At 35.6% G+C, this 72,089-nt stretch overlaps 1 protein-coding gene, 2 long non-coding RNA genes and 1 other non-coding gene across 4 annotated transcripts; all 4 read left to right on the top strand.

Moving 5' to 3' along the window:
- Positions 1-1,061: 1,061 nt before the first annotated feature.
- LOC145639156 (uncharacterized) lies at positions 1,062-2,959 on the top strand. Its single transcript, XR_014114840.1, has 3 exons — positions 1,062-1,375; positions 2,104-2,164; positions 2,257-2,959. It is a non-coding gene; the product is annotated as an uncharacterized LOC145639156 (long non-coding RNA).
- Positions 2,960-14,269: 11,310 nt separating this feature from the next.
- On the top strand, positions 14,270-16,068 carry LOC145639155 (uncharacterized). The gene is made up of 3 exons (XR_014114839.1): positions 14,270-14,559; positions 15,288-15,348; positions 15,441-16,068. It is a non-coding gene; the product is annotated as an uncharacterized LOC145639155 (long non-coding RNA).
- Positions 16,069-17,603: 1,535 nt separating this feature from the next.
- LOC145639154 (wall-associated receptor kinase-like 2) lies at positions 17,604-66,216 on the top strand. The gene is made up of 3 exons (XM_081690323.1): positions 17,604-18,802; positions 30,714-30,755; positions 65,003-66,216. Exons 1-3 carry the CDS (start codon positions 18,064-18,066, stop codon positions 66,091-66,093), a joined length of 1,872 nt encoding a protein of 623 aa, XP_081546449.1. The 5' UTR covers positions 17,604-18,063; the 3' UTR covers positions 66,094-66,216.
- LOC145641214 (small nucleolar RNA R71) lies at positions 60,724-60,830 on the top strand. Its single transcript, XR_014115274.1, has one exon. It is a non-coding gene; the product is annotated as a small nucleolar RNA R71 (small nucleolar RNA).
- Positions 66,217-72,089: the final 5,873 nt, after the last annotated feature.

Below are 72,089 nucleotides of genomic sequence, written 5' to 3'. Positions count from 1 at the left end.
TCAGAATAAAAAGTGAAAAACTAGGCAAAAAGTCAATTTCCAAACACCTTCTATATTTCCTCCAAAACTATCCCATGTTGAATAGTCAAGTTAATAACCACCACAATTTTACACGGTTGTCTAATACTTGAATAGTCAAGTTTTGAGATAATCATGGCTTTGAAATATAATGGCTACCCAACTATTGTAGTTGGGTGAATAGTCAAGTTGATATTCCTTGTGAGTTGTCTTGCGACTATATTTCTTTATCGTATTTAAATTTTCGTATAATATTTTATTTTTTTTAACAAATCTAATCTATGGGAGTTTTTTTCCGAGGATTTTGAGAACGATTTAATTTTTTTAGCGCGCCATGTAGAATTACAAATTTTAATTGTTGTCAATTAAATAAGAGATTATTAATTTTTTAAAAAATTAATTAGTTCAAATGTCATGCAAGCAAAATTAGCAAATGATATTTTTAAGTTTAAATTAATTAAATATAAAATATTATCTTTTGTAACAAAATTTAGCACATAAATACAAAAAAAAAAAAAAAAAAAAAAAAAAAAAATTGAAAAATTCAAACAGATGCACGGGCTTTCTTTAGTTAATTATAATTTGTGTCAAAAAAAAAATATTATAATTTGTGGTCTGTTTAACAGTAGTAATTCGTGTTCATTATTCGCAGCCCACAGAAGACTTGGTCACGCCATGTCGTCCATACACATTGCAATTTGTAAGATAAGATGAACTATCTAGCTGAATCGCATCAAATCAAGTCAATAAAGTCATTAGATAAGTAAGTAAAAGAAGTCATTTAGTCATACACGGCGCTTACTAGTTGATTGATTCAAGTCTCGTTCAAATAACTAAGAAATTTCCATGGAAATTTCTAATTTATGAACAATAATTATATTTTTTTTTAATAGAAATTCCTAGGATTTAAATAAATTTGTTTGGTTGTCATTTAGGAATTTGTAAATCCTAGAAATTGTGAATGATCAAGGGTGGGGAGGGTAAATAAATTCTTATGTTTTTTGGAAGTTGAAATTCTCATAAATTGAAATTCCAAACTTATATATATATATATATATATATATATATATAGTGTGGATCATGTGAAAACAAGCCTATAGCTGAAAACTGAAAACGGACAATTAAGACCGTAGATTATGGCCCGTCAAATCTCACGGTTGTGAGTTTTTCCCAAATTTCACTCAAAATTTCTACAGTTTCTATCTCCTCTTTCATTTGCACGTTATTTTCTTCCTCTTCTATTTTTTCTATCCTACTTTCTCTCTCCTAATTTTTGCCAATTTCATGCTACTTTTCCAAATCCAGCTTCAAATACTTTGATTTTCAACAATTTCTCAGCTCTACGATCAATTATCAAGTGAGTTATTTGTGTTAATTTCGCTATTTTTGCTTGATTTGAGGTACTTAGGTTTCTGAAATATTGTTTGCTTTCTGAAATTTTGTTTACCTAAATTTCAAGCATATTGAGGAAATTTAATGTCCATTGTGTTTTTCGTTTATGATTTTTTCTTAATTTTGTAATTTTGCATGTTTTTGTTATTGATTTTTTCGATTTGATTTAAATTTTTGAGTTTCGACTGAAGTTTCGTTTTCGTAGGAGTAGTTTTGAACGAATTTTGTTTACTTCTGCTTGATTTTAGTTAATTAGGTTTTTAAGTGTAATTTTTGCTCGAAACTCTGCTCTAATTGTTGTGCTTCACCTTTTCGTAACATGATTTTTGTGTTGATTAGTTCATCAGCTTTCATAATTAATCTTCTTCGTCGCTTCGAAAATGTTACTTGTCTCGCAGTTACATTATCAATCTTCTAGTCTTAATCTTAGTAAATTAGGTTTGAGTAAATTAGAAAATCAAGGTCTGCTTGTTTTTATTTTCTTAATCATAGGAGTACATGTTTAGTATTAATGGCAGGAGCTCCATTAGAAGCCTTGCCTTGTTATATGTTGTTCGTTTCGTCGTCATACTCATAAATTTTCATGGTTTTGCTCAACAATTGTACTATGGCTTGATCATTGTATATTTTTTATTCGTAATAATTCCGAATGATGTTCTCACTTTTTGTTCATTTTTATTCAATTTGGATTAGATTATGTTAAAAAGGAGAGGCCTTCGAAGCTCAACATGAGTTAATTTGCAAGACATAGGAGGTATGATGAATGTTTGATTTTTGGATTATTATACCTTAATATTCAATTTTTGGAATTATACATTGTTAATGTATTGGATTATATTACATTAGTGTCAGGAAAACAACAAGAAGAAGGCATGGAGGGCAGCTGTGGCATGGGTAGCGGAACAAGAACAATCCCAACAGTTTCAAGGTGTCCCAAGAATTTTCGCATTAACTCCAAATCACGCCGAAGGATTGGCGATACTTAAAGCGATCAAAGAAACTCCTGCAGATTTCATCAATCTGGTGATCAAATTAGACTCTGATATAGTGATACAAGCCCTACAAATTCAAACCAAGGCGGAGGAAGAGCTCAAACAAGTCATCATAGACATAAAAGACGCAGCAAGTTCTAGAGATTTTATAGCTTGTGTCAAAGCTAGCAGGAATACAGTCCAACAAGCCCACTTTCTAGCAGTTAAATGCAGGAAGTATGGGTAGATTGTCTCTGCGTTTTCTATTTTTACCCACCATAAAAAATAATAATTTGCATATAGACACAATTAATATACGAGTAGTTACCTTATTTTTATATAAAATAGTGACCTTTGTGTAAATATCGTAAAAACTGATATAGTTACCTTATTTTTAAATATAGTGATCTATGTGCAAGCTTCAACAAAATTGATATTATAACCTTGTTTGTATAAATGTCGTCAAAATTGTTATAACTTGATAAAGTTAGCTTAATTTTGTATATAGTGACCTATGGTAAATGATGTCAAATTGATATAATTATCCGAAGTTTATTTATAGTTACCTTATTTTTGTATGTAATGACCTTAGCATGATGGAAATGTTGTAAAATTTGTTTTAGTCACCTTATTTTTGTATATAGCAACCTTTACGTAAATGTTGTCAAAATTGATGTAGTTACCTTATTTTTATATAAAGTGACCTTTATGTAAATGGTGTCAAAAACTCAAAGTAGATATAGTTATCTTATTTATGTACATAGTGACCTTTATGTAAATATTGTCAAAATTGATATAATTACCTTATTTTTGTATATAATGACCTTTGTGTAAATATCGTCAAAATTGATATAGTTACGTTATTTTTATATATAGTTACGTTATTTTTATATATAGTTACTCTATTTAAATGTCTTCAATTTAAATAAAGTTACCTTATTTAAGTATGTCTAAAACGATTGAATTGATTATATGTAAGGTTGGAAAGATTTTAGGGCTTTTAAGCCGTCTGATCTTTTATGCTAATAATGAATGGTTGAGATTTGTTGTTTTCAGCATAAGCCTTGTTTTCAGCATAAGCCCGGTTTTCAGCGGAACCACCCCGTATATATATATATATATATATATATATATATATATATATATATATATATATATATATATATATATATATATATATATATATATATATATATATATATATTTTCAAAATCATATAAAACATGTCATATAATAAATCAAAAATTGTTCAAAATTATTAAAATCATGATAATTTTCAGTTTTTTATTGTTAACTTATTAAAATCATGATAATTTTCAGTTTTTTATTTTGGTTTTTAGTTTTATAAAAAATCAGAAAACTAAAAAAAAAAAAAAACAATGTCAACTAAGCAGTTAGTAGCTTAGTTTAATTTTAGTCCTTTTAGTTAACTTTAATCGTCATTGGTATTTAGAGCCTGTTCACATCTACCGAATTGAATTTATGAGAGAAGGAAATTAGAAATTGAAATGAAATAAACTGAAATGAAATTAAGCTGAAATGAGCAGACCCTTAGTTTATCCGAAATTACAAGTTAAACTAGCTCTAAAATGAAATAAAGAATGTAGCCTCACAAAAGATTTATTATAATCATTTTTTTTTTAATAGCAAAAATATTTAATTAATTAAAAGTCAGACGACATCTACAATAGAGTTTCGACGATAACAAATACATAAGATATTGAATCAAATAGAATTTTCCTTCATAAAAACTACCATCGTCGAGTAGATCTTGCACTGCGGAACATCTCCCGCTTATATCGCTAAAAATTACAGCCTTGTTAGAGAGACAATCTAACGATCCTTTGTAGCCGTGAGGAAGTTTTGCTTCTGATTCATCTATTCGTATTCGAAAACTTGATAACTTACTTACCAACGAAATAATTTCACAGCAATCCATAAGATCTGCTACCATGGATTCAAAACTAAGAAATTTCTCCCTCGAAAAGAGGAAATAAACCTTGTCTTTCAAAGGAGGTCGAAAAACCCCTGTCTTTCAAAGGAGGTTGAAAAACCCTTGTCTTTCAAAGGAGGTTGAAAAACCCTTTAAAATTCAACAATGGAGGCTAGGGTTTTGGAGAGAGAAAGGAGGAAAAAGGAGGAGAGGCGAAAAGTTGTTATTGTAATCATATTTGATTTGTCTTATTGAATACATTATTGATACTCAATTGTTAGGTTTTTTTTTGTTTTTAAATTTTTTAATTTTTTATATAAATAATAGATAAAGATAATTATAACTTCTTTTTTTTTTGTAAGAAGAAAGGATATTTGTGATTAAAGATAAGCAATAATGAATGAACGTGTACAATCAAAATAGGAAATAACATTAAGTAACGAAGGGAATAGTATTATTACATTTAAAAAAAAAAAAAAAAGAGTAGTATTATTAAACCAACACTAAAGCCTTGGAATGCAACGAGCAACGAGCAGCAAGCAAAATGAAAATTCTGAACTCCTACCCACTATTTGTTATCCTAGTATTGATATCATCTTGTTTATGTAGACCATCTGAGCTAGATTGCATACACCACTGTGGAAACATAGTAATCCCATACCCATTTGGTATTGGCCCAAACCACTGTTTCTCCCACCCCGAGTTTGCCGTCTCTTGTAATAAATCCTCCTCAAACCAATCAATACCATATCTAAAGAAACTCGACCTCGAGATTGTCGAGGTGCGAAACTCAAGTGAAACAATAGTAGTTAAGCTACCATCAGTCACTGCGTGTAATGGTACTGAGATACATTGGAGCAGTCCTGGTATCATTACGTCTATTAGCCATGGCTTTTCATTTGCAGATTCGAATGTTTTCACATCAGTCGGGTGCCATGGATATGCCTTATTCTATAGCTATAATTATTATGGAGAGGAAGTGATGGAGGAATTGATGGGAGGATGCACCTCAATATGTGCTACTGATCATCAGGAATCAAATCCGACATCAACAGCAGATATGACGACGGATCAATGTCATGGTTTCAACAATTGTTGTCAAGTAGTCAACCTCTTTTTTGGTGATCGATATGGTATAAGTGTAAGTGCCAAGGATGGATCGGCGCAGTGCAGATCGGCAGCAGTAGGTTGGCTTGTGCATTATGCCTCGAACCTTGGACTTTGAACTCAAACATGACCTTGAAACCCGGGTGAATAGGAAAATAAAATAAAATAAATAAAATAAAGAAAAATAAAGTAAAATAAAATAAGATAAATAAAGTAAAATAAAATAAAATAAAATAAAATAAAATGCTAAAACTAAAGAAATAATAAAATTAAATGAAATAAAATAAAATAAAATAAAATACGAAACTAAAATAAATAAGAAAACGAGATAAAAAGAGAAATTATTAAAAATAAAAACTAACGACTTAAACTACAAACATTAAAAGAAAGAAAAATAAAATAAAACACGAAAATAAACTAAAAACTATAGAAAATTACAAAAATACTCAAAATAAAGATAAAAGATGAGAATAATAAAATAATAGAAATAAATGATATAAAAGGTGAAATTATTGGAAAATAAGCCGGAATACGACTCAATAAACACCCTAAAAGTGACATAAAAGTCACTTATCAATATACCGTCTGAGAATGACTCGGGCTTACAACAAAAGAGTACACAAGCGTCCTCTTAAAGTGGGGGACTTTGTGCTACGGAAAATGGAGGCAGTCGGTAGGGCGAATGAACAGGGAAAGCTAACCCCAAATTGGGAAGGCCCCTACCGAATTTATGAGGAGGTAAGAGACGACACCTACCGCCTGGAAGAACCAGATGGCAGGCAGCTGCCCAGAACTTGGAATGTAGACAACTTGAAAAAGTACTACTTCTAAGCACGAATGTAAAGACCTCAATTTGGTAATCTCAAGTTTTGTTAATGAGAATATGCCTCATTTCCCAAATTATCTTTTTATTTAAGTTTTTTAAGTGTCGCCTGTACCAAATACAGACGGCCAATATATTTGGAAAGTGTCTGTCCCAACAGCAGACGCCCCAATCCCTCTGAAGGAGCCGATTGTTTTAGAACAGTCGTTCCTACTAAATTCATCAAGTTTACACTAACACTTGATGAATATTTACTTAATCATTAAAGAGGCTTAAGGCCAGATAAAATCATGATGAGGCCCATGGCCGGATGATAATAAACAAAAAGAGACCGAATGGTCACAGTCTGCTCCAACATGAGCATGACCGTCTGCTCCAACATGAGTCAGATAACCGTCGACGTCCATTTGGGCGAATTCGTCGAGGAGAAGCATCTCCCATTTGGATGGCACATTGCTCTACGAATATATCAAGCGGCCCTACCGGATGCTAAGGCAGCATTCGCAGTCATATGTTTTAATCGAAAGTGAAATCTAAAAGACCTGAATTTTCTGTCTGTTCTAGCGCAGTTCAGAAATGGTCACTGTTTCATAAGTAGAGGCTAAGCGAGGCATAAAGCCGGATGCGCCTGTTATTGATCAGGGGCAAAACAGGCGAAATATTTGATTAATATACAAGTTAAGTTAACTACTTAGCACTTATTGAGGCTATTGGCCGGATGACGCCTGATCCTTGCCTATGGGGCAAGACAGGCGGACAATTATTTTTAAAAGAAAATTAGTTAAGTTACAAACTTAGCATTTTATCTCAAAGAGACCAATGGCCGGATAATAAACTAAGCTAAAAACTTAGTGGCTATACAAATCGTCTTAAAAAGACATGAGGCTAATGGCCGGATGGTTATCTGTTTTCTATAAATTTGTCTGCTCCAACATGAGTAAGGCCGTCTGCTTCAGCATGAGTCAGATAACCGGAGGCGCTTGTTTTTGCTTATGTGGCAGAACAGGCGGAGGTTTACCCTTAGCAAATTAGCTAAGTTGGAAATTTGAGTTAATTCGAGCCAATGGCCGAATGAACACTTATGTTTGCCAATTCTGGATGGACGTCTGCCGAGTGGTTTGGGGCAATCACCATAGTGATTGATTGACTTAGAAACCATGCATACTCTTCTAAGTATCAAAAATTTCTAAGTCAATCAATCCAATAAACCAAAACCACTCGACATCCGTCCAGGGGCAAGAACATTCGCATGGTAAACAGGTTATAATACTTAGCCAAAAACATGCAATGAAAAATTAAAAATGCAAAGGACAACAATTTGGATAACTTCAGCCAAATGGCCGAATGATTCAAATTAAAAAGACCAATCGTCACCAGACGATTGGTTAAGATTGTTATCTGGCAAAGCCAGAAAGATTGTCAAATTACCCGACCCCTTGGTCGGTAAAGATACAAATACTCGGCACGCAGGCCGGAAAAGAAAAGAACATGGCCATTCGGCCGCAGAAAAGCATAAAAGCTTAAGTGATCAGGGGAGAGCTTCTTCAGTGGCAGCCGGCCTGTCGTCCTTCGGCTGCTCTTCATCCTTTTTCTCTTACTCCTCCGCCTGATCCTCCTCCTCGCCACCAGAGGACGACTCCCCAGAAGAGTCGGACCCAGAACTTTCCTCGGCCTCAGCATTCTCAGCCTCTTCAATAAAGCGAGCGTCGAATGCTTTGCTGGCTTCGTCAAATTTGGATTTCCAAATTTGATAGTCCGAGTCCGGCTGTACAACCGCCCAAGTGTCCCGCATGATGGCTTCATAATCGCTCATCATTTGCTTAACAAGAGCCTCTCTCTCTTAATCAGCCACGGACTCAAACTTGGACTTCAGCTGATGCTCCTGGTTGCTGAGGCGCTGCTCCAGGCGGCCCACCTTCTGCTTGACTATCTCGACCTCTTCTTTGGCATCTTGAAGAGGCTCGAGCTTTTCCTTAAGAGTTGTAATCTCTTTCTTAAGGGAAGTGATGCGCAGGCGGGCCGAGTCCAGGTCCTTCTTCACCTGCATATTGGCTTCCGCCTGCGAATACATCATATCAAGCGTCAGATACTCATTCTGAGCAATATCAAATTGAGCTCGATCCAAGGCGGACTCGGCCCGAGCTTTAGCGACTATTACCTCTTTGGATTTCTCCTTGAGGGGTTGCCTGAGCCCTTGGACGCGCAGCATGGCCTGCAAAAGAGCCGAATGGTTAAAACCAGAAAAAAAAAAAAAAAAAAAATTTGCTTGAGCTAAGACTCATACCTCGCAGAGGTTCCCCAAGATGCCATCCAATTCAAGGGTGCCGACTCCTCTGACAGACGCCTTGTCGTCAGGATCAACCGCCCTTAGCATGGACTTAGCCATCTGGACTACAGTCGGCCTCTACACAGGAACTGAGAAGGAGAGAAAGTTAGAAACATAACTCAAGTACATCTAAATGGAAGAACAATAGAGGCGAATGGATTTTACCGTCGTCCTTCTGTTCCTCTTCTCTCCCCAGGCTCCTCTTCTCTCCTGCTGAGCCGACGGCAGTGGTGGGTTGCTTAAAGCCACCCTTCGATGCCCTCTGGGCATCCGGTTTGCTGATCTCCTTTTCAGCTTTGAGAGTAGAGGCGTCTGGGCCCTTCTTGGGCCTATGAGCAATGTGCTTCCGGCCGCCCTTGCCGGATGCGCTCACATCACCCGCCCTAGTCTTTTGGATTTTAGGGTCGGATGGTTTTGAAGGAGATTTGGAAGGCGCACCCTACATCAACACAAGATAAACGCAAGTTAGAAATCATTCGGGCAAATTTAATATTGGTCAGAAATGAAAGTATAACAATTTTCTACCTTGGAGGTGCCGCCTGTTTTCTGCTCGTCCACTTTGGTGTGAGTGGTTACTTCTACCCTGTTTAGGACATTCGACCTGTATCGAGCAGCAGATACAGCCGGCTTCCTTGTGGCCGGAAGCTTTTCCATTGCTTTGTCTGCAAAAATGAACAAGTGATTAGCATCATTAAACAAGTACTGAAAAGCAAAAGTAAATTGCATATAAAACAGACGGCCGACTACCTCTCGGCATCTCAAAACTTAGCCCCCAGGCGGCTAAGAATGTCCCTTCTTCAAACCACTTGTACAAAGGGAGATAGCATTGAGGGGTGACCTCCTTGTCCCCCTCATCATTCGTCCACACGGACACGGTAAACAACCCCGCGTCCATGATCTCCTCCTTTGCCCGCCTGGGAATAGGCGGCAATGCGCTCCTGCCTGCTAGGAGAGGTGGATCCTTATTCCACCTGTAATACTTTTGGTTCAGGCGGCTGTCGGTAGACTTGACTATGTAAAACTTAGTCCTCCAGTCTTTCCACTTGTTCTATTTGCCAACAGCCATCATGTACCCCTTGCAAGTGGTCAAGATGTACCAGCCTTCACCACCCCTAGCAGGCACCCTGCTCAGATAGTGCATGTGGGCGAACGCTTCAAAGCTCGCCTCCACCTGCAGCATCTCACAGGCGGCAACGTACCCCAGAATATTGATCCAGAAGTTGGGTACAAGTTGCCAGATACCCAGTTGGTATCCGTCCAAGATCCTCTCCACGCTCGGATGGAGAGGGAAGCGGAGGCCAACCTGGAAGGCCGCTTCATAGCAGCCGAATGCTTTGTCTTGATAGCTGCCAGGCTCGACCAGGTTATGGTGTCGCCCTCGTTAGGGACCGACAAAGTTTAGCCATAGCCTAGGACGACCTTGCGCCTAAAATTGCCAAGGTCGGATGCCATGGCGCTCCGCCTGCCTGGCGGAACATGCTGATAGTAGGGGGCTCTCTCCAAGCGCCTGGAAGCACTCGGCTCGGCCTAGCTTTCCCCCCTATCCACTGCCAGGGACTCTCTGGCAGAATCTATGTTTGATCTAGCCTCCTCTGAATTTACGGAGGCATTCTCTGAAGAAGATGACGAGGCCGACTCGTCATCAGAGCTCTCATCAGAGCTAGGGGACCGCCGACTGGTGCCAGCGGGGTCCTCCCCTAGACTCTCTTCCGGCGCCTGTCCAGAAGGCCCGGGTTGATATTCTTCATCCGCCTCCCCCAGGATTCCATCACTGGGAGTTCCACTAGATGTGGGAGAATGGTAATAGGTGGGGGTTGGAGGAAGATAGGAAGGGCTATCAGGGTGTTCCGACAGCTCACTTCGAGGCACTCTTATTGAGCCGTCTGAATAAACAGTCGACCCGTCCGAATGGTAAAAAACTCCATCGGAGCTACTCTTCCTTGCTGTTCTTTTGGTCCTGGCCATAGTGTCTTGCACAGACACGGAAACGGTCGGATTCGGAGAAGTTCGCAAAGTAGGGTCTTTGGCCAAGCATTCGGCACTGCTAGTTCTAGATTCAGCCGTCCCCGGTGACCGGCTGATCACTATCCTACGTCGTGTCGCATGCAATTGGGGAGCCATCTTTTCAAAAACAAAGAAAAAATGAATAGTAAAAAGAAAATACAGGCGTTACCTTTAGAAGAAGGGAAAAAGACGCCTGGTTGACTAAAGAACGGTCGGACTGTTGGCCGAGTGTCGGATGCTTGAAAAGCGCTTAGGGAATTTTGAGATTCTTAAAGTCAAAAAGTCCAAGATTCTCCAGAGATTCGCCAAGGTGTGAATCCAAGAGGGGGTCAAACCTTACTATTTATAGGGGGGTAAAACCCTAATTTTTTCCCTCTAGTAATTTTTGAATTTGACCACTCAGATACTGACACCTGTCACAGGAGTCATGTGCAATGCACGTGACCCCTGTGAGGGGCAAATGATTTGGGTATTTTATACCCGGCCAGGTGGCCCAATCAGAAAGCGCCACGTGTCCTCCGTATAGGTGACACTTGGACCTATGGAATGATGACACGTGGAGGGTGGACTCTTCTCCATTCTGCGTGGCCTGAAGGTCCAGCAGGGACCATTCAGGTGGCGACACGTGTCACACAAAAAGTGCTTCAAAATCCTTTTGGGCACAGTGACACGTGTCACTCAGGCATTGGCCCTGGGATGGCAGCCTTCTAAGGCCCAAATCCCGAGGCGCCGCAAAACGGCGTGACCTAATTCCTAGGTCTCCAGATCCTAGGAAGGCACACTTTTCAAAAAGACCCTATAAATAGGGACATTATGTCATTTATGACGGAGAGAGAGAATTTTTGACACGCTATACGAGACAATACGTCACTTACCACAGAGCAGTCGTTTTCAAGGAACACACAACACTTTACCTGAGCTTGGAATCCAAGCAGATAAATTTACTTCTGCACGTTTTATTTCCGAACGTTTATTGACTTAATCTTCGGAGGCGGACCACCGACCATCCGGCGGTCCGTTTGCTTTGCAGGTACAGGCATCCTCAGTTGAATCCAGTTTCAGTGTTGTAACTCTCCCGAGGGACAAAAACCCCCGAAACAGGCGCCACATTATAGAAGCCCTTCCCCAAGGCTGAGAAGCTTAGGGTTCCCGTGGGTTTCCAAATAAGGTTTAGTTTCTCAAAAAGGTATTCTGCAGAGAATGACTTCCCTACCACTTTCACTATAAGGGAAATAACCCAAGGAGATAAAAGGGGCGGAGCTTCAGACGGGGAGATGGGTATGAAAATCTCCGCCGCCGGGTTGAAGTCAGCCGGGGGGGAAACAGAGCAAACAAACTGGAGAAGGCATTGGGGGATTGGGTTAGATTTATGGGTAGGATTAGAGACAGCTTGGCTAAAAGATGGGGTTTCTTGAGCTTGTAAGAACGAATGGGTAGGAGTAGGGGGGTGTAGAGGCGGTGGCGGGGGTGGTGGTTCAGGGGGTTTAGGGTTTAAGGAAGAAAGGGGTTTTTGGCTTTTCCCTCCCTCACTTTCTCTCATGGTTTTCATAAATCACAATAACTTAAAACAAGAAAATCGTACCCATTCAAGGCATGTTCATATTTACTGAACTGAGCTGAACTGAACTGATTGGAGCTGAACTGAACTAAACTGATTGGAACTGAAATGAACTGAACTGAACTGAACTAAGCTGAAATGAATATTTTATGAGAGAGGGAAATTAAGAGATGAACTGAACTGAACTGATTAGAACTGAACTAGCTGAACTGAACTGAACTGATTGGAGCTGAACTGAACTGAACTGAAAATAAGTAAATCTGAACAGACCCTCAGATGAAAATAAAAACTAGTAAGTAAAATCTAAAACTAGTAAGTAAAATCTAAAAATAGCAATTAAACTACTAAAGATTGAAAGTTCTTTGAGAAGCAAGATGTATCATCATTATTCTACATCATTGTTTGCATAGACGGATCCAAGGGGTGGCCTACCCGGGCCTTGCCCTCCCCCCCCCCCCCCCCCACAATTCCCAGATTTTGGCATTATACAAATAAAAAAACTTGTACAAATATTCAAGTTTTTAGTAGGCTTAGTTGGTTAACTTGTACCATAGATTTGGAAGATCAAGGGTTCAATTCCTCTTGTTTGCACAATTTTTTTTAGTGTGGGTTTCTTAAACTCATATCTCTTTATGGCTTTATTATTTGAAATGCTTTATAACTTCGGTCCGGGCTATAAAAAATTTTTGGATCCGCCCTTGATTGTTTGATCATCTTGAAGTATTGGTTGTTTGAATTATCTTTATAACTTGGTTGTTAATATCACATAATTATTGCGGCTAATAGTTGTTTAGTAGTGAAAAACTGGATTAATTTATCCAGCTAAAAGTCAATATAAAAAATGCATATTATCTTTTAGTTTTTGACGGAAAAGTCAACCCTTTTTTTTAGAGCAAACGGGAATGGGGCGGATGTATTAATACATGGGAAAAAATTACATCAAGTTGATAATCAATCATATTTTTTTTGACTCTTTGATCAGAATAAAAAGTGAAAAACTAGGCAAAAAGTCAATTTCCAAACACCTTCTATATTTCCTCCAAAACTATCCCATGTTGAATAGTCAAGTTAATAACCACCACAATTTTACACGGTTGTCTAATACTTGAATAGTCAAGTTTTGAGATAATCATGGCTTTGAAATATAATGGCTACCCAACTATTGTAGTTGGGTGAATAGTCAAGTTGATATTCCTTGTGAGTTGTCTTGCGACTATATTTCTTTATCGTATTTAAATTTTCGTATAATATTTTATTTTTTTTAACAAATCTAATCTATGGGAGTTTTTTTCCGAGGATTTTGAGAACGATTTAATTTTTTTAGCGCGCCATGTAGAATTACAAATTTTAATTGTTGTCAATTAAATAAGAGATTATTAATTTTTTAAAAAATTAATTAGTTCAAATGTCATGCAAGCAAAATTAGCAAATGATATTTTTAAGTTTAAATTAATTAAATATAAAATATTATCTTTTGTAACAAAATTTAGCACATAAATACAAAAAAAAAAAAAAAAAAAAAAAAAAAATTGAAAAATTCAAACAGATGCACGGGCTTTCTTTAGTTAATTATAATTTGTGTCAAAAAAAAAATATTATAATTTGTGGTCTGTTTAACAGTAGTAATTCGTGTTCATTATTCGCAGCCCACAGAAGACTTGGTCACGCCATGTCGTCCATACACATTGCAATTTGTAAGATAAGATGAACTATCTAGCTGAATCGCATCAAATCAAGTCAATAAAGTCATTAGATAAGTAAGTAAAAGAAGTCATTTAGTCATACACGGCGCTTACTAGTTGATTGATTCAAGTCTCGTTCAAATAACTAAGAAATTTCCATGGAAATTTCTAATTTATGAACAATAATTATATTTTTTTTTAATAGAAATTCCTAGGATTTAAATAAATTTGTTTGGTTGTCATTTAGGAATTTGTAAATCCTAGAAATTGTGAATGATCAAGGGTGGGGAGGGTAAATAAATTCTTATGTTTTTTGGAAGTTGAAATTCTCATAAATTGAAATTCCAAACTTATATATATATATATATATATATATATATATATATATATATATATATATATATATATATATATATATATATATATATATATATATATATATATATTTATATATATATAGTGTGGATCATGTGAAAACAAGCCTATAGCTGAAAACTGAAAACGGACAATTAAGACCGTAGATTATGGCCCGTCAAATCTCACGGTTGTGAGTTTTTCCCAAATTTCACTCAAAATTTCTACAGTTTCTATCTCCTCTTTCATTTGCACGTTATTTTCTTCCTCTTCTATTTTTTCTATCCTACTTTCTCTCTCCTAATTTTTGCCAATTTCATGCTACTTTTCCAAATCCAGCTTCAAATACTTTGATTTTCAACAATTTCTCAGCTCTACGATCAATTATCAAGTGAGTTATTTGTGTTAATTTCGCTATTTTTGCTTGATTTGAGGTACTTAGGTTTCTGAAATATTGTTTGCTTTCTGAAATTTTGTTTACCTAAATTTCAAGCATATTGAGGAAATTTAATGTCCATTGTGTTTTTCGTTTATGATTTTTGCTTAATTTTGTAATTTTGCATGTTTTTGTTATTGATTTTTTCGATTTGATTTAAATTTTTGAGTTTCGACTGAAGTTTCGTTTTCGTAGGAGTAGTTTTGAACGAATTTTGTTTACTTCTGCTTGATTTTAGTTAATTAGGTTTTTAAGTGTAATTTTTGCTCGAAACTCTGCTCTAATTGTTGTGCTTCACCTTTTCGTAACATGATTTTTGTGTTGATTAGTTCATCAGCTTTCATAATTAATCTTCTTCGTCGCTTCGAAAATGTTACTTGTCTCGCAGTTACATTATCAATCTTCTAGTCTTAATCTTAGTAAATTAGGTTTGAGTAAATTAGAAAATCAAGGTCTGCTTGTTTTTATTTTCTTAATCATAGGAGTACATGTTTAGTATTAATGGCAGGAGCTCCATTAGAAGCCTTGCCTTGTTATATGTTGTTCGTTTCGTCGTCATACTCATAAATTTTCATGGTTTTGCTCAACAATTGTACTATGGCTTGATCATTGTATATTTTTTATTCGTAATAATTCCGAATGATGTTCTCACTTTTTGTTCATTTTTATTCAATTTGGATTAGATTATGTTAAAAAGGAGAGGCCTTCGAAGCTCAACATGAGTTAATTTGCAAGACATAGGAGGTATGATGAATGTTTGATTTTTGGATTATTATACCTTAATATTCAATTTTTGGAATTATACATTGTTAATGTATTGGATTATATTACATTAGTGTCAGGAAAACAACAAGAAGAAGGCATGGAGGGCAGCTGTGGCATGGGTAGCGGAACAAGAACAATCCCAACAGTTTCAAGGTGTCCCAAGAATTTTCGCATTAACTCCAAATCACGCCGAAGGATTGGCGATACTTAAAGCGATCAAAGAAACTCCTGCAGATTTCATCAATCTGGTGATCAAATTAGACTCTGATATAGTGATACAAGCCCTACAAATTCAAACCAAGGCGGAGGAAGAGCTCAAACAAGTCATCATAGACATAAAAGACGCAGCAAGTTCTAGAGATTTTATAGCTTGTGTCAAAGCTAGCAGGAATACAGTCCAACAAGCCCACTTTCTAGCAGTTAAATGCAGGAAGTATGGGTAGATTGTCTCTGCGTTTTCTATTTTTACCCACCATAAAAAATAATAATTTGCATATAGACACAATTAATATACGAGTAGTTACCTTATTTTTATATAAAATAGTGACCTTTGTGTAAATATCGTAAAAACTGATATAGTTACCTTATTTTTAAATATAGTGATCTATGTGCAAGCTTCAACAAAATTGATATTATAACCTTGTTTGTATAAATGTCGTCAAAATTGTTATAACTTGATAAAGTTAGCTTAATTTTGTATATAGTGACCTATGGTAAATGATGTCAAATTGATATAATTATCCGAAGTTTATTTATAGTTACCTTATTTTTGTATGTAATGACCATAGCATGATGGAAATGTTGTAAAATTTGTTTTAGTCACCTTATTTTTGTATATAGCAACCTTTACGTAAATGTTGTCAAAATTGATGTAGTTACCTTATTTTTATATAAAGTGACCTTTATGTAAATGGTGTCAAAAACTCAAAGTAGATATAGTTATCTTATTTATGTACATAGTGACCTTTATGTAAATATTGTCAAAATTGATATAATTACCTTATTTTTGTATATAATGACCTTTGTGTAAATATCGTCAAAATTGATATAGTTACGTTATTTTTATATATAGTTACGTTATTTTTATATATAGTTACTCTATTTAAATGTCTTCAATTTAAATAAAGTTACCTTATTTAAGTATGTCTAAAACGATTGAATTGATTATATGTAAGGTTGGAAAGATTTTAGGGCTTTTAAGCCGTCTGATCTTTTATGCTAATAATGAATGGTTGAGATTTGTTGTTTTCAGCATAAGCCTTGTTTTCAGCATAAGCCCGGTTTTCAGCGGAACCACCCCGTATATATATATATATATATATATATATATATATATATATATATATATATATATATATATATATATATATATATATATATATATATATATATATATATATATATATATATATATATATATATTTTCAAAATCATATAAAACATGTCATATAATAAATCAAAAATTGTTCAAAATTATTAAAATCATGATAATTTTCAGTTTTTTATTGTTAACTTATTAAAATCATGATAATTTTCAGTTTTTTATTTTGGTTTTTAGTTTTATAAAAAATCAGAAAACTAAAAAAAAAAAAAACAATGTCAATTAAGCAGTTAGTAGCTTAGTTTAATTTTAGTCCTTTTAGTTAACTTTAATCGTCATTGGTATTTAGAGCCTGTTCACATCTACCGAATTGAATTTATGAGAGAAGGAAATTAGAAATTGAAATGAAATAAACTGAAATGAAATTAAGCTGAAATGAGCAGACCCTTAGTTTATCCGAAATTACAAGTTAAACTAGCTCTAAAATGAAATAAAGAATGTAGCCTCACAAAAGATTTATTATAATCATTTTTTTTTAATAGCAAAAATATTTAATTAATTAAAAGTCAGACGACATCTACAATAGAGTTTCGACGATAACAAATACATAAGATATTGAATCAAATAGAATTTTCCTTCATAAAAACTACCATCGTCGAGTAGATCTTGCACTGCGGAACATCTCCCGCTTATATCGCTAAAAATTACAGCCTTGTTAGAGAGACAATCTAACGATCCTTTGTAGCCGTGAGGAAGTTTTGCTTCTGATTCATCTATTCGTATTCGAAAACTTGATAACTTACTTACCAACGAAATAATTTCACAGCAATCCATAAGATCTGCTACCATGGATTCAAAACTAAGAAATTTCTCCCTCGAAAAGAGGAAATAAACCTTGTCTTTCAAAGGAGGTCGAAAAACCCCTGTCTTTCAAAGGAGGTTGAAAAACCCTTGTCTTTCAAAGGAGGTTGAAAAACCCTTTAAAATTCAACAATGGAGGCTAGGGTTTTGGAGAGAGAAAGGAGGAAAAAGGAGGAGAGGCGAAAAGTTGTTATTGTAATCATATTTGATTTGTCTTATTGAATACATTATTGATACTCAATTGTTAGGTTTTTTTTTGTTTTTAAATTTTTTAATTTTTTATATAAATAATAGATAAAGATAATTATAACTTCTTTTTTTTTTTGTAAGAAGAAAGGATATTTGTGATTAAAGATAAGCAATAATGAATGAACGTGTACAATCAAAATAGGAAATAACATTAAGTAACGAAGGGAATAGTATTATTACATTTAAAAAAAAAAAAAAAAGAGTAGTATTATTAAACCAACACTAAAGCCTTGGAATGCAACGAGCAACGAGCAGCAAGCAAAATGAAAATTCTGAACTCCTACCCACTATTTGTTATCCTAGTATTGATATCATCTTGTTTATGTAGACCATCTGAGCTAGATTGCATACACCACTGTGGAAACATAGTAATCCCATACCCATTTGGTATTGGCCCAAACCACTGTTTCTCCCACCCCGAGTTTGCCGTCTCTTGTAATAAATCCTCCTCAAACCAATCAATACCATATCTAAAGAAACTCGACCTCGAGATTGTCGAGGTGCGAAACTCAAGTGAAACAATAGTAGTTAAGCTACCATCAGTCACTGCGTGTAATGGTACTGAGATACATTGGAGCAGTCCTGGTATCATTACGTCTATTAGCCATGGCTTTTCATTTGCAGATTCGAATGTTTTCACATCAGTCGGGTGCCATGGATATGCCTTATTCTATAGCTATAATTATTATGGAGAGGAAGTGATGGAGGAATTGATGGGAGGATGCACCTCAATATGTGCTACTGATCATCAGGAATCAAATCCGACATCAACAGCAGATATGACGACGGATCAATGTCATGGCTTCAACAATTGTTGTCAAGTAGTCAACCTCTTTTTTGGTGATCGATATGGTATAAGTGTAAGTGCCAAGGATGGATCGGCGCAGTGCAGATCGGCCTTTTTGATAAGTCAGGAATATTTGGCAACCGTTTCATCCACTGGTGCACCGATGTCTGATTTTCCGGTGTTGCTTCAATATTGGTCCCGTATCCAAGACGAAGGTAGTGTAAAGTTTATCTTTTAAGTAAACTACTTTGTTCTATGAATTGTTTTATCTTAGGAAATTTTGTCTAGAAGTGCCCTAAAGATAGGGTCATTTGTGAATAAATACCCATTTTTTTTATTTGTTTAAAACTACCCGCAAGTTTGGAAACATTTGGGTAGCACTACCCACTAATGTTTTTCGTCCAATTAAAATGTTATTTTGGCCCAATTTTTCATTTTTATCAATTACAATGACCAATTAATGCTAAAATAAGCAAAAACCTCAATTCAATTAAACCCCCAAACCTTAGAAATCAAAATCCCCAAATAATACTAAACTCATGAACCCTAAAATGAATTCTAATTAAAACCTTAATTAGGATAATTAAGGTAAATTAAAACCTTTATACAAATTGGGAGAGTTAATGAAGTTGCAAAAGAGAAAAAAGTGGGATCCGATAACGTCTTAATTGGACGAAAAATGTTAATGGGTAGTGCTACCCAAACATTTTCAAACTTGTGGGTAGTTCTAAACAAATAGAAAAAAAAAATCGTAGTTGTCCACAAATGACCCTATGTTTAGGGTAGCTCTACACAAAATTTCCTTTATCTTTTTTTGTTGATTCTTTTATCAAAATGGCTAACTTCATAAAAGTTTTTACCAAAAAGGCTAATTTTAATTTATTTATTTCTTGTTTTCCTTTTTTTTTTTTTTTTTTTTTTTTGGGAGGGAATATTTCTTGTTTTCCTTTAATTTGAACCAGTTTGGTTGTTTTTTTATTTTTCATGTTTTTTTGTATGTGTGTGTTTATTTTAATTTATTTTTTTTGGGTTTTTTTTAGTTGGAATGTTTTAAAGTTATATACCCAAAAAAAAAAAATTTGTCTTGATCAAGTAAAAAAAAATTGAAATTTGAAGTACGGAGTAGTATTGTTCTATCAACACAACCGAAAATTTATATGAATATTAGGGATATTAAGGTATTATTCATCTTTTTCATGTTCGCTAATTGTATGTTCTCTATTAATATGGCTAAGTTTTGTTGATTGGAAGTTTGGAACAATTTTTTGAGTGATTTTTTTTTATTTTGTGTAACTTTATAACAAAACTTGAGAATTTTCGCAAATGTATTATGATGAATTTTATTTTTCAAATTAATGGATAATTTAAACTATGGATTTAAAATTTTCTAAAAAAGAAAACCAAAATTTTTAAAACAAAATTTTAAATCAACCCAAAAAACTAGTACAAATTTGTTAGCCTTTAAATTTTCCATCTTAAAAAAAAAAGAGCAAATTTTTTTTTGAAAAAAAAAGAAACCCAAAACAAACAAAATAATAAAATTTAACTCAAAAAATTGATCCTTTTCGGTTCAAAAGAAAATAAGAAATAAATTACTTCCTTTCAATTTAATTATTTAGCTACTTTGGAATTAAAATTTATAATTAATTAGCCGTTTTAGGAAATACTTTTGTTAAATTAGCCATTTTGGTAAAATATTAGATTTAGATTTATATGTGGCTTGACGATGCCCCACGTTGCTAGTACTTTTTTTTTTTAAAATTTGACATTGATGTTTTATTGTTTGTCGAGCTTGTGTGGTTTAGGGCATTGCCTCTATTATTATTATTATTATTTTTACCTCATATGTATTTTTTTTTAATTTAGTGAGAAATAAGTAAATTATATAACCTCTAATTTATTTAATAAATGAAGGAAATATATAACATTATGTAAAATGTAAAACATTAATAAAAGTTTATTAACATAATAAATGTATGACTTTAATGTGTTGGAGGTTACGCGTTCGAATATGTCAAGCTCAAAGCATGACACATATACTTTAATTTGAATTGTGCTACATGACACCGTTCTTTTGAAAGCAACGCCTTTAGTTATATAGTATAGATAGACAGATAGATCTAAGCAATTTCAATTTAATTTTGATAAGTTTAAGCAAACTAATAATTTTATAATTTTACATAAATATAATTAGTATCCTATATTATTTTAACAAATTTTCAACAAACTCTTCAATTATTGAGACTAGCGTGTATTCGTGCTAATACACGAAATACATGTATTACATAAGATATATATAGACGATTTCAACGAGACTCCATATGAATATTGTTGACTCGAATGAACAATACAAGAGGGGGGTGAATTGTATTGTAGAGGAACTAGGGTAATTTTTGCGGAATTAGTAAAGAAACTTAAACAAAAACTTAAAGTGCAAAGAGAGATTTGTGGAAAACTTCTTGGCCCTAATCAAGAAGAAAAACCACGACCACAAGGGATTTTAAACTCAACTCTTAATAATAATAGGGAAAACAACCTATTACAAATTAAGACTCTAAACTCAAGTTCCTCAACGAGCTCCAGTCCCCTTCAACTAATCCCTCAACCAGCTGAACACTCTCAACTCCCTCTTTCTCCTCGCTTCACACAAAGCAATAAACACTTTAGAGTTTACCCAAACTCTAAACCCAATACAACTCAAGATTAAACTCTAATGCTAAGTACAAAGACACTCAAGGACTTAAGTGGATTATGACTCTTTTTGAAAACTTAAAGATGGTAATGCTCAAGTATGTTTTCTCAACAAAAAAACCAAGTCTATTTATAGAAGAAATTTGGAAGTTAAGACTGTCGTTGCCTCAGTCACCACTAAACCACAATCCTTAAAATTAGGATGTGTAAGGAGTAACAAGTAAAACTAATTCTACAGGAAGTGGTTTTACTGCTTCCTTAATTTTCTCAACTCCTTTTACAAAGTAAAACACACATTGAAAGAGTTATTTTCCAAAATTAGATTTTTAAAAAGATAAGCTTAAATAAAAATAGAAAATCTTTTTAACAAAAAGATATTTTAACCAAAAGATATTTTCGAAATAAACAAGTTAAAATATGAAAATAAAATCTTAAACATATAAAATAAAATCCACTTAAATCCTATCAATCATCAAAGTACTTAAGAACATAAACATAAGAAGCCTAAAATACAAAATAAGTAATTTGACTTCTTGAAACTCTTTAAAGCTTCGATTCTGAAGCTTCAGTTCCTCACTCAAGGAATTTGTCTTCTGGTTATCTTCTTTATCCTTTCTTAGCAGACTTAGACCTTGCTTTATGCTCCATTCCTACTCCAGAATTTCGTAGGAAAATCAAAATACTTTTCTGTTTTCCTTTATGCTTAGATCGTATGTACCTTAATCATTCAGTTCTTTTGGTTTGAGCATTCTTAATCCACTTGGGAATCCCAAGCTGACTAGTGCTTCTTCTTTTCTAACAACAAGTTCCTTTATTTTCTAATTTTGCCTTTTCAATTCTTAACTCATCAAGATCATTTTTTAATTTTTCAAAATCCTCATTAAATTTAAGCAAAGATTCAGAAGAGGTACTTGGAGACAAATCAGCACTAGCAAGCTTGTATTGAGTCAAATCTACATTAACCATAATATTCTCAAATTTCATTTCCTCATTCATTTCTTTTAGGTGAAGATTTTTGTCAAACAAATTAAAGAATTTGCTTTGAACATCAATCCACGTACTGTGTTCCTTGCAAACTTTGAGAGAATTCTAACATTCACCAAGGCGAATACTAGTATGTGTTAGAAAATAATACTACTAAGCAAATACAAATGAAAGAAATTAATTGAAACTAGAAAAGGACGAGATTATCTCTGTCCTTAGGATAATATTAGCCCCCACTATAATTGGGATTAAGGAACTAATTTACCCCCAGGATCCATCCTAATCTCAATGAATGTAGTTTTTGTTTTTCTGGAAGTTTTTGTTAAGGGAAGAAGAAGAAAACAGAATTTTTATCAATTAAACGTTCTCTGCCTCTTTGGAACTTATAAATAATAGTTCCCTTAAGATAACTGTCAATTGATATTATCCAAATAAAAATAAAAATAATAATAATAAAAATATAATAATAAATATAATAATAATAATAATAATTTGTACAAACTTATCTTCTTCTTTCCTTCGCAGTGGTACTGTCCACTCACAAACTTCACTATTGAAGACTATATTTAACAATCCCCCACTTAGTCTTCAATCAAACAGAATTGTGTATACATGAAAGTATCTTTCGATTTGAACTCTCACTTAGTGTAAGCTCTTCAAGATCCTAACGAAATTTTATGGGAGTTTATAAACTTTGAGCCAAAATTCCATATGCTAGAATCATATCGGAAAACACACGCACAAAACGTTTACATACATTCATAACAAGGTAGCACTATTATGGCCATGTGCTCTACCTAGATTCATAGACATTTCCAAAAGTTTGTCCCAAACTTATGTTAGAAGCGGCACCACCTCTTATGCCTATATAGGTGAAATTCTTTATTCACGGAAATTTCATTAAGAGTATTTCACTCACCCTAAAACATACACTACTATAATCTTAACACTAGTGTGACCTAGTCAGTTATCAACAACTTGTTATTACCACATTGAACCTTTTAATTATGGGTATTCATAAAGAAAAGGTTGGGTTTCCGTTGTTGCTGACTAATCAAACGGGTCTCAATCCCATTTCTCGAATTATTCCATAAACCATTTCCCTTGGAAGACCTTTGGTAAAAGGATCTGCCAAGTTGTTACGAGACCTTACATAAGTCACAGCTATAATCCCGTCGGATATTAGCTGTCTCACATATGCATGTCTTAAACTTATATGTCTAGATTTACCATTGTAAATTTTATTATAAGCTCTAGACAAGGTTGCCTCACTATCACAGTGCAAAGATATGGATGGCATCGGTTATGGCCACAACTTTATATCTAGCAACATATTTCTCAGCCATTCTGCTTCTTTGCCTGCGGCACTCAAAGCTAAAAATTCAGCTTCCATAGTGGAATGTGTAATACATATCTGTTTCTTTGAAGCCCAAGAAACAACACCACCACCGAGCATAAAAATCCAACCACTTGTGGATTTATTATCTCCATCACTAGTTATCCAACTAGCATCCGTGTATCCCTCAAGTACACCAGGGAAATTACTATAATGTAAAGCATAGTTTTTAGTTCTTTTCAGATATCCAAAAACTCTTTCAATTGCTTCCCAATGCTTTTTACTAGGATTACTAGTAAACCTTGCAAGTTTGCTAACTGCAAATGCAATGTCAGGCCTAGTACAATGAGTAGCATACATCAAACTACCTACTGCACTAGCATACTCTAGTTGAGCAACAACTCTCCCATCATTCTTACTAAGTTTACACGATGTATCATATGAAGTGTTAACTTCTTTGATCTTCAAATGCTCAAATTTCTTAAGAATATTCTCAATATAATGTGATTGATTCAAAGAAAAACCCCCACTATTTCTTTTAACTTTGATACCCAAAATAGTATCAACCTCATTTAAGTCTTTCATATTGAAACATGAACTCAAATAAGCCTTTGTTTCATTTATGCCTTTCATGTTTGTCCCAATGATTAACATATCATTAACATAAAGACATAAAATGACACCATAATCCTTTGTAAACTTAGTATATATACATTTATCTGATGAATTATGAACAAATCCATTCGATAGAATAGCATAGTCAAACTTTTCATGCCATTGTTTAGGAGCTTGCTTTAAACCATATAATGATTTAAGAAGCTTACACACCTTCTGCTCTTGCCCAGGAAGTACAAAACCCTCAGGTTGCTTCATGTACACTTCTTCATCTAAATCACCATTTAGAAAAGCAGTCTTTACATCCATTTGATGTACATGAAGATCATAGATGGAAGCCAAAGCCAACAATACTCTAATAGATGTAATTCTTGCAACTAGAGCATATGTGTCAAAATAATCTATTCCCTCTCTTTGGCTAAATCCTTGTCCTACAAGTCTAGCTTTGAAAATTAGTACTGATCCATCATCTACATTACGTTTTACTCTAAAAATCCATTTACATCCAATTGCCTTGGAACCAGGAGGCAAATCTGACAAGACCCAAGTTTTATTAGCCATTAAAGACTCCATCTCATCATTTGTTGCTTCTTTCCAAAAGGCGGAATTTCTAGAAGTCATAGCTTCTTGATATGTCTTTGGATCATCTTCAGTTTCAACATTGAAGATTATAGGAATTTTATGAGTAACACTTTCTCTATTTCCTTCAACAAGAAAATAAATTGCTTGTGAATTAATAAAATCTGGACCAAAATTCTTTTCCTTTCTAGCTCTTACACTTCTTCTTGGTTCACTAGTTGTACTAGGACTTGTTTTTACATTGCTAGAAGAAGGATTAAAAACTGATACTATTCGTGGTTCTTGCAATGGTGACTTGTAAATAATATTGGAATCACATCGAAAATTATTTTCAAAAAATTCTACATCTCGTGATTCCACAATAACATTTGAGTCTAAATCCAAAAGCCTATAAGCCTTTGAATTTTCTGCATATCCCACGAAAACACTTTTCAAAGCTCGTACTCCTAACTTAGTCTTCTTAGGGTCTGGCACCTTGTAAAAGGCTAAGCAACCCCAAACTCTAAAATAACTAATGTTAGGTTTTCTTCCTCTCCAAATTTCATATGGAGATATTTTTAACTTCTTTGAGGGAACTCTATGATGTACATGACAAGCAGTTAACAAGGCCTCACCCCATAAATTCATGGGTAAATTAGAGTTTACTATCATGGCATTGACCATATCACCTAAGACTCCATTTTTCCTTTCTGCCACCCCATTTTGTTGGGGTCTATAAGGTGAACTAACTTGATGTACAATGCCATTATCCTCACAAAATGATGTGAATTCAGTAGGAAAGTATTCCCCACCTCTATCACTTCGCTAGATTTTTATTTTCTTGCCCTTTTGTGTTTCTACTAAGGCTTTGTAAACTTCAAAAATATTGAATGCCTGATCTTTATATTTCATTAAGTAAACATAGGTCAATTTATAACAATCATCAATGAATGTTATAAAGTACCTATTTCCACCTCTAGTTAAAACACCATTTAACTCACAAATATCAGAATGCACAAGTTCTAAAATTTCAGATACTCTATCAACCTTTGGAAAAGGTTTTCTTTTCATTTTTGCTTGCACACAAACCACACATTTATCTTTATGTTCATTGCTATAAGTAATAATGCCATTTCTACTCATTAGTTTATGGTTTGATAATTAACATGTCCCAAGCGATTATGCAAAAGATTAAAAGAAGAGCATTCTACATTAAAACTGAAATCAAAAGAAGACAAACAATAGTAAGCAGAATTTTCATTTTTATTAGTACTTAGTTTGAACATGCCATCAGTTACATATCCTTTGCCTACAAAGGAACCGGACTTAGACAATATAACCTTGTCAAACTCAATCACAGCTTTGAGTCCCTTTTTACATAGCACAACAGCAGAGACTAAATTCTTCCTTACTTGAGGAACATAAAGTACATTTGTTAATACAATTTTCTTTCCAGAAGAGAATTGGAGTTCCACACTTCCGGTACCAAGAACCTTATTAGTGTGATGATCTCCCAGAAGAATTTCATGGCCTTCTTTAGCCTCCTTATAACCCTTGAAGAGTGAGCAATTGTTGCATACATGAGTGGTTGCTCCCGAATCATACCACCAATCATTACTTAAAGTTACAGCAGCCATGTGCATCTCTTGGATCATACCAATGTGCAAATCAGAAATCATGGCAATAATTTCATTTTCCTTTTCTTCAACAACATTAACGCTCACTTCATCATCATTCTTCTGATTTTTCTTCTGGTTTTGGTTTTGATTGTTATGTCCCTTTTTTGGGTTCCATCAAAACCGCTTGATATGGCCTTTCATGCAACACTTGTAGCACAAAACATTAGAAAATCTTTCTTACCCTTTTTGGCAGAATTATCATTGTTAGAGTCATTAGCCTTTCTTTTCTTGCCCTTTGTTTCTTCTGAGTAACATAATTCACTTTAGAACTAGAAGCAACATTCAAATCTTTTTCAAGATTTCGAGTTTCCTCTTCAATACGTAAGTGTTTCTGAATCTGTTCTAAAGTGAATTCCTCAGAATTATGAAACAATTTCTTTCTATAATCATTCCATGATGGTGGCAATTTGGCTATTATTCCTCCAACAATTAACTTTTTTGGAATTGTTATTTTCAAATCTTTGAACTTGGAAATTATAATCAGAAATTCATGCACATGATCTAGTATGGAAGTATCATCAATCATTGTGAATTCAAATAATTTAAAAGTAACACACTTATCTACCCCTTGACGTTCTGCATTGTATTTGTACTCAAGGGATTTAAACATCTCTTTTGCTGATTGTATAGGGGTGTAAAGATCATACAGACGATCGGATAAAGAATTCAGTATGTAGCCTCTGCATAATGTTTCAACTTTAGTGCGTTCTTGCGTTCGGCAATTATTTCTTCAGTGTCTTTGTCTGAAGGTTCTGGAATAGCCTCCAATTTAGGATCCAGGATGTAGAATATCTTCAGTGTAGTGAGTAAAACAAGACATCTTTTCCTTCCAACACAAAAAATTGGTTCCGTCAAAGCGATCTAGTTTCACAGTATCCTGACTAAACATCTTCATAGTGTTTTGAACAGACTCCATAATATTATCCTAAGATTGTTAGAAAATAATACTACTAAGCAAATACAAATGAAAGAAATCAATTGAAACTAGAAAAGGACGAGATTATCTCTACCCTTAGGATAATATTAGCCCCCACTATAATTGGGATTAAGGAACTAATTTACCCCCAGGATCCATCCTAATCTATATGAATGTAGTTTTTATTTTTCTGGAAGTTTTTGTTAAGGGAAGAAGAAGAAAACAAAATTTTTATCAATTAAACGTTCTCTGCCTCTTTGGAACTTATAAATAATTGTTCCCTTAAGATATCTGTCAATTGATATTATCCAAATAAAAATAAAAATAACAATAATAAAAATATAATAATAATAATAATAATAATAATAATAATAATAATAATAATAATAATAATAATAATAATAATAATAATAATAATAATAATAATTTGTATAAACTTATCTTCTTCTTTCCTTGGCAGTGGTACTGTCCACTCACAAACTTCACCATTGAAGACTATATTTAACAGTATGAGTCCACTGATCTTCAATTTCTAAAGCCAAATCAATGAGTGCATCTTTAGAGAAAATATTAAGTCCGTTAGGATTAAGGAATATTTCTTTGCAGAGATTGGTTGTTTCTTCTAGGTGAATGTCAGAAAGCTCTCAAAGTTTGCAATCAAGGAACTCAGTATGTCTAAAGATTGGTTGTTTCTTCTAGGTGAATGTCAGAAAGCTCTCAAAGTTTGCAATCAAGAAACAACCAATCTCTAAAGACTAATGGCAAACTTTGAGAGCTTTCTGACATTCACCTAGGATCACGTTTAGCCATTAAGCAGAGATTGGTTGTTTCTTCTAGGTGAACATCAATAAAGGAATATCACGTTTAGCCATGAAGTAGAGATTGGTTGTTTCTTCTTCAGGTTGTTCCTCTTCATTTTCACTCTCAGAATCTCCCCAGGCAGTAATCATAACTTTCCAGATGTCTGTTTTGTTGAAAGGAGTTTTGTTGCTCTTGCTTTGTTCCTTGGCCTTCCCTTTTCCTTTCCCGATATCCCAAAGTGCACATTCACAAATGAAATCTTCTTGAGATCCACATTTGTGGCATCCAAAGTCAGCTTTTGAAGTAGAGGGATTCTTAGTGAAGTTCCTTGTTCTATTATTTCGATTGAACATCCTCTTGAACCTTCTCACCAACATAGCAGCCTCTTCTGGCTCACCGGCTTTAAGAGCTAAGCCTTTTCCTCTGTTTCCTTCACTATTACTGGTTCCTAGGTGTAACTCATGAGTCATAAGGGAACTAACAAGTTGCTCGATGTTGAACTTCGTGAAGTCTTTAGTTTCCTGCAAGGCAGTCACCTTGGCTCTGCATCTCTCATCTTCCATCTCTCATCTTGAGGGAGGCTTGTCAGAACTTTCCTAACCTGCTCATCAATAGGGATTTTCTTTCCAAGGGAAACAAGCTCATTAATAATGTTAGTAAACCTGGTTCACATTTCCTAAATTGTTTCTTTTGGCTGCATTTCAAAACGTTTATATTTAGACATAAGCAGATCAATTTTAGAGCGTGTCACCTCGTTCGTTCCTTCATGTGTTACTTGAAGTAAATCCCAAATTTCTTTAGCATTTTTACAACCCATAACACAATTGTGTTCATGGGGTCCAAGACCACAATGAAGTAGTTTAACAGCAAGTGCATTAATTTCCATTTTTTCAAAATCTTCCTTATCAAACTCAGACATATGTTTACGAACTACCTCATTTTCACTAGTGGTTTTGGTGATTTCGAAATCACAAACCTCAATGACTCTCCAAACTTGGTAGTTGTCATCTTTGATAAAAATCTTCATCATGTTCTTCCAATAGGTGTAGAACTTCCCATTGAACATAGGAGGTCGTTGCGTAGAGTGACCTACTTTCAGCTTCTCGTGATTGTTCATCTTGATTCCAGGAACTTAACTCGTCAGGGTTTCCTGATTTCTTCAAGGAACAAGCTTTGATACCAATTGTTGACTTGAATGAACAATACAAGAGGGAGGTGAATTGTATTATAGAGGAGCTAGGGTAATTTTTGCGAAATTAGAAAAGAAACTTAAACAAAAACTTAAAGTGCAAAGAGAGATTTTACGTGGAAAACTACTTGGCTCTTATCAAGAAGAAAAACCACGACCATAAGGGATTTTAAACTCAACTCTTCATAATAATAGGGCAAACAACCTATTACAAATTAAGACTCTAAACTCAAGTTCCTCAACGAACTCAAGTCCCCTTCAACTGATCCCTCAACCACTTGAACACTCTCAACTCTCTTTCTCATCGCTTCACTCAAAGCAATAAACACTCTAGAGTTTACCCAAACTCTAACCCAATACAACTCAAGATTAAACTCTAATGCTAAGTACAAAGACACTCAAGGACTTAAGTTGATTATAACTCTTTTCGAAAACTTAAAGATTGTAATGCTCAAGTGTGTTTTATCAACATAAAAACCAAGTCTATTTATAGAAGAATTTTGAAATTTAAGAATGTCGTTGCCTTAATCACCACTAAACCACAACTTCCTTAAAATTAAGAAGTGTAAGGAGTGAGATCTTTGACAACAAGTAAAACCGACTCCATAGGAAGTGGTTTTACTGCTTCCTTAATTTTCTCAACTCCTTTGACAAAATAAAACACACGTTGAGAGTTATTTTCCAAAATCAGATTTTTCAAAAGTTAAGCTTAAATAAAAACAGAAAATCTTTTTATTAAAAAGGTATTTTAACCAAAAGATATTTTCAAAATAAACAAGTTAAAATATAGAAAATAAAATCTTAATCATATAAAATAAAATCCACTTAAATTCTATCAATCATCAAAGTACTTTACATAAACATAAGAAGCCTAGAATTCAAAATAAGTAATTTGACTTCTTGAAACTCTTTGAAGCTTCGACTCTTTGGAGCTTTAGTTCCTCACTCAAGGAAGTTGTTTTCTGATGGTCTTCTTTATCCTTTCTTCGCAGACCTAGACCTTGCCCCATGCTCCATTCCTATATACTCCAGAATTTCGTAGCATAAACCTTTCTTCAATCACAGATAAATCGAAAGTTAAACTAATATGGATTTGCTTAGGTTTCTTTGAGTCATCATAAAAACTTTGGGTCAACAAATATGTTTTTCATTTCACATAATTCACAAAAGATAGTCATAGGTGGGATGATAAATAATGTAAAACATAAAATGGATCAAGTGAAAAAGAACAGAGGAAGTTTATTCTTTTAGAAATTGATATCCTACAAATCCTAAGAACGAGTATGCTATATTAATTTGCAAAAAAAATGATATGGTTATATATTTGTAATTAACAAATCTATTTTGTGACGCACAGTTTATTTTACGCCCCAAAAGATCATGCTCATCGTTTTCTCAAGTAAGTCTTCTTTTTTTCTAATATACGAAATGTGTTTGAGATTACATATATATTAGATGTGAATTTAGAATTTTTTATATATACCCGGATGTACGGTATATTCAGGTAATTTGCTCATTAATTTTTGCTCATTTATTAAATGAGCAAAAATATTCTGCTTATTTATTGAATGAGCAAAAATTAATGAGTAAAATATCCGAGTGTACAGTACACCCAAGTGTACAGAACTGAAGTATGAAGTTACTTAGTTTTATAAATGCAAGGAAAGTTAGTTAGCTAATGTAGTATAAGGGCTTGTTTGGTTGACAAAGGAATTAATTTCCTATAGTCATTTGTATTTCATGTGAATTAAAATCCCACATCTATTTTCTTAGGAATTAACTAAACTTGTTTGGTTGTTATATAGGTATTTACAAATCATGGGAATTTTGAATTATCGCGGGGGAGGGGGGCCGGGCTTGGTAATTAAATTCCCATGTTTTGCGGGAATTGGAAATTCCCATGATTTTACACTTCCCACATTCTCACATTTTATGGTCTACCAAACAAGCTTCTTATTTTCAAATTCATGGGAATTTTCAATTCCTCAATTTGTATGTGTAACCAAACAACACCTAAATAAAAACTATTGTTCTTCTCTTTTCCGTTCTCAAGTTCAACTTAATGACCGCACTTTCTCTTTTTTCTTTTCTTAGTCCGTAAACTCCCGAATTCAATATGGTATCAGAGCGGGTTTCTTGATCCAACTCTATTTTCTTTTTCGCGTTTTTTTAGTTATTTCATCAATTATGTCTTTTGCATTTTTATCTATATTGATTTTCTAGGGTTTTTTCAACATCGTTATTGACGATGATTTTCGAGGATGATATAGCTTTCTTTCTCGGATTGAGAGTGATAAAGATTGATAAGTGAATGATTTTTCTGTGTATTTAATGTTTGAGACAATTTTTTGCTCTTCTTCAACAATTTGTAATTTGATTTTATGACGTAATTTTGAGGAATCGGTGAAAATTTCTGGGTTTTTAATTCACAAAATTTCTGGTTTTAATGAAGTTTCTCGATTTGTTGTTCGATTCATTGTGCAATCTAAAGTTTTATGTTTTCACATATATCGACATTCTAGTGGAAGATTGATTGTATGATGGTCGATGTTTCACGCTGGGTTTGAAGTACGGTTTTGGGTGATGAAGAAATCGATTTAAAATTGATAATTGTTGCTGGGTTTTTCTTCGTTCTTTGTTTCGATTTTATCAAAATTTAACCGAAGGCTAGCCAGTTAGTGTTGGTGATGATTGTACCTCAATTTGGGTATGATTCTTGGTTGAGCTCCTTCAATTCATTATAGTCATACATTATTACATTGTGTACTACACTCATTAGTAGTGGTTTAGTGATATGGGGACTTGCACATTGACATTTTGATGATGGTTATGTGTTCATTGACATTGGGTGTGTAGAAATCTGAGCTATTTACTCATATTTCACGATTTTAAGATGATTTGAATGGGTATTTGCCTTTCTCTTACAAGCAACAGATGGAGAATATTTTCTCTGTATTAACTGCAAAAGCAGTGCTCAAATCCCTTGGGGATTGGCAAACCTAAAAGATACAATATATACAAGAAGCAAGCCACTAATACACTTACACCTAAGGCTGCAGAAAAGACAAGAGAACAACCAAGATCAGCTGTACAAGGAGGATAAACATAATTTACAAAAAAGCCTATAAATACAAAATAAATACAATATTATGCCTAGAGAGTAGGGGTTTTCTTCATCCCCTCTTCAAGTTGGACTTGGGTATGGGAGACAAGTCCCAACTTGAAAGACAAAATTTATGCTGCTGTTCTTTGAGAGATTTGGTTATTATATCTGCAATCTGAAGAGAGGACCTTACGAAAACTGTGTAAATGAAACCTTCTTCGATTTTCTCACGAACATAATGACAATCCTTTGAAATATGCTTGGTGCGCTTGTAGAAGACAGGATTGTCAGATATGTGCATTGCAGCTTTGTTATCACAACACAAGGGAATTGGTTTTGGAATAACGAATCCCAAATCATCAAAAATACCATCCCCCCATACCACTTCACTGGTAGTTTGAGACATGCTTCTATATTCAGATTCACATGAGGTTTTAGAAACGGTTGCCTGTTTCTTAGTCTTCCACGAAATCAAACTTCCTCCCAAGAAAACACAATAGCCAGTTAGAGATCGACCAGAGAAAACACAAGAGCCATTGTCTGCATCACTATAGGCAGTGATACTCAGGGAGGAATTGTTCGGATAGAACAAACCCTAATCAGGAGTGCCCTTTAGGTATTTTACCACATGTAAAGCTGTCTGCCAATGGGGTTCACGAGGGCAGCTCATGAATTGACTTAATTGTTGCATTGAAAAAGAAATATCTGGTCTGGTTAAGTTAAGATAGAGAAGTTTCCCTATCAAGCTTCTATATCTCTCAGGGTCAATCATAAGTTCTCCTTCCTGAGTAGATAATTTGACATGCTTTGGAAAAGGAGCTGCAACAGGTCTATATTCACTAAGACCAGTGAAATCTAACACATCAAAGACATATTTCCTCTGATTTAACAGAGTTCCTTTGCAAGTGCCGGAAACTTACAAACCAAGGAAGTACCTCATCTCTCCCAGATTTTGATGGTGAATTGCTTGTCCAGTTGCTCCTTTAGAACAGCTATGTAAATCTCATCATCTCCTGTGATGAGAAGATCATCAACATAAACCAAAACTATGGTTTGTTTTCCATCCTTTCTCCTTGAGAACATGCTGTAGTCTCTTGTTGCTTGACTTAAGTTTCTCTCCTTTAGAAACTTTGTAAGTTCTTTGTTCCATCGACGTGAGGCCTGTTTGAGCCCAGACAAGCTCATTTTGAGCTTGCATACCTTTCCTGTAGGAGCTTTTGTATAACCTTGAGGGGGCTTCAAGTAGATCTCTTCATCAATAAAGCCATGCAGGAATGCATTATTGATGTCAAGTTGGTGAAGTTTCCAGTTCTGAATTGTAGCAAGAGCAATGATAATTCTCACACTAGCAAAATTTTCCACTGGAGAGAAAGTATGTTTAATATCCTTTCCCTTCAGTTGCTTGTCTCCTCGAGCTAATAATCTTGCTTTTAGTTTCACCACCTTCCCACTTCTATCATATTTGACCTTATAGACCCATTTTTAATCTAAGGCCTTTTTGTCAGATGGCAACTCTGTGAATTTTCCCAAGTTTTTTTCTTTTCCAGGGCAGTGAGCTCTTCTTGCATTGTTTCTGTCCAACCTTTGCTTAAATATGCTTGAGAGTACCCATTTGGTTCTGAAATCTTCATCACATTATTAAAAGAAGCTATGTAATCACTGTCATAGAATTCTTTCTCATTGAGCTTGTGAACATTAAAAGAAGGGGATTGATCATTATGATTAACTGAATTACTTGGTGGAAGATCCACCTGAAAATTCTTAAATCTGTTAGGAATTCTTCTGTCTCCAGTTGACTTTCTAGTTACAGGAGTTGAATGTTCTGTCTCCTGCACCTCACCCTCTAAATTGTCTTCAGGTTCTGCTTTCTATTATGCTTGAACAACATTAGTTTCATCATCATCATGAGCACTATTCTCTTCAGGCCTCTCATCATTAATTCCTTCTTCACCTTCAAGATCAACTTGAATATCTTGATTAACCAAAGGAATGCTGCTGTATTTTCCTTTGTTCTCAAATTCTGTTCCTTTCAAATGCAAGAAAGGAAATATCTCCTCCTTGAATTTCACATGAATACTAGTAAACACCTTTCTTTTCTCAAGATCATAGAGTTTATACCCCTTTTGTCTTAAGGGATATCCCAATAAAATGCATCTAATTCCTCTTTCTGCAAATTTATCCGGATTCTTTCTAGCTTCACTGGCATAACAAAGACAACCTATGATTCTTAGGTGTCTATAATCTGGTTTCTTCTTCATCAGCCTTTCAAAGGGTGTCTTCCACCCTATTATAACACTTGGTAAGAGATTTATCAGATGAGTTACTGCAAGAATACACTCCCCCTAGAACCTCTTAGGAAGGCCTGCATGTATCCTTAAAGCTCTTGCAGTTTCCACAAGATACTTATGCTTCCTTTCTACACGATCATTTTGCTGACCTGATGGTCTTCACTCTAAGACCAAACAGATTCTCAGTGTGTGCAAGAAAATGTTCTATTACATCTCTTACAACTTCCTTTTTTTTCAACAAGTACACCAAAGTGGCTCTACTATAATCATTTGTTGTAGTCAAGTAAATACCTCCACATTAAGCACTAGGAACACATTAGCAGCATGTCTCTTTCCTTTATACCACTCAGGATAACCATAGATCTCAAAACAGCCTGATCTATCATGTCCTTTTTTCTTACAGAAATCACAAGTCACATCAGATTTTGACTTTTTGATTTCCCTTCTTTGATTTGCACCTTCTGTTTTCTTTCCAGTTCCAAATCCTTTAATTTCTTTATGAACTTGGAAAGCTGATGATTCAGTCAATTCTTGCATTTCACTACTGACCCTTTTCTGCTTTTTTGTTTGCTGGACCAGATGAAAGGCTTTGTTGACACTAGGCAGAGGATCCATACTGAGAATGTTCTCTCTAACATTCTGATATCCTCTGTTCAGTCCCATTAGGAACTGTATCACCCTATTTGTCTCGATCATTCCCAGCATCTTCTTGTACATACTGCATGTACACTTAGCCATTATACCACATGTACATTCTGGTATAGCTTCAATGTTATATATTTCATCCCAGAATTTTTTCAGCTTGCAATAGTAGTCTCCTACAGACATCTCACCTTGCTTAAGCTTCCCTAAATCCTTCTTAAGTTGATACAAGAGAGCTATGTTACTCTCTAAGTATCTCTCAACAAGCTCATCCCACAGTTTCTTAGAGGTTTGTACAAGGCTTAGTCCTCCAACAACTTGGTCTGTCATGGATCTGAAGATCCAACACTTCACCATATAATCATTTCTCTCCCATCTGTTATAATCTTTATGACCAGCTGCAGGCTTTGGAACCTTTCCTTCAATGAATCCCTTCTTGTTCTTAGCTCCTAAATCTAGCTTCACATTCCTACTCCATATCATAAAGTTACTTCCATCAAACAACATTGGCGTTAAAAAAGCAGCATGATTATCAGAATGTGATAGAAACAAAGGGTATTGATAGTTCATCTGAGCATTAGGAACTTCATTATCATGCATTGTGAAAGAAAGAAAGCAGAGAAAACAGAGGAAAAAAAATAAAAATTTAAACTTTCAGGAAGATTAAACCTGGAAGCTCTGATACCATGTAGAAATCTAAGCTATTTACTCAGATTTCACGATTTTGAGATGATTTGAATGGGTATTTTCCTTTCTCTTACAAGCAACAGATGGAGAATATTTTCTCTGTATTTACTGCAAAAGCGGCGCTCAAATCCCTTGGGGATTGGCAAACCTAAAAGATACAATATATAGAAGAAGCAAGCCATTAATAAACTTACACCTAAGGCTGCAGAAAAGACAAGAGAACAACCAAGAACAGTTGTACAAGGAGGATAAACATAATGTACAAAAAAGCCTATAAATAAAAAATAAATACAATATTTAGCCTAGAGAGTAGGGGTTTTCTTCAGGGTGAAATTTTAGTGATTTGTTTTTGTGTTTCTTCTTGGAGATAATAAGTATTTGTAAAGCATCCTGAATCATTGATATTTTTTTTTTGTGTGAATTATAATTTTTGGATGGTAATAATGGTTGTTTAACTGCAAATGTTGATGATTAGTCAAGGTTTGATCTGTTCTTTTTGGGTGTTCACAGATATTGTTGTGGTAATAAAGACTGATGTTAATGAAAATTGTAGAGTTGTGTTGTTGAATAATGTTGGTATTGGTTGTTGAACATTGGCATGGAGATATCAATTTCTTTCCAAAACACATCTCATTTTCTTATTCTCTCTCAAATTTCTAAAGTTTGTTCTTCTAGTTTTATTAATCAAACTTCCGAGGTTAAGTTTGAGCGTTTGAATGATATCTTATGATGATTTTTTTTGTGACCCATAATTAGTCTTTGTTTTTGAGCCTAAAGAGGCCTTTGATAATATCCATAGCTAGTGATATTGTCGTGACCCATTTAGTGGTTTTTGTTGATGATGATTCATAGAGATCAATTTTGATGACCCGTAGAGGTCCTTTATTTCCCTTTTGAGGCTTTCTTTGATGATCCATTGAGATTAGTTATTCAGACCTAATAGATGGGCATTTTTAAGACCCATAGAGGTCAGTTTTGTTGAGGCCAAAAGGTCAAATTTCAGATCAATCATCTATATTTCAGCTTATTTCATAGCTGTATTTTCTCACATTTCTTTTGAAGCCCAAACACATTTTTGTTCCATATTCATTCTTATTATTTTCCCATTTACATTGGAGCTAATGGTGTATTGTTATGCAACTGGTGTTGGTTTGATTGTTGAGATTTTTGGAGAATAAGACAACAGTTTGTATTGTTGATGGTGTTTTGAAAGTAGAGTAGTTCGAGATTGGTTTGGTTTTTGGTGCATGGTGCTTTTACGAGTTTGATTAAAATCAAAGGTCAAAAGGATGGCCAGGTTCTTTTCGTTCGAACGAGTTAGGTGTTTCTTGTGCAAGAAACCAAGAATTGTTGATGACTATATTATGGTGATTGTGAGGTGTTTTGTTGGGTGTACTGTTTATGAAGTTTGGCATCAGTGGTTCACTAGTTCAGTTCCTTGTTCAGTGTTCCACTATAGTTTGGTGCAAATTTACTTAAATTTGTATTGTGGAGGTATTTATTAAAAGAGATAATGTTATTTTGGATGATATACTACAAGAGGGGGGTGAATTGTAGTATGTTCCTAATGCTTACTTTTTATAGAATATAAATTGATTGTTGTAAGGAACTTAAACAATGCAAAGCGGATTTTACGAGAAAACCATCCAAGGCCTAACTGGAAGTAAAACCTCGACCCTGTAAGAAATTTCAAACCAAACCAATCCTCTATAATAGGCCAAACACTCCTAGTTACAACCTATTACAAAGAACCCTTTTTCACAAGTTCAGTTCCTGACTGAACTTGCTATTCGATAAGACCCTATCTTACCTGTAGGGAATATTTCAAGCGTTAATCCCCTAGCTTGAACCCCACTATGATCATACACTAAAGTACGGTGACGTCCAAAAGGGAAGAAGATAGAGCAAAAGAGTCGCCAACAAGTTTTAGGAACTTGTAAACCGTTCACGAGGTGAAGGTTACACCCCTTAACGATCCAAGAGATCGTCAACTCCATAAGGTCTTGAACCAAAATAGGGTTCGAGGATGAAGGTACAAATCCAAGCTAAAAGAGATTGAACCTGCCCTAATAATAGGCCTCTACTTTATTCATATCATATTAATGTGCGCTTTCTGACTAACATGCAAGCAATATGATTACCCTAAACCTGTTTAATCTATGTTGGTTGAATATTAATGCACAAATAAACTATTATTGGCGGTCACTTGAATTATAATCAAATTAACCCTAACAAGATTATTAATTATCTTATTAAGCGTGATTACAAGTACCAATTCCCTTTAAACATGCATAAAAGGCGTGATCAAACAATAACAATAAATATGATCAAGAAACATAATAATAATAATAATAAATTATAATCAAAATAACCATGATCATAACAATCATGTTAAAGCATAATAATAGCAAGATCCTAGGCATGATACTAACAAGATTAATAACAAACCCTAGCATGTCACTAAGCAATAAAAATCAAAGCTTTAACTCTAACATGATACTAACATGAATAAATATTAGAAAGAACATAAAAGGCATCATAACAATCATACTTAATATTAAAATTACCCTAGACATGATACTAGGAAATCATAATAACAATCTAAGCATGATTTCTACATCATAACATCAATAAAATCAATAAAATACTTACTTTGATGCCTCGTACCTCTTTCTAATAACAAAATATACGCGTTAGTAACTTCAAGGAAAATAATAAAACAAAAATTAAATTAAATAATTGAAATACAGATTTGGGACCAAACCCTCATAAATTAAACCTTTCACGTCTAGGGCGAAGGCAACTTCGAATATGGCTAGGTGTATCTAAGTCTTGCGAATGCGGAATTTTATATTTGAGAGAAGCTAGTTTAGAAAAAAAAGAGAGAGTAATCAAGAGAATCTCGATGAGAGTTGGTGAAAATAAGAATTGATGATTGTTGACGATTGAAAACGGAGTTTTTATGATGTTATTTATAAAGAAAATCAGCCAAAAAAGATAAAATATCAAAACAGAGTTCTGGCGCAGATAAAACGATGTTGGCGCCAACGCTGGCTATTGGCGCCAAACGCCAACATTAGCGCCAGGCGCCAAGCGTAGCGCCAGACGCTACAGTTGGCGTTTGGCGCTGATCAGGAAATTCACGCGTTTTCTTAAAATCAGATAAAAATTGCCGTACAGGAAGATAAAATTGTATTTTCCTCAAAAAATGTTCTTTGATTCTTATTAAAACTCTGAAAAGTCAACAAAAGTCAATTTATCAATGCTAATTATATTAGGAATGAAAAGAACCTTCTAGAAGAATCTAGAAGACTAAAACCATTCCTAATTGCATTAGGAATGATAAATCTATATTAGGCCCTCCTCTAGATCATTGGGCCGCATATAAGGCTTAAACCAGGCCCAGTTCAGTAATTTGGCCATAACTTCCACATTATTCATCGAAATTGGGCTTATAATATATCGTTGGAAAGCTTTTTTCAAGCCCCATCCAACTACACTATTAATGGACCCATATCAAGGACAAACCAAACTGGATTAACTGTTTTCTTAAAATAAGTTTTCAAAAACAGAGAGAAGAGAAAAGAAATTAAAACTTTCCGCAACACTAGACTTTCCACACTTGCACTTCATTCGATTATGATTCGACATGAAAGGTACTCATCACTGGGTTTAATTTTGGGGAGACACAAATGGGTGTCTATAGAAGCCCCCACTTTGACTGAGTTTGGAGAAACGCAAGTTTCAAAAACAAAAGTCAAAGTATCGATAGGGACGGAGAATGATTCAGAACGTTCTGCGATTTTAAGTCACTCTAGCAACGCCGATACCCAAACTAGCGTTAGTTAAACAGTTAAAAGAGTTAAGAAACGCGTATCTTGCACCGTTGAGCACACGTCTCTGAAAGTAACCGATTTGCTGTCGCTTTACTGTTGTATTTGTCGTGATAACCTTCCACAATCTAGGGAACGCCATCTTGCTGCTTGTTTTGACGATCTTCCGCAATCTAGGGAACACCGTCGATCAATGTTGCTACATTTCGAGCCTTTTCTTGAATCATAGTGACAACCTTTCCAATCATAGCAAAAGTTGTCGAAGACCGCCTCATCATGAACCGCTCTTCTCATATCTTGGTGACAACCTCCACAATCTTAGCGAACACCGTCGAAGACCGCCCATCTCGTGCTATCTTCTCAAATCTTGGGTGACAACCTCCACAATCTTAGCGAATGCTGTCGATGGCCGCCCATCTCGTGCTATCTTCTCAAATCCTTTCTCAAATCTTAGTGACAACCTCCACAATCTTAGCAAATGCCGTCGAAGACCGCCCTTCTCGTGCTATCTTCTCAAATCTTTGGTGACAACTTCCACAATCTTAGAGAACGCTGTCAAAAATAACTTTACTTGAAGTCATCCTCAGTTGTTGCGATAATATTCCGAAGAAAACTACCGAAGACCAACGCTTATCGATCTTTAAAGCTCGCTTAAACTTGCTTTAGCTAGTGCGTCGGCGCTTCTGCTGCTTGTAAACCAGTATGTCGGTGCTTTTAATTTTGAACATGTATGTCGGGGCTGTGAACCATTACGTCGGTGCTTCTGAACCAGTATGTCGGTGCCTTTGTGATGAGCCAATGTTTAGGCGCTTTAAGCTAAGTGAGACGATCTTTCGTGAGGTCGATCACTTATTTGCAGTTGTAATCAAATCGACTACTCAATCATGTCAAATTGCTTATAGGGGCTAACTGGCGTACCAAGGAACCCGAAATTGTTGTTCTGTCGCTGCTGGAATATCTCTGGCGCCAGGAATCGGCTCTGTCGCTAGACGCTGGGATCTAGCACCAGGCGCTAAAAACTATTACCAGACGCTAGATGTTTGTCTGGCGCTGGAGTAGGGTCTTCCCTGTTCTGCTGCACCTGTATTTATTTTTTACTATAGAACTTTGTCGATTTCTTTGATCATCTTAGGGTTGACCTAAGGTTTAACGTCGCTTGACTTATTGACTTGACATGACTCAAGGCATAAACTTGACTCACTGTGATTGACTCGAGATTGACTCGACTCAAACTGTTTGACACATGTGTTAGACTCAAATCAAGATAATATGACACGACATGACTCAATATGTACATGACTTGTGTGTGCAATGTACTGTGATCGTGAGACTCGAAAATGCAAAAAGGCAAAAATTTTCTGTCATTTTCTAGGAGGGTACCGACTTTCTCTCGAAAAAGAAAGACGCGAAAAAAAAAGAAAGAACCGAAGTTTTTGAAGGTGCATGTTGATAGAGCTTAGCCAAATGTCATTTGATACTATCTCTCAAGATGCAAGGATTAACCCATCCTAGGCTATCTCAATTGTTGACTCAATGATGAAAGCATTTGAGTAACTTAGGCACGGAGGCTAAGCACTTCATACTTTGATGCAATGACAATTATGAGTGATGAGCGATTTTGATATGACAAGGTATGCTTCAACGTTGTGTTAAGATCTCATGACAAAGGGTTCCTAAGGGAAGGTATATTTGGTCATGTATGTGTGATGTTTGTGAAAGCGACACTAAAGTTAGGCCGCAAAGGCTAAGTGTGTGGAAAAAATATTATTATTTTTTTAAAAGAGTCAAATGGTGGTGAATCTTAGGCTAGGTAAGCTAATGATATAGGGATCAAGCCCCCAAGTCTAGCTCTACATGGATAGGGATGAGCATAGGAGATCCCTTGATATGATCAATTATGAATGTAAATATGAATGCATGTTTATTAAGGCCGCACCTCAATGTGAGGTTGCCTACGTATCCGTTAGGAATCAGACCGAACGTAGCTCTAGCCGAACCTCGCACAAGTGTGTATACCTCAAAAAGGTCTTTTTAAGGGTTGTAACGTGGTTAGGCTAAAGGCTGAAGAAGAAGGGGATAAAGGCTCAAAACCCTAAATAAGCTCCCAAGGTGTGTAACCTTGCTTTTGAATCTTTATATTTTTATGCTTGAGTTCCTACTCTTTTTTAGCTCTTTTTTTTTTTTTTTGCTTTAGCATTTATTTTATTTTTATAAGTGTGGGAAATCCCGATCATGTGGTCTATCACTCACTTGGCATTCATGTTTCTCAGGCACGGTACCGAGCACTCGATAAGAGACGCAATCTGAGACGTGTTCTTATCAAAGATATTTTCATATCAAAGACATTGGAACACTTGCCCTTTTGTACACTTTTATTTATTTATTTTTATTCTTCTTTTTTTTTTTGCTATTTCTTTCTATTTATTTTGATCTTTTGAAATCACTCAAGCTTTTGTTCTTTTAAAATTGCATAAATTACACACCATTTCATCCCAAGGTTAGGTAGATGTAGGTTGAAAACTAAAAGGTCTATCGTTAGACGAGGCTCAAAGTGGTTTATGAAGAAAGGATTGTATATTTGAAGGGTGAAAATGATATGATGTGGCTACAAGGGGTGCCTCAAATCATTGGTATACCTTGTGCTTAATTCAACATGGATTTTTTTTTAATGCAATATAATGAAATGATCATATATAAGGAAATAAATGCTCATTTTTATTAAAAGAAAATATATAATGATCCTACAAAATAAATCTAAGGTGAATAAAAAGGTGCCTATGCTAGACTTATTGGGGAAAGGGTAAATAAAAAAGAAATAGAAAAAAGAGGTCACGAAATCTTGTCGTTGAAGCTCGCCTTTTGTCTTGTGTTGTTTCCTTTATCATCACTCGCTCTTCTTGTTAACTGGAGGCATGGGAAGCTTGTTATTATCAATCAAATGTTGGATAGCCTCCTTTAGCTTCCAACAACTTTCAGTAGCATGACCCCTACCTTGATGGTACTTGCAGTGTTCGTCTGGATTCCAACTAGGCAATCTCTTTTCAGGTGCGGGATCTTGAATAGGTCCAATGGAAGTAATGAGTCCTTTGGCATGGAGTCGATCGAAGGCAGTATCGTAGCTCATCCCAATGGGGGTGAAGTCTTTCCTTAGTTGGTTCTTAGATCCTTGGTTATCCATGGCTAAAACTTCACTGAGATCAAAGGTACTAACATAGTTACTAGAGTGGGCGTTTTCGAAAGAAGAAGGATTGTTGTTCTTCTTTCCTTTCCAGCCACCGTAGTTACTATTGTTAGTAGCTTTTTGCTTTCCGAGGTCATCTTCGATTTAAATTCCGATTTCATAAACGGCCTTGAAAGTATTCAGATTATGTTGATATTTTAAATGCTTCGAATACTTCTCTTGGAGATTCTTGATAAACATCCTCACAGATTCTTTTTCAGTGAGCGCCTCAATCATCTTAGCGGAAGTTTCCCTCCATTTATTAAAGAAAGAAGTAAAACCTTCATTCTCTTTTTGTCTTAGCATCTCAAGTTGTCTATAGTTGGTTTCAACTTAAATATTGCACTTGTACCTATCAACGAAAGCGTTTACTATCGATTCCCAAGTAGAGGTTTTCTCTTTGTCAAGGGAGAAGAACCATTGTTGGAAAACGGTTTCAAGAGATAGTGAGAACAGGGAAGGGGAAACCTTCTTATCGATACCCTTAATGTTCATTATAGTTTCGAAAGCTCTTAGATGGAATTAAGGGTTATTTGTTGCCTTTAATTTAGGGATGTCAGTGGCGTTGAACTTATGCGGAAGAAGTTCCTTGTCCAGCGACACCCCTTGTGAACTAAAGCCCTGAAATTTATAGTCACTAGATAGCTTGCTCAAACTTTCTTGCATGAGGGTCATTTGTTGTTGCTTCACAGGGTCGTCAATCTTGAGGGTTAAAGCCTTTAACACCTCAGTCACGTCATTCAATTGATTCCTAAGTTCATTGACCTCTTCTTGACTTGCCATTATCTTTTTAGCCTTCCTCTTTTGACGAATCGGTTTATCAAAAAGTGAGACTTGAATAAAAAGGTTATCCTTGATTAATTGCCCTTCTCTCCTCGACCAAGTACTGTGGAAAAGGAATTTGGGGATACTTATTGTTAATTATTTGACTCAAACTTTATTCAACATGCAATGGATGGAGGAAATGAAGAAAGATTGGAATAGAATGTGAAGAAAAATGATGTAGATGGAGGGATATGAAGAATTAGGAATAGAATGTACCCCCCAACTCAAATGACGGAAAGACCGACTCATGCATGGACCTAAGACATGGTCCTGGTGACATATACTAGAAGTGTGTGCTATGACTAGTGAGTGTAGGTGACATGTTGAGACTCGTGTCATGACCATGTGGCTAGACCATGTGACTTAGACTCAATTAATGACTTAACAAAGTGTTATTGACAGCGAAATTTAACCGAATTAATTAGCAAACTGGTTAATTAGACACTAGGTGATGACTCAATCAATAATCCAAACTGTCGGCAAAGCGATAGGACTGGCGTTGCACTGTGTAGTGTAGCACCAGACGACAGAGCTAACGCCAGGCGCCACACTCCATAGAATGGCGCTACAGTCCAAACTTTGGCGCCAATGCTGGAGCTTCAATCTGAGACTCTTTTCGGTGTTATTAATTAATAGGGGCATGCCTAAGGTCGTACTAGGTCAATTCTGATTAAAATATTAGACTTTATTTACTCAAATTAATTGATTAATTAATTAATTAGGCAAAGTTCTTTAAGTCATTAATTCATTAAATCTCAGCATAAGTCAACAAACGGTTAAGAAAAACATGTCATATGCACAACAAATAATGCACAATTAGTCAAATAGGCACAATATGATGCAATGAGTTTGCAACCTAACCATGACTCTAGTTCTCTAAAGTTCCGGATATGGTTTAGTCAATAGAGGGTCCATGGTTAATTGTCCGGATGCACCGCGCGGAAGCCTAACCGTGAAGGGTAGGCGCGAGTGGATGGGACACCGCGAGTTTTTAGAAAAAAGTCGCTTCCATGGTTTGGTGAATTTAACATTCTCGGATGTACCCTTTGTTGCTCAGAGCGTTCTATCAGGTAGATGGAGCATGAATTCTCAGAGGGTTATGTTCATATGTAAAACACATATGGGTTTCAGAAAAGTGAGAAAAAATCAATCAGGAAGTAGGTTCGAGCAAACAATACGAAAAACTGATCGAAATTAGAACGCATATTTCTAGCTCGGTATTGGAGGAATTTGGCGCCAGCAAATAGAGCTTGGCGCCAGGTTTTAGCTGTAGCGCCTGGCGACAAGCCTGTCGTCTGGCGCTACAGTTAAATGTCCGGCGCCAATGCTCTGGTCGCTGACGCTAATTCCTACACGCCTCAGCAGCTTTCTGTGCTCGATAAAATTTTTCAGTTTCGCGCAGTGTTATTTCGGTCCTAGTTGTGAAAGATATTTCTCAAATTTCCTACGTGTAAAATCCTATGTTTTTAACTCATTACGGATGGTCTTCCCAATGAGATCTTTTTTATGCATATGACAATAAAATTAATCAAAATTACACACATGAAATACTTAGAACGTTTTGAGTCTCATCCACTCATTCAAAACCATTGCCGAAACAAATTCAGGAATTAAAATAGAAATCCTCCCCAGTGTGATCATACACTAAAGTACGGTGGCGTCCAAAAAGGAAGAAGATAGAGCAAAAGAGTCGCCAACAAGTTGTAGGAACTTGTAAACCGTTCACGAGGTGAAGGTTACACCCCTTAACTATCCAAGAGATTGTCAACTCCATAAGGTCTTGAACCAAAATAGGGTTCGGTGATGAAGGTACAAATCAAACCTAAAAGAGATTGAACCTGCCCTAATAATAGGCCTCTACTTTATTCATATCGTATTCATGTGCGCTTTCTGACTAACACGCAAACAATATGATTACCCTAAACCTGTTTAATCTATGTTGGTTGAATATTAATGCACAAATAAACTATTATTGGCGATCACTTGAATTATAATCAAATTAACCCTAACAAGATTATTAATTATCTTATTACGCGTGATTACAAGTACAAATTCCCTTTAAACATGCATAAAAGGCGTGATCAAGCAATAACAATAAATATGATCAAGAAACATAATAATAATAATAAATTATAATCAAAATAATCATGATCATAATAATCATGTTAAAGCATAATAACAGCAAGATCCTAGGCATGGTACTAACAAGATTAATAACAAACCCTAGCATGTCACTAAGCAATAAAAATCAAAGCTTTAACCCTAACATGATACTAACATGAATAAATATTAGAAAGAACATAAAAGGCATCATAACAATCATACTTAATATTAAAATTACCTTAGACATGATACTAGGAAATCATAATAACAATCTAATCATGATTTCTACATCATAACATCAATAAAACCACTAAAATACTTACTTTGATGCCTCGTACCTCTTTCTAATAACAAAATACACGCGTTAGTAACTTCAAGGAAAATAATAAAACAACAATTAAATTAAATAATTGAAATACAGATTTGGGACCAAACCCTCAGAAATTAAACCTTTCACGTCTAGGGCGAAGGCAACTTCGAATATGGCTAGGTGTATCTAAGTCTTGCGAATGCGGAATTTTATATTTGAGAGAAGCTAGTTTAGAAAAAAAAGAGAGAGTAATCAAGAGAATCTCGATGAGAGTTGGTGAAAATAAGAATTGATGATTGTTGACGATTGAAAACGGAGTTTTTACGATGTTATTTATAAAGAAAATAAGCCAAAAAAGATAAAATATCAAAACAGAGTTCTGGAGCACATAAAACGATGTTGGCGCCAACGCTGGCTATTGGCGCCAGACGCCAACATTAGTGCCAGGCGCCAAGCGTAGCGCCAGGCACTACAGCTGGCGTTTGGCGCTGATCTGGAAATTCACGCGTTTTCTTAAAATCAGATAAAAATTGCCGTACAAGAAGATAAAATCGTATTTTCCTCAAAAAATGTTCTTTGATTCTAATTAAAACTCCGAAAATTCAACAAAAGTCAATTTATCAATGCTAATTAAATTAGGAATGAACAGAACCTTCTAGAAGAATCTAGAAGAGTAAAACCATTCCTAATTGCATTAGGAATGATAAATCTATATTAGGCCCTCCTCTAGATCATTGGGCCGCATATAAGGGTCAAACCGGGCCCAGTTCAGTAATTTGGCCATAACTTCGTCAATATTCATCGGAATTGGGCTTATAATTTATCGTTGGAAAGCTCTTTTCAAGCCCCATCCAAATACACTATTAATGGACCCATATCATGGACCAACCTAACTGGATTGGCTATTTTTTTAAAATAAGTTTTTAAAAACAGAGAGAAGAGAAAAGAAATTAAAACTTTCCGCAACACTAGACTTTCCACACTTTCACTTCGTTCGATTATTATTTGACGTGAAAGGTACTCATCACTGGGTTTGGTTTTGGGGAGACACAAATGGGTGTCTACATTACCTAACCTAAGCCCAAGACTTAGATTCTACTCAATACTCCCATAGTACTATTTACTCGGCTTCTCACTAGAAGCTCACTCGACTTCACCCTAGAAGTTCACACTTTGTGCTTTTACAATTATAATAACGAGAATCTCATGAACTCTCACTATGTCACACCCCAATACATAAAACACTCAAAACCCTCTTTCCCTTTACAAGATCTTCAAGAATTAATCTAAATAAATATCAATGAATTAAGAGATAAAACTAATATGCTGGACACTCAAGATCTGTCTAGAATTTACTGGACAAACTGAAACCAAACATGACTAGAACTTTAACTTGGAAGTTTGACTTAATTAGCTTCGTGGTGAAGGATGAAACCATGATGCTCGACCACTCAACTTCGTTAACCTCATCCATGAATGAATACATAGGAGCATATATATAGTACACCTAAATTATTCTTTTCGTAAAAGATAAGTTTTATCAAAAGATATGAATAAAATATTTTTTTTTAAAATAAGTTTTTTAAAAAATATATCTTTTTGTTAAGAATATATTTTGTCAATAATAAGATATATTTACCATAAATCATATTTTTATTTTAAACTTATATTTTCCAAATATACTAGCTTATCTTTTAACAAAAATATACTTACCATAAAATCAGATATTATTTAAAACTTATTTTAGCTTAAAATACTTTCCAAAAATAACTTATCTTTTTCTAAAAGAGATTTATTAGAAAATAAATATCTTTATTTTGTAAAACCAAATTTCTAAAAGATATGCACGTATTAGGTAAATATATATACATTAAAACCGGCCTTTAAAGACGTGCAGACTAGTTCCTGATAAGTTAGTAACTCTAATTTCATTGACTATCAGGAGCTCACCTTGGTTTTATAGACTTGTTCCAGACTGACTTTTATGTCCAACATATATACTTACATGAATCCTAGAGAGATATACTTCAATTTCTCCGTCTTCATGTTGTTTCTCTAAAACTCTTGTTCTGGAATCTTGTAGTATTGATATATTCTAGATCTTGAGGCAACATTCCACTTCTGGAACCGTAGACCAAGTTCCTAACTGGAACTTGTTGTCACTCTTGTTCATTCCTTATTGGAACTAGCATACTAGGTTCCTTATGAAACTTGTTGTCACTTGCACTCTTGGTAGGGAAGACCTCATGAGCCTAATAGGGAACATGATCCGGTTCTCGTGGGAAAGCCTTCTTTAGTTTCATTCATTCTCTCATGATCCTCTTGAAGTTTTCTAAGTTCCAACCTATTGACTTCACCTAAGTCCGTTCCTGTCTTCTTATAAACACTTAGAGAACATTAGAGTACTTACCATTAACTTCAAACAAACTTCAAGTGAGAGAACTAATCAAACTTAAAGCAACATAAATACTCCTACACATATAGAACTCATGTATGCATAGAGTACTTATCTCATGAAGCTAACATGTGAAAACACCTACTTACATATATATAGTTACCTTCATGGTTCCTTTGCCATCATCATGCTTATCAACCACACTCATCATTGTTCTTGTTCGTTCCTCTATTGCTTATCCTATATTGTTCAAGTTCCTCATATATATACTTGTTAATACTCTGGTTCCTTGTATCTTGTTCCATGCATAACTTGTTCTTTTTATGCACAACTTAACAAACACATTAGATAAATAATCATCATTAGTTTACAATCATCTATCAAAACCTAATTACTCAACAACTAAGACTCTACCACAGTATTTATTTAGTTCCACTAGTATTAGTATTTGTTTTTTAGAGATTGGTATTTTGATCTGAGTAGGATTTAGTTCATCATGTCAAGGGAATGTAGAGGTGATAAAAAATCGGTCCAGGCCGAGACTTAACACAATTTCTCGTGCCCAAACCCGTAAAAAAGTAGCGGGCTTGTCGAGCCAAAACGGTCTTTTCGGGCCGGGTTTGGGCTTTTTTTGGGCTGGATTAGGCGGGGCCAATGTTTATCACCTCTAAGGGAATGGTAGCATATTTCTTGATCACGTGCTACCCCTTGTTACAACATATGTCCACCTCCTGCCATTATTACTTGTCATTGAGATAAAAAGTGTGATATTTAAATAGATTTTTCTTTTATTACACCATCCGGAAAACAAAAAATTACATAATGGAAAAAAATGCGTTTTATGTGCAGCTAGTCACACTATGTGGACGGATAAAACAACCCACTTTAACACTGATCAAGTAATCTTAATATTGAACGAGTAACCCTTGTAATACTGATCGAGTAACTCTTAATATTGAACGAATAACCCTTATGAAATAACTCCTTTAACACTCACGAAGTAATCCTCAAAATTACCGGCAACATGGTGAGATCATCCACGTATAAAAGTTTGTGATGGGATAAAGGGTTATTAACCCATCATTGTTGCTACAATCGATAAAGGTAAAATTGTTAGTTATGGAAGATGAATTACGAGTAACTAATTCAGATTGCGGCTACACTATAAGCTACTCCCTCTGTTTCGTAATAATCACAACACTAAGTATTGCACAAAGTTATAGGAAAACTGTAGGATGGAGACCAAATTATGAATTTTATAGTATAAAATATAGTTCGTGAAGATATATTTAATTGTTATTAAGAGTTAAAAATAATTATAAAAAAAGTAGTGTAAGTAGAGTTGTTACGGGAGAGAAATAATAAAATAGTAGTGGGTTCCTAACAAATAAGGAAGCTTTACAATTATTATCAGACGGATGTAAATAAAAAGTTTTGCAATAATACAAAATAAAGGGAGTATATTTATTATTATGTTATTTTTAGCTTTTATGCTCCTTTTCCCATGGCTATCTATATTTTAAATTCTTCTAACTACGATTGTATTGATCAATTCTAATTCACATATTCCTCGGATAACTATATTGTGTCTTTCGTAAATATATGCAAATTAGGGAGAAGAGAGAATAGAATAGAATGGGTTGATTATTATTAATCAATAGGTAGAGTATTTATACAACACTTACGAACATAAGATAGGTAACAATAATATTTCTAAAAGATATACTACCATAATCATAAACCCTAAAGATATATTCTCTTAAATGATATCTACGGAAAATATATCACACATATATTTTCCGATATTTCATATGTCTAACACCATCCCGCAATCGTAACGGCAGTAACACGAACGTTGCGATTGGAATTCTTCTTTGTTGAAGTCGAGATGCACTCTCTGGTTATGTCGCCTTCATTTTTTTTTCTTCAATGATGAGAACGTATCTTTTCGAACTCATCTGTCATCAATCAAACAGGAACGCCATTCTTCTCGAATCTGTAAATATAAAAATTTTTGGTTTTTCTAGAGCAAAACTGAGTTCCAAGCAAATATTGGTTTTTCAGAGTAAACCACACTCAAATCTTTTATTGGTCTTTCAGACTAAACCACACTCAAATCTCTTGGTCTTTCAGAGTAAACCACACCTAGATCTCTTGGTCTTTCAGAGTAAACCACACTCAAATCTTTTATTGGTTTTGCAGAGTAAACCACACTCATATCCAAAGGAGCAAAATCATGCTCGAATCAACTCACAACCTTGTCTCACGACAAAAGGAGAACCAAATATAACTTGTCTCACGACACAAGAGAGCCCGTTTTTTTTTAAATAAAAAATAAAATTGCGTCAAGCATAACTGACAGGGTAAAGTCGTATCCCCTAATCAAAAATAATTACCTAATTCACTAACTAAAGTAGATAGGGAAGTAGGGTCGATCTCCACAGGGAAACAAGTCTTTTTACTCCTAATTAAATATTATACTCTAAATTATTTAAGTAACTAATATTAAAAGTTGAATATGAAACTAAACTAAAAAGAAGAGGAAAAGGGAGAAAATAATATATAAAAGGATCTAGGGCATAGGTTCACCAATAAATAATACTCCGGGGCAAAATAGGGTAATCAATCATTGACATTGCATAAATAACATGATTAACAGGCTCTCGCAATTTATTAACCAACATAGACCTAACAGGCTCTCACAATTTACCAGATCTAAGTTCTTATTGAAAATAGCCTTTAATATCAAATTAACATCTGCTCGATTCATCAATTTAATATTGCTAGACTTTTACAAGTCGCAACTGGAAAACATTAAAACAATCCAATAAGAAATAATCATGCACTACCAACAATCAATAATAGTCAATCATCAATGCATCAATTAACCAGATTGTAAAGGGCTCTCGCTACTTATTACAATCACACAATTAATTTATCGGTATTAAATCTCATCTCTCGAATCTTGACTTAACTATTTATAAATTAAATTGCCTATTGAAACTAGACCTAAACATTAATTCTCATCTCTCGATTCTTGAATCAATATTGTCAAACTCATGCATAAAAGATAGGCCTAACCTAGTCACAGAGCATTAAATCAATCAATAGGAAATTAATCTAGCATTGATAATCAACAACAATAATTTACCCCTTCATATTATTTATTAGATCCCCATAAACCCTAGAAATTAAACTACTCACACATAATTAAATATAAACTAAGAAAAACAATAAAATAAATCATGATCAAAGGAATAAAATAAATAACTAAGATTAAGGGAAAAGAAATCGTCACCAAAATAAATCTGGAATTAATCAAAGAAATAATAACAAAGGATTAGAGAGAGAGTTTAGAGAGAGAAGTCTAAGTAGATAGAGAAAAACTATGAGAAAGGATTAAGAGAAGAAGAAGAAGAAGTCCTAAAATCGTATTACGGAGGAGTATTTATACTCCGTACAAGAATCCTTAACTAAAACAAATTAAAACGACGTTAATCGTCCCTTAAAAATACACGCGCCCGATCGGGCGAGGCACCGCCCGATCGGGCGCGCCTTTTTATCTCTAATAGCTAATCTCGCGCGCCGGCCGGGCGCTTCACCGGGCGCTCCTCCCGCCCGGCCGGGCGCGCCTCCGGGCGCCAGCCTTTTTGGTCGGGCGGATCATTTGGGCCACTATTTGGACTTCGATTGGGCTCCAATTCTTCGGGCCAATCTGGGTTTCCTCTTTGGGTCTTGAATACTCGGTCTAAATGCCTCGATATCACCTCTACCGAGCCTTTAATCACCGGTTCGATGTCTCTAACCGGCCTTGGGCTATAAACTCTGGTCGTGCTTTTCCAATGCTCGTGATTGCTCCTAAATATCTCGGGAAAATACTCCAAAAGCATAAATCCCTGCAAAAGTCAACCAAATCTACGAAAACACTAGAAAACACCAATTAGTAATAAAAGTGGCTCTAAAGAGCCAAAAACACTACTAATTACGACCAAGGTACGGGGGTAAAATACTATATAAAATAGGTACATCAAACTCCCCCAAGCCAAACCTTTGCTTGTCCCTAAGCAAAGATCTCATCAATGAATCAATAAATATGCTTCACCCCAATAAGTAAAAATCAAGCACAAACGATCCAGGATAAATCAAATAAACACGCTTCAGAGTCAACCAATCAAATCCATCCAATTACCTTTCTTCCCTAACAATTGTCAAACATAGCAAACCACAAGAGCATATAGAATTCAAGACTAGTGCTCACACACTCGACTCTCATTTATTGGGCGAGTAAAAGATGTACTCGATCGCTCTCCAACCACCCCTTTAATGTGAACAATGCCCTCCCAACTCACACTCTCATGTGTATAAAACAATGAACGCTCAATCCTACTAGTCGACTCGAAATATGCCAAGTCATATCTTGCATTGAAAAACAACACTTTCACATTTATACAATTCTATGCACAAAGGTCAGAAGGTCTTTAAAGCTTGTAAAGTAAGGCTAGGGTAAAGGGTAGGATAAATTTGGAAATACGTGAGAGAAAAGCTATGCTTAAAGGAGCCAATCCTAATAAAACCCATGATCAAAAATAAATAATGATCAACATCTCCTACATAACCAACTCTAACATCAACCAAATATACTCCAATCATAATAAATAAACCCAACTCTTACAATTTCACTCATAAGATATAATAATGGAGTAATAGAGTGAATAAACAAACTTAATTTTCCAAACTTGAAATTTTTCTATTGAGGCTCAAAAATTTTCTTTGATCAACCTCCAAATAGAACATTTGAACATTTTTTTCTATTGAAGTTCACTTATTTTTCACATTTGTTTTTTTTCTTGAACTTCTCTCTTTTTTTTTTCTTCATAACATCATGCTTTATTTTTTTCAAGAAAATATAACTCTCAAACTCATAAAAAATAAACATGAATAACAACAAAACAACTTCTCAAAGTCTCACCCAAATTGTGCAAATAAATAGCACACTACAAACTCCCTCACCTCACTCACTAATAGCTCCCCCAAGCCAAGCTTGGGACTAGTAACCAATGGGGCAAAATAGGCTTGTAATATGGCTAACAAACAACAAAAAGTCAAGGCATCAACATGGGTAGCAAGAAGGGAACAAATGTATCTACAATATCTGGAGGTTACCTAAAAGAACAAAGGCCTTCGTCCTCCCCAATGTGCATAATAACGAATCATATAAACATTACTTATAGTTGCAAACCAATACTCAAATTCATTGACATACCAGGAAAAATAGAACTATCACACATTTCCTAACCAAATCAACTAGTCAAGCACTATATTCACAAGTAGTTGGACAAAATTGACGCATGTAAAGAATTCAAGGCAATCAAACATCATATCATGATCAACTAATCCACAATGCCTATCATCAATTACCAAGGATCAAAACAAATTTCTCAATTTAGGGGCACAGGGAAGCATAATTTATAATTCATTGGATCGTTTTTTTTGAATTTTTTTAATTTTTCAATTTTTTTTTTTATATATAAATAAAGCAATAAAGCTAACCTAGAAAGCGAAAAATATAACCTAAGAAAACACACCATAAATAAAAGAAAATAGAAAGAGAAAAATACCAAACCAAAATCTCCCCCAATCCAGAATCAGACAATGTCCTCATTGGCCCAGAAACTAGCCCAGCATAGCTAGTCCTCATCATCCTCGTCAATCGAGCCGAAGCCCGCACCTCCACTGCCACCTACACCACCTGCACCAGAAGAGCTACCACCAAAATAGTTAGCGTGAAAACTCCCCCCCCCCCCCCGCCGGTCCCCCGAAAGGAATGTCCTGGCCGTACCCGAAAAAGGAAGAATAGTTAGAGTAAATACCACGGGCAGTGGGATCCCTACCGTATCCCTGGGGTGGAGGCTAAAACCAGTCAGGGTGGATAGCGTCGTCGGGAATGTTGCCCCGACGAGCATAATCATCGTACGTAGGGTAGGGAGCTCTACCCTGGTTCCTCTCTAGGTACCCTAACCTGTGGTCAATAGAGCCCACCATCCTCCTAAGGTCAGTCTGTGCATGCTCAATACGTCCTAGGGCCTGACCTATACTCTTAAAATCCCAAACAGGGTCAGAGTCAACATGAGGGACGGAATGGGACATACGAGGTGGAGAGAAATCCACCTCGGGCTGGGGCTGAGGTGGTGGAACTGGTGGTGGTGGTGCCTGCCCCCTAGCGTTGGCAACTAAAGCATCATAAGTATAAGAAAGTTTCCCTGGGGGAAAGGCGGTCAAGTCTGGACTGGGAAGGGGAAAATAGGCAAAGGTTGCTCGTTCCCAGTCCGAATACACCAAAAGGGTGTCTGCTCGCTATCCGGCCTAACCCACCCCACATCCTCAAAATACCTAGCAGTTATGTAGGTATCTGGTCCACAGTTAGTCAGCTGGTGGGGTCCGTCTACTACAAAACCGACCTTTTTCACCGCTAATTGAGTGATAAGGCCACCTAAACGGATAGGGGACTTGGAAGTGGTGCTGGCCGTGGCATGCCAACTCAGGTGATGAACTATGAACCTGCCTATGTTCAATTTCCCGAACCCGTATACATAGTGTCCTATTATAGCTAGTTCGTTGGTTTGAGCGTTATGAGGCTCGGCCCTACCCAAGAAACACAATCCCACAAACCTTTGCCAGATTTTCGGGACAGGGTGGTGAATGGGTTTGGTACTAGCATGTTGGGGGTCGGGGGCAGGTAAACCAGTCAAAGAAAAATATAAATCACCCATTTTATAATCTTCATGCCACTGGTGAGATAATTCAGAATTCAATTCAAAAATTTTACAAAATTCAACAAAAGTTAAACTAATATTTCTATTATTTAACCTGAAAAATAAATTAGGTCCATTCCTACTACTAACAACATGAAAAGTGGACAAAAATTCACATGTAAGTTCTCGGTATGTAGGATAATGCATGTTAACGAATATTCTCATGCCAATATCATTCAAAAATTGTTTAACATAATCAAACAAACCATATGATTCTAAGGTAGGGCGGTGTAACCACCAAGAAGGGATTACCTCACGACCGACCAAATGCTCCAAACGTTCCTTCTGTTCCCGGCTCACGATCCGGATCGTCGGCCAATACGGCAGCTGCAAGTCAGGGTCATACTCCTCCCTCGAGCTGGAGCTCCTACCAAAAATTGATCTTGCCCTCTTTGAAGCCATGTAGAGAAATGGGTCAAAAATATTTTGAATTAAAACTGAAATTTTTTTGTATGAGAGTGAAGAGGATGAAGAGAGGATCACAAATATATAAAAAGTTTTGAATTTGGATTGGTGATGGAGGAGAAATCTTAGAGAGAAGTCAGAGAAAATTTGAGTTTTAGAGAGAGAAAGTAATGGAGGAAAGAAGAAATGAAGAAAGAAAGAAGAAAGATAGAAGAAGAGACGCGGAACCGTGCTCGCGCCCGGTCGGGCGGTGGGTCGCCCGGTCGGGCGATCTGGAGAATCCCTGGGCTGATTCTCGCCCCCGGTCGGGCGGACTTCGCCCGATCGGGCGAAATAATTTGTCTCATGTTCGCGCCCGATCGGGCGCTTCTCGCCCGGTCGGGCGATCTGGCCACAATTTTCCATCTTGTTCTCGCGCCCGGTCGGGCGCCAATCGCCCGATCGGGCGAAATTTAACCCAGAAATTCTTCACTTCTCGCGCCCGGTCGAGCGAGGCTTGCCTGATCGGGCGGACAAACTAGTCCGTAAACGTCAAAATTTGCGCCCGGTCGGGCGAAATTTCCTATTTTTGAAACCCTGCTCTCGCGCCCGATCGGGCGAGCTTCGCCTGGTCGGGCCCGAGACTAAATCGGGGAGAGCTAATTTCCTTCTATTTTCAAAAAGTTGTCTAACTCTTTTCCTTCAAACCTGTACAAATACTCATAAAACTCATTAAATTCCCTCATCTCTCCTCACATAAGAAAACGAAAAGAAAAACTAGTCTAAAAAAAAAAAAAAAAAAAACATTTAAAATACGGGTTGCCTCCCGCAAAGCGCTGGTTTATCTAGGTCCTGCACGACCTTCTTACCAAGTACAATTCCTAAGACCCTTGGCCTAACGCTTGATCGGGTGGTTTCTCACTCGGTCTAGCGATGTTTGACAAGGGAATAAACGCGTCGTCAATTGTCTATCCCTAGATCAAATACATTTTATACAACCTAAACAAACCTAATACGAGTATAAGGCAAGCATAGGGGTCGAACCACAGAGAACGGTAAACACCACCAAATGTTATCAACAATTAAGCTAGTCCGGAATAGGGGATAAATAAACTAAAGTCTAAAAATGCTAAAAACAAGAAATAAAACATTAAGGGAAATGGTTTAAGTATAGCATTCACTTGAACATAAACAAAGGCATAGAAATTGAATTAATTATGAACTAAACATGCTCGAATATCGAAATTAAGAATCCAATCTAGCCGCCTTCCGGGGTCAATTGGCTTCTCCTAACATAGCCTCTATGTTTCAACATTAGAACCATATACTAGGAGGTACTATTAAATAACAATCGATAATAATGAACCTTAACTAAGTCAACTTCCGTTTCTTGTTACTAAAGATTCACCTTTAATCAACCAACAATGTGCACTTGCAAGAAGATTAAAGAATATCAAGCATATAAAGACTTTAATCACAAATAAATTAATTCTAAACCTTAGAACATGCTCAAGGTCCAACTACACCACAACCATCCCCTTAATGGGGAAATTACTCACTAATCATGATAATAACAAGATTAATCAACAAATAATCAAGAATCAACATGATCAACAAGCAATACCAACAACTAAAATAATAATCAAAATAAACAAATAAAAATAGAGGAGAGAGAGTAAGAAATTGCTCATTAATTGAAGATGAAGGTCTACAAAGGATTAAACAAGCTCCTTCTTCAAAATCCAAGTTCATTAATGAAGAAAACCTCACTTTCTCTCTCTACCAAAGAAGACTAATCCTAACCTAACCTAGAGAGAGAAGCTCTCCTAAAACTAATTAGAGAGTGGAATAGATAGTTATTGAATTCTCCTACAAAACGTTCTAAAAAAGGGACTTATATAGTCCGTACAGAGTCAGCTGAGAAAAGGAGAGGTCCGACCGAACAAATGGGAAGGTTCGGCCGGACTACAGGGTAGGTTCGGCCGGACCATGGGTAGGTTCGGTCGAACCATGGGTAGGTTCGGCCGAACCATGGGTAGGTTCGGTCGAACCTCCCTGATCCTGGTCTGGTCGAACTCCTGTGGTTCGGCCACTCCTGCAAAACTGCCAATTTTCATCTTGCCCCTGCCTCGAAGTTCGGCCGAACCACTGAGCAGGTTCGACCACACTTTGGTTCGGCCACACCATCAGGAGGTTTGGCCGAACCTCTTCTGAATCATGCTTCCTCTAGCTTCCTTTGAGCTTAGCTTCCTCCTCTTGAAAATCTCGATGGCTCCTACAAAGCATAAGCATGAAAAGCACAATAAGAACAAAGCGAGAAGACTAAGAAAAGGGAGAATAAAGGAGAAAGAAAAGAGAAAGCAAAGCTAAGTAAAAATGCTAAGAAAGAGGGTCACACAAGTGCAAACGAGGGGAGAATCCTTAGAGAAAAAGGACAAAAGACTGGCATAAATGCCACTCATCAAAATAAAGAACGAAATATAACAAATCAAAAGCAAATAAAATACGAAAATAGACTAATTCTAATAAAAACTACGAAAAGAACTAAAACACGACAAAATTACCAAAATAAACAAGAAGCTTTATTAAAGAGAAAACAAGAGAAAGAAATGAAAATAAGATAAAATAAACACGAAAATGACTCTAAAACTACTCCCTAAGAGTGACATAAATGTCACTCATCAATGTTCAGGCTGCGATGCAGCTTCCTGACATAACCTGTGGGACGCCAAGTCGCCTTATCTGGTGGATCCTTTATGACTTGGACTGGAGAATTTTCAATGCTACGCACTAAAAACCCTTCTTTGATCGAATGTTGCTTCAAATTGTCATTGCGTTCAACACTTGCAACTCAATCTGGCGGAACACTTACCGTAGGCTCGATTCGCACAACTTTCTCTATCGGTTCCTATTGTTCATTCTCGAAACCAAGACCAACATTGTAGAGTGCTCTTTCTATTGCATCGAATTCCTTCTGCCATTTGTCTATCTCATCTGAAAGGGATGCAACACAAGATACCGCCTCCAAGGGATCTTTTTCAAGCGCTTGGGGCTTATTAGAATAATTTACAACCACATTAACACTGAAACATTTCTCCTCAGTCATGGAGCTTTTGAGGGTATTATTCAGATTAAAAACCACTTTATCGTTCCCTACAGATAGTGTTAGCTTACCACTTCTAACATCTATGACTGCTCATGCAGTGTTAAGGAATGGTCTACCCAAAATAATTGGGGTTTGCATATCCTCAGCCATATCAAGAACAACAAAATCTACAGGTATATAAAATTTATCTAATCTAACGGGGACATCCTCTAAAACACCTAGGGGGTATTTGAAAGAACGGTCGGCCATTTGCAGAGTTATATTGGTAGCTTTTAATTTTCCCATATTCAACTTAGAACACACAGATAATGGCATGACGCTAACACTAGCACCCAAATCACATAATGCATTATCAATTAGAAGATTACCAATATGACAAGGGATAGAAAAAATACCCGGATCTTTTAATTTAGGTGGAGACTTATTTTGAAGTACGTCACTACACTCTGCAGTGAAAGCTACTGTCTCTACCTCACTAATAGACCTTTTTCTCGTCAAAATTTCTTTCATAAATTTTGCATATGAGGGGATTTGTGTGATCAATTCAGTAAAGGGAACTGTTACCTTCAAATCTTTAACCACCTCCAGGAACTTACCAAACTACTTATCCAAGTTTGTCTTCAATTGACGATTGGGGAAAGGAAGTTTGATATTGGCTTTTGAGCATTCTTCTCTTTGTCTGGAGTAGCCACCTTCTCCGGAGTTTTACCCTGCAATGTAGAATTAGATATATTAGTATTATCCTCTAGCCCTGCAGGGCTAGCAACTACATTGTTTGGTTTAATGGAATCAAGATTAGCATTATTTAATAAAATAGGTTCATCAACTCTGGGCATAGAGGGCCCTTCATAGTTTGAACCACTCCTTAGAGTAATTGCAAATGCTTGATCGGTAGGCCTGGTCGGCTGTGCCGGCAGGGCTCCCTGTTGGTGTGCTTGTAGAGTAGCGGAGAGTTGCGCAATTTGATCATCTACAATTTTATTATGCGCTAGAATTTGATCAATTGTCGCATCTCTGCTCTTCATGTGCTTTTGCATATTGACCAACATTGCTCTAATTTCCCCCAAAGAAGGGTCTGAAGATGAAGGGGGTTGTTGTGGTTGATTTTTCTGGCCAGCATTGGGATGATAGTATTTCTGCTGCTGTTGCTGTGGCACCTGTGGTTCTTGTGGTGGTGGATTTTGAACATTAGTGCTCCGGTAGGAAAGGTATGGATGATTCCGATACCCAGGATTGTAAGTGTTGGAGTATGGGTTATTCTGCCTATAAGCTTGAAAGGCATTAACTTGCTCCACGGAACTCCTGCAATCCTGCTCCCAATGACCTACAATACCACAATTTTCACAGAAGGCCTCATTAGAATTATTATTAATTGCAGGAACATTGGCTACGTTAGCAGTGCTCAGATTATCTAATTTTTGACAAATAGAGGTCAGTTGAGCTTGCAAAAAGGATACAGAGTCGACATTATATTTCCCTCTGTTAGCAAATCCTCTGGGATTCCCATATTGGGAATTGTGTATCGCCATATCTTCAATAACCTGACCTGCATCGTCAACATTAAGATTAATAAATCTCCCACTAGCTGCAGAGTCTAAAATTATTCTGGAGGAATTTCCAATGCCGTTATAAAAGGCTTGGATTAACTGCCATTGTGCTAAATTGTGGTGAGGGCATTCTCTTTGTAAGTCCTTGAACCTCTCCCAAGCCTCATATAAAGACTCATCGGCTTCTTGGGCGAAGTTCTTAATCGCACTCCGTAGTACTGCTGTTCTCTCTGCAGGATAATATTTGTTATAAAAATTCAAAACAAGAGTTTCCCAGTCAGTTATACCAAGTGTAGTTCTATTTAAACCATTAAACCACAATTTAGCTTTTCCAGTTAAAGAAAAGGGAAAGAGAATCTCCCTGATTTGGTCTTGAGTGACCCCGGCTTGCCTTATGGTGTTGCAATATTGACAATAGTCGGCAATGTGAAGATTCGGGTCTTCACCCTTGGCTCCACTGAATTGCTTCCTCTCTATCATCGTTATAAATTGGGGTTTGATTTCGAATTGAACCCCATCAAGAGCCGGAGTAGGGGTGAGATGTGGAAAATCAAGCTTTGGTTGTGAATAATCACTAAGCTTCTTTGGAGCCGTCATCTCTGATTCTGCGCCTGATGATGCCTCTAAATCGCTAGAATCAGTTGGAGGATCGCGGTGATTATTGTTAGTATCACCAGAATCCGCCAGAATTTGCTTGTAGAAGTTCTTCTGTCTATGGAAGGAACGTTCGATCTCAGGATCGAATGGGATGTAACCTGATCTGGAACACCTGGGCATAAACAAAAACTAGAAGCAAATATGAGATTTGTCTCAGAGAACTAACGCTCTCTGAGACAAAAGGGAAATAATCTAGACTACAAAAATAATCAGAAATAAAAAATAAAACCGTTTCCCCGGCAACGGCGCCAAATTTTGACAGGGTAAAGTCGTATCCCCTAATAAAAAATAATTACCTAATTCACTAACTAAAGTAGATAGGGAAGTAGGGTTGATCTCCATAGGGAAACAAGTCTTTCTACTCCTAATTAAATATTATACTCTAAATTATTTCAGTAACCAATATTAAAAGTTGAATATGAAACTAAACTAAAAAGAGTAGGAAAAGGGAGAAAATAATATATAAAAGGATCTAGGGCATAGGTTCACCAATAAATAATACTCCGGGGCAAAATAGGGTAATCAATCATTGACATTGCATAAATAACATGATTAAAAGGCTCTCGCAATTTATTAACCAACATACACCTAACAGGCTCTCGCAATTTACTAGATCTAAGTTCTTATTGAAAATAGCCTTTAATATCAAATTAACATCTGCTCGATTCATCAATTTAATATTGCTATACTTTTACAAGCCGCAATTGTAAAACATTTAAACAATCCAATAAGAAATTATCATGCACTACAACCAATCAATAATAGTCAATCATCAATGCATCAATTAACCAGATTGTAAAGGGCTCTCGCTACTTATTACAATCACACAATTAATTTATCGGTATTAAATCTCATCTCTCGAATCTTGACTTAACCATTTATAAATTAACTTGCCTATTGAAACTAGACCTAAACATTAATTCTCATCTCTCGATTCTTGAATCAATATTGTCAAACTCATGCATAAAAGATAGGCCTAATCTAGTCACAGAGCATTAAATCAATCAATAGGAAATTAATCTAGCATTGATAATCAACAACAATAATTTACCCATTCATATTATTTATTAGATCCCCATAAACCCTAGAAATTAAACTACTCACACATAATTAAATATAAACTAAGCAAAGCAATAAAATAAATCATGATCAAAGGAATAAAATAAATAACTAAGATTAAGGGAAAAGAAATCGTCACCAAAATAAATCTGGAATTAATCAAAGAAATAATAACAAAGGTTTAGAGAGAGAGTTTAGAGAGAGAAGTCTAAGTATAGAGAGAAAAAACTAAGAGAAAGGATTAAGAGAAGAAGAAGAAGAAGTCCTAAAATCGTATTACCGAGGAGTATTTATACTCCGTACAAGAATCCTAAACTAAAACAAATTAAAACGACGTTAATCGTCCCCTAAAAATACACGCACCCGATCGGGCGCGCCTTTTTATCTCTAATAGCTAATCTCGCGCCGGGCGCCAGCCTTTTTGGTCGGGCGGATCATTTGGGCCATTATTTGGACTTCGATTGGGCTCCAATTCTTCGGGCCAATCTGGGTTTCCTCTTTGGGTCTTGAATACTCGGTCCAAATGCCCCGGTATCACCTCTACCGAGCCCTTAATCACCGGTTCGATGTCTCTAACCTGCCCTGGGATATAAACTCTGGTCGTGCTTTTCCAATGCTCGTGATTGCTCCTAAATATCTCGGGAAAATACTCCAAAAGCATAAATCTCTGCAAAAATCAACCAAATCTACGAAAACACTAGAAAACACCAATTAGTAATAAAAGTGGCTCTAAAGAGCCAAAAACACTACTAATTACGACCATGGGACGGGGGTAAAATACTATATAAAATGGATACATCAATAACGCTATGAATTTTGAAACAATATGAGTTGGGCCTGGCAACCCGAACAAGGAGGAGGAGAGTTTGGCCCACAAACAAGGTTTGGGAGCTTCCATACTAAAACCAATTGGCAATTGTAGGAGGTACTTCTCTACCTTATAAAGTGAAATCATCTCTCATCTTTCTCCAATGTGGGACACTCATAAGTGGGCTACAATGGGTTTCAACACTCCCTCTCACTTATGAGTGTCCTTAGAAGTTCAGAGCTAACTGGATAAAGCCAGATCAAATAATCCTTTTAGGGGCTGGACATCCTGTCGAGGTAATTCCTTATCTAGTAGCGATTAAATACCCAGTTTAGAAGAGACCCACAACCTGGGCTCTGATACCATGACAAATGGGGGCACCCCAGTTACTCTTCTTGAGAAACAAGAAGAGTTTCTCTAGTGGCAATTATGTAATAAAAACGCTTTGAGAATTGTAAACAAATAGTATTATAATCTGAATATTTTTTGGTTGGGTTCCACTAACCTAGTGAGGTGGACCATTGTAGACGGTGAAATTAACGTCGTTTGTTCAACATTTGTCAAAGTTATATTTACCCCACCGTAGAAATATCATCATTCAATTTACCAAAAAAAAAAAAAAAAATCATCATTCATATTCTCCGATTTTCAGATCGGAGCAAACCAACAATTACAGATCTGAAAATTGTCTTTCACCTCCACTGACAACACCATCACCTTCCTCTTTCGTCTTTCACCTCCACCGACAACAAACACCAACACCATCTTCATCCTCTTTCGTCAAATCGTCTTCATCGACCACAACCGCCATCATCGGCGGCAAACATAGGCGGCTTCGCCGCCAAAATCAAATTAAAAACCCTATAACAAAGGGTAAAATTTATGGCATGGTCAACCCAAAGGGTAAGGGTGATCGTCCTCCATTGAAGCTTCGCCGCCAAAGCTCGAATTCCTCCATTGAATGGCCGGAATTTTACGAAAAACCCTAAAGAAAATATTGAAATTAAGGTTATGTTTAACCCCTTATGGAAAGGTGTTAGACGCTTGTGAGCTTTCCCTCCTCCATTGAAACTCCTACATACGAAGTCTGATCACCGCCGCAAACAGCATCGCTTTGGGTTGTCCAAGTTTTATGAACAGAGATGGAGGAGGTAACTCTCAAGGGGGTAAAAATTACAAGTTAAAACACTGAACATTCCGTCAAAATTGAGACTTAACAACTTTTATCAATGAAAATATGCAGTCATACGAAAATGTCAGTTATACCCTCATATCCCAGCAAAAACGGACCAAATTACCCTCATGAGAAACGCTCCTTGTTTCTCAAGAAGAGAAACTGGGAATTACCCATGACAAATTAGGGAGAAGAGAGAATAGAATAGAATGGGTTGATTATTATTCATCAACATGTAGAGTATTTATACAAAACCTACGAACATAAGATAGGTAACAATATTCCTAAAAGATATACTACCATAATCATAAATCCTAAAGATATATTCTCTTAAATGATATCTACAGAAAATATATCACACATATATTTTCCGATATTTCATATGTCTAACAATACAAAATCTCCATTGCAGATTTGCATCTGTTTGCCAATGAGATATTAATTGGATTTTGCAGATATTAAATATTGCGTGGGAGTTGATGATTTAAGGGGGTTCTTCCTTTTTATCTATAACAAAAAAATAAAAAATAAAAAAGGTGCAACAATTGACAATTTTTGTAAAAGATTATCGTAAAATTCCAATTGAAAACGTAAGAAAAGAGATAACTAGAGGGAGTATAAGTTTATGCATTTAATTTGAATATGATGTACTACTGATTTGGCAATGTATTCATACGACCTCGAAAAATGCAGTTGTAGGTTCAATCGCTTTGATGCTCTACTGTGTTGGGCAATGTTGGTGGTGCAAAACAAAAAGAAGAAGAAAGGAAACGAAGCTCCGAAAGAAATACTTCAAGGGAAGATTAAAAGAACAAAGGATAAACCAAGAAGAAGCTGAGAAAACAAAACTCTTTACAGAGAATAAGTTAAAGAAAGCAACTGACAACTTCAATGAAAATCGCATAATTGGTAAAGGGGGACAGGGTACGGTGTATAAAGGAATGCTAAGTGACGGGAAACTAATCGCTGTCAAAACATCAATCTCATTGAATGAAAGCCATTGGAAGGAGTTCATAAATGAGGTAATTATACTCTCACAAGTCAACCATAGAAATGTAGTTAAGTTGCTTGGATGTTGCTTGGAAACTAAAACTTTGCATTTAGTTTATGAGTTTATCCCCAATGGCACTCTTTCGCAACTCATTCATAGTCCTAATGAAGAGTTTCGAGTAACATGGGAGGTTCGACTAAGACTTGCATCTGAAGTTGCTGGAGCTATTGCTTATCTACATTCATCTTCTTCAGTTCCTATTTATCATAGAGACATTAAATCATGTAATATACTCTTGGATCACAAGTACACGGCCAAAGTTTGTGATTTTGGAATTTCGAGATCAATTAGTATGGATCAAACTCACTTAACAACTTGTGTACGTGGGACATTTGGCTATCTTGATCCTCAATACTTTCGAACAAGACAATTCACTGAAAAGAGTGATGTTTATAGTTTTGGAGTGGTTCTAGTTGAAATTTTAACAGGACAGAAGCCAATTTGTGTGACTTTAGACTATGCAACGAGTTTGGTGACGCAATTTGTTGAAACAGAGGATTCTGCTTTATATGAAATGTTGGATCCTATAATCTTAGACAATAGCAATATGACAGAAGACATAATGGTAGTTGCAAGTCTAGCAAAGCGTTGTTTGCACCCTGAAGGAGCTTTAAGGCCAACAATGATGCAAGTCTCCATGGAGATAGCGTGTTTGAGCAAAAAGGTACATGCTAAAGGTGCTGCTTCATCAGAAGGATACACATCAGATCTCAGCCAGGAGTTCTTTTCTTAAAAAAACCCACTTAGCTCTATCAGGGTGTAGTGTAAGTCTGTAATATTATAACTTTGTATTAGATGTGGAGTTGTTCTTTGGAATCATTGAGTTGGAGACACCCCCTTAGACGAACCATGAGCCTTTGAATTCATGAATGCTTTGTAAGATATTTTTGCTCTATAATTTGTCCGACATTTATCACACTTTGATATGCTTGTATTTCAAAATGAGGGAAGCTTAAACATTGTAAAAATTGTAATAATTTGAATGTACGTATACTGAAAGGCAAAAAGGGAACAAGACTGGTTTTTACTTCATTAAACTTAAATCATTTAATTGGTTGATTAATCTAAAACCTACTCAGACTAGCAAAAAAGCACAACTACAAGAAAGTACTATGCACTAATTCCCGGCCCATTACAAAATGCATAAACTAATAAAAGAAGCTTTTTGAATCTTAAACTACTTTGCCTTACCATAATACGGATGGAGTATTCGAGAAAAAATTATCATAATTTCGTAATCATAATTTAACTGTTTTTACATACTTGATTAATAAATTCAAAATTTTGACTGTTGTTACAAAAATATCTATACTAATCGATACTAATATATTAAAAGGCGTTACTAAGAACGTCTATTTGCCACATATACCACACCACGTCATCTACTTCATCTCTCATTATGCCACATCATCATTATTCAATCAACCTTAATCATTATGTCACATCACCCAATATTGCTTCTTATAAAAATATGATGATAACTTGATAAGAGGATTCAAACACCCTACCTCTTGTAATAAGAAAAATCTAAGACACTCATCGACAATGTTATAAGCATGAAAATAAATGTATATATAAATATCAAATATATATAATCACAAGAAATAAATAAATAAAGTATTAACCCGGTGCAATGCCCGAGCTACGCACTAGTTGTATATGTGTAGACACCCATTTGTGTCTCCCCAAAACCAAACCCAGTGATGAGTATCTTTCACGTCGAATCATAATCGAATGAAGTGAAAGTGTGAAAAGTTTAGTGTTGCGGAAAGTTTTAATTTCTTTTCTCTTCTCTTTGTTTTTGAAAACTTATTTTAAGAGAACAGCCAATCCAGTTTGGTTGGTCCATGATATGGGTCAAATGGTAGTGTAGTTGGATAGGGCTTGAAAAGAACTTTCCAACGATATATTATAAGTCCAATTCAGATGAATATTGAAGAAGTTATGGCCAATTTACTAAACTGGGCCCGGTTTGAGCCTTATATGCGGCCCAATGATCTAGGGGAGGGCCTAATATAGATTTATCATTCCTAATGCAATTAGGATTGGTTTTAGTCTTCTAGATTCTCCTAGAAGGTTCTTTACATTCCTAATTCAATTAGCATTGATAAATTGACTTTTGTTGACTTTTCAGAGTTTTAATTAAAATCAAAGAGCATTTTTGAGGAAAAATACGATTTTATCCTCCTGTAAGGCAATTTTTAATCTGATTTTAAGAAAACGCGTAAATTTCAAGATCAGCGCCAAACGCCAGCTGTAGCGCCTGGCGCTACGCTTGGCGCCTGGCGTTAGCATTGGTGCTTGGCGCTAATGTTGGCGTCTGGCGCCAATAGCCAGCGTTTGCGCTAATTCAATTTTTTGTGCGCCAGACTCTGTTTTGATATTTTATCTTTTTGGCTGATTTTTCTATAAATAACGTATTAAAAACTCCGTTTTCGATAACCAGTTTTCATCAACAATCATCAATTCTCTCTCATTCCCTTCAATAATCATCCACCAACTCTCATCAAGATTCTCTTGATTACTCTCTCTCTCTCTTTTCTAAACTAGCCTTTTACATACACAAAATTCCGCATTCATTAGATCTAGAAACACCTAGCCATATTCGAAGTTGTCTTCGCCCTAGACGTGAAAGGTTTAATTTCTGAGGTTTTGGTCCCAAATCTCTATTTCCATTATTTAATTTAGTTGTTTTGTTTATTATTTTCTTTGAAGTTACTAACGTGTGTATTTTGTTATTAGAAAGAGGTACGAGGCATCAAAGTAAGTACTTTAATGGTTTTAATTGATATTATGATGTAGAAATCATGTTTAGGTTGTTATGATTCCTAGTATCACGTCTAGGGTGATTTTAATGCTATATATGATCGTTACGATGCCTTTTATTTTCTTCCTAATATTTATTCATGTTAGTATCATGTTAGGGTTAAAGCTTTGATTTTTATTGTTTAGTGAAATGCTAGGGTTTGTTATTAATCTTGTTAGTATCATGCCTAGGGTCTTGCTATTATTATGCTTTAACTTTATTATGATTATTTTTATGATTTATGATTATAATTGTTATGATGATTATTTTTAATTATAATTTGTTATTATCTTGATTATGATTTATTATTATGTTGCTTGATTATATTTTTTGTTATTGCTTGATCACACCTTTTATGCATGTTTAAAGGGAATTGGTACTTGTAATCACACTTAATAAGATAATTAATAATCTTGTTTACGGTTAATTTGATTATAATTCAAGTGATCGCCAATAATAGATTTATTTGTGCATTAATATTTAACCAACATAGATAACCAGATTTAGGATTAACCTATTGATTGCATGTTAGTCAGAAAGCGCACATGAATACGATCAGAATAAAGTAGAGGCCTATTATTAGGGCAGGTTCAATCTCTTTTAGGTTGGATTTGTACCTTCATCCCTGAACCCTTATTTGGTTCAAGACCTTATGGAGTTGACGATCTCTTGGATCGTTAAGGGGTGTAACCTTCACCTCGTGAACGGTTTACAAGTTCCTAAAAAACTTGTTGGCGACTCTTTTGCTCTATCTTCTTCCCTTTTGGACGTCGCCGTACTTTAGTGTATGATCACAGTGGGGTTCAAGATAGGGGATTAACGCTTGAAATATTCCCTACAATATGAAAGCCAGTTTATTTCTATTTGGATTCATCCTCACACTTTTAAAAATTGATCTCTGGCTTGGAAATTGTTATATCAGAAATAATTTCAATCTTTAAGGATTTGTAAATAATTTCGTAATGAAAACTATGTGAACATAGATCAAGAGCTTCCAATATAGCAAGCAATATTTTCCAATCATCGCGTGATCATTTAATGGATGAGGCAAATAAGATGAGATCTTATACCTTAGTCTTTCTAAAATCATTGTGACTTCTTTCATTGTTGGCCTTTCCAGTCCCTTATGGTTCAAGCATTGTTTGGCAAGATTGGCAAATTCCACGATATCCTTTTTCTTGCCATCATTTATGATCATAGGGTCAACTATGTCAAACAAAGTAGAATCCTTCATTGATGAGAAAAAATACATCACCAAACTTAATTCTTCATCATCTTCGGTATCTTCTTCTATATCTACTAGTATTGGTGTACGGATTGGTTTTGCTCCCATCAATAGCTCAACAAAAATCACTCCAAAGCTATAAACATCACTCTTTTCAGAATACTGGCTCGAATAGCAATATTTAGGATCCAAATAACCAAACGTCCCTTGAACACAAGTTGTCAAATAAGTTTGTTCCACTGAAACTGCTCTAGAAATCACTAATAAAATTCGGCCGTTTTGCGACCGTTTTTCTACGACCGTCATGAAAACAGTCGCAAAATATGTTATTTGCGACCGTTTTTAAGGCGGTCGCAAATTTGCAACCGTTTTTGGGTTATAAAACGGTCGCAAAGGTATTTAAATATATTTTTAAAATAAAATACATGTGAAAAATAATTCAAAATTAAATTAATTTTGTTACGACCATTAGTGGCAGTCGCAAAACGTAACAATTACAATCGTTTCTCAAACGGTCACAAAATTACGACCGCTATACCGGTCACAAAATGCAACAATCGCAAAATTACGACCTCTCATACCGGTCGCAAAAGAGTTTTTTTTAACCTAAAAAAACGATATAAAAGAGGTCTCCTAACCCTAATCAGTTGATAGTCGCACTCTTTCTTTCCTCTTCTATTCTCACGCCTATCGCTCTCCTCTCTCTCATTTTCCTATTCTCCTCTTCTTCTCTTTCCTCTTCTCCTTTTCCTGTTCTCTTTCCTCTTCTCCCATTCACTTTCCTCTTCTCCTTCTCCTTTTAAAGAGTCCGGTGATGGAGAGTTTGGTGTTGGCAAGTTCGGTGATGGTGTAAACAAGTTAAATTAACGGTTTTTAAGGTCGAATTCGACCATGAAAATTCTAGATCAAGACTTTTCATGGTCGAATTTGGCCTTAATAAACCAAATTTGAGGTAAAATTTGAAGTTTGAGGTATGTTTTCGTGTTTTTGGTTTAATTTTTTTCGTTTTTCGTTGATTTTTGTTTCTGTTTAGGTTTAATTTTGTTTTTTTGTGTTGGTTTCTGGGTTTGATTTTTGGGTACTTTTTGGATAATTTGTGGTTTAATTTTCATTATTTTTTTGGGTTTGATATTCGAAGTGAAATTGTTTGAATTTTGTTACTTTTGAATTTGATTTTTGATAATTTTAGTTGGTTTAATTTTGCTTGATTTTCATGTTTGATTTTTTGTTAATTTGGTTTACGGGCTTTAATTTTATGGTGGCTGATTTGGGTTTTTGTGGGAAAGGTTGTGAATTCGAGGTGGGCTGGAGTTTTCGTGGTGGCTGGAGTTTGCGACCGCCAACCGGTCGTATTAATATTTTTTGTGACCAAAAGAATAACGATCACCATGTTACGATTGTTGACTGTCGCAATTATGTTTTGCGACCGGTTTTTCTATTTTCTGCGATGGTTTGAGGCGTTCGCAATTTGGCCGAATTTTAGTAGTGAATCCCAAAATCCGACAATTTTGCTCCAAACTTATCATCCAAAAGTACGTTACTAGATTTAATATCTTTATGATAAATTGGTGTTGCAAACTCTGAATGCAAATAAGCAATTGCAGAAGCAGTTTTGAAAGCAATCCTCAAGCGCATTTCCCATGTGAATATGGACTTTTGGATATGTTCCGAAAGAGTTCCATTACAAATGAACACACTACAAGAGGTGTGTCATCTTCCAAACAACATCCAAGAATCTTCACTACATGTCTATGTTTGATTTATGACAATAGAATTACCTCGTTCATGAATTGTTTCCATTGGCTTTCCTCAAGGGCTCTTGATCTTTTAACAGCTATAACTTGACCGTCTTTTAACATTCCTTTATAAACGGTACCCTGACCTCCTTGTCCAAGTACACGATCCTTGTTAAAGTTGTTCGTGAATCTCTTTAGTTCTATTAGTGTGAAGAGTTTAGTCCTTTCGGCGGTGTCTATGTTGGAAGCCCCTAGTACCTCTAGTTTTCCTTGAAATACATTGCTTTGAGTGTGATCTCCTTTCTTCTCTTTTTAGTTTTTAATCGCCACCACCCCCAACATCCTCCATATATTATAATTCGTATGGTTACAAATATAAAAATTAATATTATCATAATTGCAGATAATTTTAGTTACATATATAACCAAATTTATAATGAGAATTAAGAACAAAATACTATACAATTGATGAGTCTATTTATATATATTTTTATTCCCCGTCCCATGGTCATTTTTGTGCTTATTTGAGCTCTAAGGAGCTATTTTTATTACTAACATACGTTTTCTAGTGTTTTTGTAGAGTTGGTATTTTTTGAACGAATTTGCAGAATTATAATAATTCCCGAGATTATTAAACCACTACGAAGATATTGGAGTTTGATCGTATTTCATGACCGTATATTTGAAGCTCAAGGCAGTGCTAAATAAAATTAGTTCGGTGATTAAGGGCTCGATTTGGCAAAGGATTAACTTTACAAGCTACCCATTAAAGTAATAGTCCAAATAGAGTAATCAAAGATTAGGCTCAAGCTTGGGCCCAAAGTAAAAAGAAGCCGGGAACCAAAGTCGACAGCTTTGGAGTGAAGGTACAAATTCTTGGCTGCATTCTAACGCAGCCAAGATAATTGCAACAAGCCAAAACGCAGGTCTTTATTAATGAAACACAATTTGCTATTTTCTCC

Source organism: Chenopodium album, chromosome 7, assembly GCF_948465745.1.
Source record: "Chenopodium album chromosome 7, dcCheAlbu1.1, whole genome shotgun sequence".
Classification (NCBI taxonomy): domain Eukaryota; kingdom Viridiplantae; phylum Streptophyta; class Magnoliopsida; order Caryophyllales; family Amaranthaceae; genus Chenopodium; species Chenopodium album.
Note: the sequence above shows the minus strand (reverse complement) of the source record. Positions and strands in the feature narration are given on the sequence as shown.

Coding starts and splice junctions, on each gene's coding strand:
- LOC145639154 (XM_081690323.1), top strand. CDS start 18,064: ATGAAAATTCTGAACTCCTACCCACTATTTGTTATCCTAGTATTGATA. Junction 18,803..30,713: donor GTCCCGTATCCAAGACGAAG/GTAGTGTAAAGT, acceptor TGTGACGCACAG/TTTATTTTACGCCCCAAAAG. Junction 30,756..65,002: donor CATGCTCATCGTTTTCTCAA/GTAAGTCTTCTT, acceptor CGAAAAATGCAG/TTGTAGGTTCAATCGCTTTG.